This window comes from Protopterus annectens, chromosome 5.part0, assembly GCF_019279795.1.
Source record: "Protopterus annectens isolate FY-2018-M chromosome 5.part0, PAN1.0, whole genome shotgun sequence".
NCBI lineage: Eukaryota > Metazoa > Chordata > Ceratodontiformes > Protopteridae > Protopterus > Protopterus annectens.
Window position 1 is genome coordinate 48360346 of NC_056735.1, and position 72089 is coordinate 48432434.

A 72089-nucleotide genomic window follows, 5' to 3' on the forward strand; every position below is an offset into this window, starting at 1 on the left:
TGTTACATTACCAACAACTGTTACTTGATTAATACTTTTATTAACACAAATCTTATAATGACGATAAGAGCAATTAATGCGGAAGTTGTAGTACCCCACCATAGACACATAGCCATTATTACTTCGCTATTTTTAACTGTTTTTATGCTTCCTTAAACAAGTTGTCAGTATTGCAGTTACACACAAGCATTTTAAAATCTTGTCAAGTTAACCCTTGCTTTACAAGGCAAAACCTTGTATTAGAAACAAGCATATTTCTTTTGCATTGCATAATTTCATTATTGCTTTGGGAAAAGAATATTTAAAAAAAAAAGCAATTTACAGGAAAATGTGATCCTCTGTACTTAATAGCCTTTCTTCATTGTCAACAAAAGTTACTTGCTTGACAGTTTTATAACACATCTCTTCTGCAGTGGCGACTGGTGACTTCAAATTAAAGGGGGTCTGCAGGAGAGAGCTGAAAGGGTGGGGCCAATGGGAAGGGGTGTGACCAACTAGAAAAGGGTGGGACTATGCTCAAAAACCACAACAACTGGAACTTTAATTAAATACGCTGCCCTGGGTGCTAAACTGTCATTACGAGACTCCAATCAAGACAAAATGAAGCATAGAAGAAAAAAATATTTCAATGCATTGGCTACATGACAACTTACTTAATATCTAGATGGAAACACAAAGGTTGTGAGGCATGAAAAAATAAATTGCTTTTTAAATACATTACTGAAATGCCAGTCAAAATCAAATATAAAATAAAACAAGCAGCACTCAGCTCAAACCACTTCTCCTTGCACTGCAGTTCTAATTATAATTTATATTCAGCTTTATAAAATTACCAGACAACATGCTGAAAGTAGCAATCTCTGTGATACCCCCACTTGTAAAAATGTTTCTTATCCAAAAAAGACCTGCTGCCTGACAACAACTATCTACTTGTTTCATGGGGAACACGTGATCAAAGTAAAAAATGAAATGCAAATAAGAAACAAGCTCAAGATAAATTGCTTAAAGGATTACTGCACAAGTTATGGACCACACATGATAGAGTGGCATTCTGTTTAGTTTACGGGTAAAGCCTGCAAAGATAACTGCAAGTCTCCAACAAATGTAATGAGCTTCTGAAAATACTGTAATCCTGTCCTTTATTTCAAATGCTGTCATATGCATTTCAATACCTAAGGCTTATACGTTATCTAGTTATGTAAATATTCTCTGCATGGCAACAATGAAAAGGCTTTCAATGTTGGTAATTCTTTAACAGTATGCTTATTAAATATAAAATGCTTATAAAAATGAATATAAATCTTACAATCTCCGACAAGCTTACCTGATGGTCAATAAAGCATTGCTACTTTAATACATAGCAACAGGGCACTGCAACAGCATGCATTTTCTGAATGATAAAAAGCATAAATCAACAGTATAAAACTAGGACAGAAAACCAGAACATTCTGCAAAATTAAGGACAGATGAAAAGCCACGGTCGTACTTGTGGTCTACCTTGGATGGGGGATACTCTGCATATTTACACTGCATAACTGCTCCTTGCCTTACCTGGACACATCCAGAGCCACTACAATGGGGAGTGGGGTGCAGCAAGTAGGTCAAAGTTTGAAATGTCTCTGGCTGATGGTGATGGCTCTGACACTCATACCTCTCAACCTCAGAGCAAGAAATCTGGACAAAGCCATACATAGAAGTGGGACACAGGTCCAAAAATAAAGACAATGTTTAAATATTGCTCTTATAAACTTAGAAAGATAATAGAATAGTAGTAGGTCTTGCATTAGTATGAATTTTCTGAAGGGTATGCAATCTGAAACTCAAATGTCTGCCATTATTTTCTAACTTCAGTCTTTAATGATTTGCTACTAATTTTCCAGAAAACCACAATTTTATGAAAAACAGACCAAAAATGTTATGCAAAAATATAAAATTGCCACACAATACAGCTGGGAACCTGTCAAAGAAGAGACACCTATTTAAGATTAGTACTGTTAACTTGAGCAGCTGACAAAATAAGATCATCTACATGCATTTCTGAAATAAAAGTAATCTATAACTCTAATCATTACAGTTATTTATAATTGTAAACCCTCCACGTTTTCTTCCAAAATTGCCATGTTGCAGAGGGTTATTAGGGGGAGAGCAACATTTTGAGCCAAAATTGCGGACAGTTGAGAGGTTTAGATTGTCTTAATTCTATAAAGCAATTTATATGTACGTACCTCTCAACCTCTTAATGCAGGAAATCTGGACAAGGCCAAATATATTGGGGGAACATGCAAACAGTACTAAACATTGCTCTTGTATAAACTTAAGACTGTTGACAGAATAACAGGTCTTGCTTTAGCATGCATTTTTCTGAAGGTTATGACGTCTGAAACTCAATGTCTGTCATTATTTAGTGACTTCATTCCTAAATGATTTGGCATAAAACCACAAATTTTATGAGGAACAAACCAAAAATAAGAAGCAAAAATCTATTCATTCTGCAAAATTCTGGACAGTTGAGAGGTATAGTTTAGCCGGGGCTGTCTGGGTTTGCTGCCCTTCCCCCCCTCACAAAATCATGGTCGAATGGAGCATCCCCCCTGCAGCCATTCCAATGTCCCATTCCTTGGTTATTTCTCCCCATTTGCCATAAACACTGTAATGTGCATACTACTTTACTTCTGTGATGATATGGATTTCATTTGAAAGTTTTATTTTACAGCATAAACCCTAATAGATATCTGCTAAACAAAGCAATGCAGTGTCACAATGAAAATAGACTTAGCATTAAAACTTCTCTGCCCTTGAACAGCACTGAAACCCACATTCAAAGAAAATACATATTGGCAGTGGCAGATAAAGATTAATTTTGGGCTGTTTTCAAATCATAGGCCCCTTGAACATGAAACATACACATGCTCTTTGATACACCTTCCTGACTGTATAAAATTATATTCCTTGTACAATACAGTACAGTTGTTAGACGGCATTTTAAATTTATTGTTTTGAACATTTTTCCAGTAAACAATGAAACAAAATGCATGCACCAATAATGACAAAACTGCCCAATTCAGAACATTTCCATCATAAAATTCTACTCAAACTTCAACAGTCCACCAGTATCAGTAAATATGCACGATCTCTGAAGAAGTAAAAGTCATCTAAATAATTCCACATTAAAGAAATCTGTTAACTAACGAAGAGGTTACTGCTAGCAAACCACTTTATATGTCATTGTTTCATCTACAAATAAAGTGCCTGTTGCCCTTGAGGAATAAATTGCTTATGTTGCATTAAAAAAATTATAATGCTAGTAATATCGCAATAGGGAATGGATAGCAAACTGATAACAGGTTCATAGTTACTAGGTATCTTCACCAAAGAGGACTGCAACATCCATCCCCTTTACAACAGAGTACAGTATCAGCAATGGATCTACCAACTGTGGGAGCAGAACCCACAGCCTTCTGAATCAAAAGGAAGTACACTACCTGTTGTGCTATTTACAATGTAAGCAGACTCGGTATAAGCAGCACTAAACTTTTGTTCCCTTGCTGCTCTCAGCTCCTTGTAAAATCTACTCGACACTCAGCTGTATCTCTGAACTTTGCAGCACAAGAAATCTGGACAAAGCCAAAATTTATTTGGGTGGGGGACAAAAGCCCAAAAACCAGGGACACATTTTAAACATTGCTTGTATAATGTTGGAAAGTTGCTAGAATAAAATGCTGTGTTACCACCATACATTTCACTGCCAAGTATTAAACCCAGGTCCCTGTGCAAAACAGCCAGAGCAACATGCCACTATGCCAAATCATCTATTTTTTTTTAAAAAAAGGAAGACTGAAACTTAAATGGCTACCATTTAGTGAATTCAGTTCTCACCATAGCTGTCAACATCTTAGCACAAACCACCCGAACAAAGCCAATAATGGGGGAATACAACCCCCAAACATATTCAGTGAGTTCAGTTATCACCATAGCTCTCAACCTTGGCATAAAAAAACTGGACGAAGTCAATAATGGGGGAATACAGTCCAAATATCCACTGAGAACACCAGAGCAAACCCACACAAACACAGGGAGGACATGCAGACTCCACACAGAAGGCACCCCAGCCAAGAATCAAACCAGACAACCCATAGCTGTAAGACAACACTGCACCACTTCACTACTGTCTGTTTTAAGTAACAAAAATACAGAAAAAACACAGATTTTATGAGGAACAGAACAGATATGAGGCGAAAATCTGCAAATGTTTTAGAAATGGTGGTGGGTAGGGAATTCAGGCTCTTGCCACTTGGGCCCAAGGTACAGGGTTCAAGCGTTATTCTCTACCCACCACCATGAAGCAACTGGGGCATTACACACAAACACACACTGCAGTGATCTCCACCTACCTGTCTCAGTCCTCCTGTGGTCTTCTGCGATCCTGTGCCTGCCTGATCAGTCCTCCTGTGGTCTCCTGCGAGATGTAAGGAGGCTGGAGCCTCCTGCTATTGGTCCAGCCTGTGGGCGATGCAGTCCACTGACCTTCTAGTTTGTGCGGTCGTCACCGCACAGATTTCTGGGTTGGAAGGGTGGAGTTTCCTGCCTTCCCTATCTGGACTGCCTAACTGAGCAGTCTGGAGCTCAGAATGCCTGAGCATGCATGCTGGGAGTTCTGGTCTGCTTAACACAGCAGTCAGGAACTAAGCATGCATGTGCAGAGTCCGGGAGCTATTTTTTTATTTTTATATGTTCTACGGTGGGAGATATTTTTTATTTTTATATGTTCTACGGTGGGGGGACTTACAGATGGGGACCCATTTTCCAAGTGGGAGGGCTGCAGTCCCGCAGTCCTATAGCATGAGCCGCCCCTGCTCTTCTGTTATATCTGAGATAGCTGCATTTGCTATCAACTTTGTAACTTTCTATATTGCCTTAGTGGCACCATACCAGTGAAAAATTTAGCTTTTGAAATTAACACCATTTCCTATGTCCAGCTGTTTTAATCTTTCCCTATTTTTTATCATGAACCTCCCTCTTTTTCTGGTGATTTTTTTACCATGTCCTCTGGTAATATGTGAGTATTTTTTATTATTGGAACTGCATACTCTATGTAACAGAATTTCTTCTCTTTCATTTCTTCCTTAAAAGAAGTATTATGTGTTAACTCCCATGCTGTTTTTATTTTATACTCAAGCTTTTTTACATGACCATAGTTCTTTTGAAAACAGTATCCCTTTTCCTATTTTTATCAACTGTCAATTTTTTTTTTATGGTTGATTGTTTTACAACTCTACTTTTATAAGATTTTTTAAACATAAAACCTGTATGTGTAACCTCTACAGGGACTGCATGTAATGGCATTTTCCCTCTGTAAGGAATGTGGCTAAAAACCCAACAATTTGACTTGTCACATGCCTTTGCAAACAAATTTTGCATCTCCAAAATATATTGAAATCAGGTATCCGATCATGATATCCCTGTTCTCATGATTTATTATATCTGAGTATCTCCAAATGTTTTCTTTGCAACTGTTTTATTTGCATAGATTGCCTTGTTCTGTTTATAGATTGCTATTATAGAAACAAATTTAAACTTTTGTAAGACTGTTAACAGACTGTTACTGTACTGATACTGTTTGATTGTTATTAACTTACACTGATTTTTATGAACCAACATGGTGTGCTGCTTTTGCTTGGATTTTTATTAGCTGAAAAATGCTATTTGTAATGACTCTGTACTTTACTACCTGTACGTATTGCTGTGTATTATTACCTGGATGGCAGTTACACCAGTTTGACTAATGATGTTTTTGCTGTACTAGTTTGTTTATAAGACTGTTTGCTGTTATGTTGTGTCTTTTGGCTTTTCCCGGTTAGGGGTCGCCACAGCGGAACTCCGGTCCGCTAATGATTTGCAGTAGATTTTTACGTGCCGAGTTGCCGGCCCTGATGCACAACTTCAATGAAGGTACGCCCATGCACACGTCTCCACACAGAAGACGCTCTAGCTGAGAATCAAACAGGACAACGTCTTACTGTGAGGCAACAATGCTACCGCAGCACCACCACTGCGGTAAGACTGTTTGCTGTTATATTTTATGTAATACATTCTTTTGAAACTATGACATTACAGTCACTGTTTTTTACCAATATTGATCCTGTTTGCTGTATGCATAAGCTGCCTTTGCAGACATACTGTACTTTTAATGTGGGGGGGGGTTGACCCTCTCTTGTTACTATAGAACCTTTCGTCATTTAGGATTTGTCATAGGTACTGCCTTAAATGTTACTCCATTTCCAGACGTAGATGTGGACTTATATACCCAACATTTAATTGCATTGTTTAGTTTTGCATATACCATTTGCACTACTGTAAATGTATTTATTGTATTTGTATTAACTTTAACTTTACACTGTATCTGTATTAACTTTACTTTAAATCTGTATGGCTGTAGGTTATGTCTGTGTTTATTCTGAATCTGTTCTGGCTTATTAAACTAGTAAAATATTTTTTTGTCTTTTACTGTCCCCTTTGTTTAATTAACATTGAGTTTTGTATACTAACATTGTCTTCCATTGCTTTAAACGATCCTTGTACTTTGCTGCCAACTGATAACCTGTATTTTGTTAATTTATTGGTTTAATGCCTATTACCTGCCATGATCTGGCATTTTATAGGATATACTTTATTTTGTATATATCCCCCTGTGTTTGTTCCTGTGACTGATTGTCCCTTAATGTATTTTTTTATCTTGATTTTTTCCCTAGTTTTGGGGTTTGAAGAAACACTATTATCTGCATAGATACCTTTTTCTATTTGACTTTTTCTTCATCTTTTGTAATATGGACAATTCTGTTTAATGTGACCTGTTTTCTTACAAGTAAAACATATCACCTGTTTTTATGAACTTTGTTGTGTATCTGTCTGTCTGTAACCCCGGTGGAGCAGAAGCTGCTCATGTTCCCCCTGTGTTTACATCCCCTTCCTTTCACCATGTAGTCTACACGCTGTTTTTGTACATTTGCTATTTGATTTGCAATACTGCATACTTTTTTTAACTGTTTAGCACCCTGGCTTAATCTTTGAGTCTGTATCTGTCTGTCAGGCAGAAACTGATTTTAAAGCTGCATATGCATTTTGCAGAATGTCATTAGCTGTCTGACAGAATTGCTTTAATATAACATCTTGCCTGACCAAACATTATTTTGTTTTTTTCTGTCATGCTATTTAGACTGTCTGTAAAACAGTTATGTGAGTCTAGACACTCACCTGTTTTAGCTGCTTGGTTTGCTTTGCCATTTGCCAAAGCATTTACTGGGGCCTTTCCTGTATATTTTTTATGTGCTTTGATTCTAACAATACTAAACTTTCCCTGTACATCATTTTGGGAATTAATGCCCATAACTCTGGTACTGGAGCATGTTTTAGGGGTTTGCCAACACTGTTGCTGATTCCCCTTTCCCCTTCTGACTTAAACTGGCATGTGTAAATGCAAAAAAAAAAGCTTAATAAAGCATTATTTGAAATGGACCACACATTTTGTCAACCATTGTTTAAATGCCAACATATATCTTGCCACTGAGGCAGAGTCTGTAATAAACAAGACTATTGAGATATATCAGCAGGAGAAATAACTGTCATTTCTGCTGAACCCTGCCCAATGTAAACCTTGCTGGGCTTCTTCTAACTGTCTTGTCAGATTAACCTCTGTAGTTTGTGCCCTTAGTAAATGTTGTTGGGCTCTGTCTGATTGTTAAGTTAAACCAGAAATGTCATTAAGTAAGTCTGAATGCTATGCTGACTCTGCTTCTCTAAATGGCATTACTGTCCCCTACTACTGTCTCTAGGGAAATTTTGAAAAGCTGTGAAAACCTTTTCTCCAAAAGGTTAATATTGATAGTACACTGTACTATGTTAGAACTTTTTATGTTTGTGCATTTGCAATATTTACCATAAATAACATTTTTATGCAGTCTATTACATTACTAACAATAATTGCATATACTTGTACTGTATGAGATTTAGGTGACAGCAGAAGGTACATTTAACTGTTGTATATGTGAAGAACTAACAACGCTAGAATCAAACAGATTCTTTATCAGAATAGGATATATCTTATGGTATGGCTTACATACTAGACTCCTGTGATTATCAGAATAGGATATATCTTATGGTATGGCTTACATACTAGACTCCGGTGACAAGACAGACAGAAGTTAGGAAAGTTACTTCCACATGTACATTTTGTGTGTGGATTATAGGCATTTATACATTTACAAACACAACTGTTATCTAATGTCTGAACATCAAACATTTCAGATTTACATTTCATGTCTAACACAGAAGGTTTAAACCATGTAAATTTATATATACAATATGTGGGCACTGTAAAGTTAACTGTCTGTACTTGCATCCATGTTATAAATGTGAGGAAAGTACCGTAATTTATGCAGAAGACAAGCAGGTGATCAGGCTGAAGTTAATCTGAAAAAGGACGGTGTTTGTCTACAGACGAATTGTAGGTGGTCCGACGCAGGACAGCTTCCACGGCGGTGCTCTGTGTCCACCAACGAACTACTGGAACTGGAACTGTATCTATGTTAAAACACTGGAACTGTCAGTCTGTTGAATTAACTTAGTAAGTAGTAGGGCCCCTCTGTAATATTAACTGCTGGTAACAGATATATGGTCACAGCCACTGGCCAAGGCTCGCCACTGTAAAATGTTCAAAACTGACCAGACAAACTCCGTACTACTGTATTTGTTATACTTTATTTGTCTCAGAACAAATTCTTGTCAAACAGTTAATTCTTTCAGAGCTATTTCTGGAGCATTTCTCCCCGGGCCTCCGCTGAAAACAGGATCTGTGGAACCTAGTCAGACTTTCCCATTCAACAAATGTTAAATAAATAAATAAATAAAAATAAACAAATATTTCAATTCTTATTATAACACAGCTAGACAGATGATGATACTGATGCACTCTCAGTAAAAATGTCACTGAATGAAAAGCAAGCATTGTGCACTTTATATACTTTAAACACTGTTATCTTTGATAAATGGAAAGTCCCTGTAATGCAATGCACATGTTATTTTGGATGCAAATGTCATGCAAAGCTAATTTAAACATCATGCAAAGCTCATGTTATTTTTCTCATTTCTGTTATGACAAAATCATGTTATTTTTAAGATAAAACTGTCCCTGTGGTTCCAACGTCTCATTTTTTTCATTGCCAAAATGCTATTTTCAATATAAAAAAGTTCCTGTGATGCAACTGTCTCTTTCCAAAGTGCTGATATGCAAAAATCCATATTATTTTTGAGAAGCAACAGTCCATGTGATACAAACGTCATTGCCGAAGTGTTATTTTCGATATGGAAAATTTTCCTGTAATGCAGCTGTCTCTTTCTGTTGCTAATATGCAAAAGTTCATGTTATTTTAGATGAAGCAGTCTCTGTAATGTACAAACAATGATACGTCCTTATTTTATAACAGGACGCCATAAGCCCACAGCTATATGTTATTAATATCTATACTAGACATGTCTAATATATCAACAGCTAACTGTTCTTGCAAAGCAAGCTATATTATTTTGAAGACTTGCTGTTCAGCCTTGCATAGTTTTCTTTTCTGCACACACAGTATTTTTGGGAAAAGCATTTTAATTTACACAATATCTATCAGATGTGCTTGAGATTTTTTTTAAATTAAACTAACAGGTGAACTGTTTATGCTTCTCTCTAGGAACAATGTCCATCAATAAGATTCATTTCCGTGAAATTCTGGACTCTCGTGGTAACCCCACAGTGGAAGCTGACTTGTACACTGACAAAGGTGAGTTGACAAAGGTTGTGTGGATCACAATGCTTTACACCATCTGTATCCCTTTCATCAGTCCTGCCTTATTGGTAATACCACTCTTCTAGATAAAGGCTTACTAGCCAGTGAAGTCTTAACACAAGTTATGTAAATGCCATTTTATTACTAATTAAGATTTGTAAAATAATTTTAATTTTGTTGTGTATCTTTATTTCTGTAAGCTCCCTTTGGCCTCTTCAGAAAACTGGCTACTCATTCAGGCTTGCCAGTCAACTTGGCAGCTGTCAGTAAACCCCTCTATAGGCAACACTTATTTGTTCTGCCTTTTAAAATGTTTGCAATGCCAGCCATTTGGAAATAAGCCTAATATTCTAGAAGTTCATGGCTGATGGATAAACCTAAAATCTTGAATTGTATAACTACTTTAGTTCTAAGAGTAGAACATAATATAGACCACAACTGAAGTCTGTGGGAGAGGTGGTCTATAAACAGATAAGGTAGGCATAAGTTGGTTGTCTTTTAAAATGGGACATATTCTTTGACTGCTGCATTAAACACCTTAAGCTTAAGGGTATATGGACCTTGTAGGAACAATGTACTATGCCATTGAACTAAAGCTGCATTATAAACTTAATGTGCAGAGATTCATAGATTCATAGAACAAGTCTGGAAAATTTGCTGTGCCACCCTGGTTCACATGTGGTAAGCTGGATCTTTGCTGTCTCGGGTATAGGCAAAATGTAGCAGCAAGGGATCCCACACTTAGAATATGGTTGAGGTGTGAGGTCCCCTCCCCTCATCAAAGTCTGGAAGTCTTGCCTACTTCTGGAAGCAAGGTTATGCCTAAACATCAGTTTCATGTCCTCATTCTAAAAGCGATCAAAGACCATAGTAATAACCTCAGCTGTAGTTTGGTTACTAACCTAGCCAGTGGATACATGAAATCCCAGACAACATGGAGACAAAAGAACTAACATTCTTTCTCTTTAGGTCTCTTCCGAGCAGCTGTCCCTAGTGGTGCATCAACCGGCATCTATGAAGCCCTTGAACAAAGAGATGGAGACGAGGCTCAGTACTTGGGTAAAGGTAAGACTTAATTGCTTTAAACTGGCTTGGTATGTAGCAGGGTTAGAGGCTTGCTGGTTGGTAGAATTGGCTCTGTTATTGCTATTTGAATACATTTCAAGAAATGCTATGGCTGACAAGCAACTGTAGTTTTGGTTGTAACAATGTCACTTTCTCCCAGCTTTAATGGCAGAGGAACTCCCAAACATGACCAAGGTGATCTGAGTACAGTCAGATTTGTATGCCTGCTGGAAATGGTTGTGTAAAAAGTGACATGGCTATGACAACTTGCACCCCCACAGGATGCCTATGGCATGCCTCCATGATTTCTCTAGACACCAGACTGCAGACAAGAAATGCCCATTTTCAGATGCCAGTATAATGGGAGCTTAAATCACTGAAAGCCACTGACTTTGATGCCAATTGCATGCTAAACCGTGGATATATTGCCTGACTGCCCACCCCCCCCTTAGCTGACTCCCATCCTATTTAAGTGGACCAGTTAGTTGAAAGGGTTGGATGACCCATGGGTAGTGGGGACAACAAAAACTAATTTTGACACTTGTAAAATGCAACTTTTACTATAGGCTTATTGGACACAATTGTTTCTACTTGTTTGCAGGTGTCACAAAGGCAAATGAGCACAATAACAAACCAATTGCACCAGCCCTTATTGAAAACGTAAGTCCAAAAGGTACCACGATCTTGGCCTGGGAAGACTAAAAATGCCTTATAGCACCTGTAATAATTGTAAAATTATCCATATTTTTCCTGTCTTTTACCACAGAAAGTGTGTTATGGAACAGACCGAGACAGACAAGATCATGCTAGAACTTGATGGAACAGAAAATAAATGTAAGAATTTTCATGTTTGGTTATTCACAAGGCTTTCTTAGTGTATTGGCATAATAAATCCATATTTCTTTTTCAGCAAAATTTGGTGCAAGTGCTGTCTTGGGAGTGTCATTAGCTGTCTGCAAAGCTGGTGCTGCTGAGAAAGGTGTCCCACTGTACCGTCATATTGCTGACTTGGCTGGCAATGAAGACCTTGTACTTCCTGTAAGACTTTTCAGTAGTAAATCTTGGTTCAAAGCACACTGGTTTTGGTTGACTGGTTTCCACATGAAATGAGGAAAGTGGAGCTTGAGGTAGGATATGGGTGTCTCTTAAGTGTTCAGAATAACAGCTGCTTCTGAACTTAAATGACAGCACCAGATGTGACTTTAGCACCACAAAAACAGCTAGAGATGGGTCATTGACTTGTCTTCACACTGCCTTTTGACAGTTGGAGAGGTTAAAGGCATACATCTTAACTGTCCAGACCAAAACTGAGGCAAAACTGTTCCTTGCTGGCAAATGACAGAAGTCACTAAAACATACGTTTTGATCTTCAGACTTCATAATCCTTTAGCTTTAGTATTTGTGTTCTGATCTCTTACTCTCTGCTTAATGTAGAAAGTTGCTAATGTTTAAAATCTGCCTATTTTGGCCTCTGTCATTCCCCCTGTTTTAGTCTTTGCACAGATTTCTTGCTTTAAGGGGTTGATGGGTGTAGCTAAAGGTGTGGGTCTTGGAGGTTACTGCCCTGATCTTGGGAGAGAGTTTGGGATTATTGGGGGGGGGGGCAGGCTGGGAGCATTTATACAAGGACAAATGAGTAGTAAATGGGCACAGGGAATAGCCCAGATCAGACAACTCAGTATTATGGTTCTTGTGGCTGAACAGAGTCCAGAGGGAAAGACAGAGGGCTTATAAATGTGTAAGTTAACACTTGTGTGTTTTGTTTTTAGGCCTTTAATGTAATCAGTGGAGGTTCCCATGCTGGCAACATGCTAGCTATGCAGGAGTTCATGATCCTACCAGTAGGGGCATCCAGCTTTAAGGAAGCCATGCGCATTGGTGCAGAGGTCTACCACAACCTGAAGAATGTAATCAAGGAGAAGTATGGAAAGGATGCCACTAATGTGGGTGACGAGGGCACAACCTGAAGAATGTAATCAAGGAGAAGTATGGAAAGGATGCCACTAATGTGGGTGATCCAGCTTTAAGGAAGCCATACGCATTGGTGCGTAGAGGTCTACCACACCTGAAGGATGTAATCAAGGAGAAGTATTGAAAGAATGCCACTAATGTGGGTGATGAGGGTACAGCCTGAAGAATGTAATCAAGGAGAAGTATGGAAAGGATGCCACTAATGTGGGTGACAAGGGTGGCTTTGCACCCAACATCTTGGAAAACCATGAAGGTAGTGCTTGACACTTCTAATTTTTTCTACGAGCTTGTAAAGTTGAATTTAAAATTGTACTTGTGATGAGATCTGAAGTTGGGTTCTGTGCCCAACCTAGAACTGGGAGGTATGAAACTTAGGCTGGGTTGGGGCTCCAAAATAACTTTATGTAATGTTGACTCTTGGTATTGCATGTCTGCATATGTCCTGGGGTAAAAGTACAGTATGGGAGCTTATGTAAACACTAGAGATTATTACTGAATGTCTACTTGGGTTAACACTACTGGAATATAGTTAGTCACTGAAATGACTAGACCATCCCACAATTGGGATTCTTAGACTGAGATTTCATTATACCGTAGTAGATCTAGGTGTGCCTAGACTTGGTCTGTTTTCAAGTTGTAGGTCTCACTTCTGTCCGAAAAGTGTAAATTCTCTAAAGGGGTATCCTGGCTGTCACATTTGTCTCCCAAACTATCAAAGTGCTCATGACTTCACATGTGAAGTTTCTCACACGTCTGCTAAATGTCGCTAGTTTCCCATTTAAAAGTCCATGCATGGCTAAAGCCCTGAATAGCTTCTGGATTTTGTGAAGGACACTGTAGCACTCTATTTTAATGCCAAGTTGGAGACTTTATTTATTTTTAACACATTTAGCTCTAGAGCTCTTAACACCTGCTATTGAGATGGCTGGCTACCGTGGCAAGATAGTGATCAGCATGGATGTAGCTGCTTCAGAGTTCTACCGCAGTGGCAAGTATGACCTGGACTTCAAGTCACCAGATGAACCCAGCCGTTACATCCCTAATAAATATTCATAAGAAGTATACTCTCATCAAAAAAATATAAATAAAAGTTTCATTCTTTCCAATACCATAAAATTCAAACAAAATACTGCCTAATCAGCTATAAAAATATAAATAAATCACATCTATTAAAAATAGATATCTAAAACAACATATAAAAATACATATAAAAATGCACTAAAATAGTTATATAGTTTATATATATTGATTTATCATATATTAATTCATCATAACTTTGCGGCTCTCATTTTTAAGATAGGCATCAGGGATACATTCTCATTAAGACCTGGAGGCCTGCAGGCATCAAGTACCAGCTGCCAATACAGTTCTCGAACCTCTATTTTATTTTCCCAATCTCCTCCCCTTATATCATAAATTTATATCATATCATATTTAATATCTTAAAAATGAGAGCAGCAAAGTTATGATGAATTAATATATAATAAATTAATATATATAAACATTTTTTTCTTTTAAGGGATGTATTAGGTTGATTAGGTGGTGAAAATTTAAACAGGTTTTGCCCTAGGTATTGTTTTAACTCATGTCTACATTAATGTACTTCACTGTTTATATATATGTATTTTGCAATTGATGGTCTGATGTATTTATGTATTTGTTTTTATAATAATGGATGTAAGGAAAGTGTTTTAATATGAAGGTTTATATTTATTTGTTTTAGCATATTTTGAAAAGAAGGGTAATATATATTTACATTTTTCTATTTTGTTTTTTCAGTACTAAATTATTTATTTAGTCACTAGATAGCAGTATTGCTGTGTAAAATGCATTAGTAGGATGTAGCTAGTAGTTCCTATATAAACTATTTTAGTGCATTTTTATATGTGTTTTTATATGTTTTAGATATCTATGTTTTAATAGATGTGATTTATTTATATTTTTATAGCTGATTAGGCAATATTTTGTTTGAATTTTATGGTATTGGAAAGAATGAAGCTTTTATTTATATTTTTGATGAGAGTGTACTTCTTATGAATATTTATTACCTTGTCAGCATATCCTTATGAATATTTATTACAATTGTCTAAAATGAAATGGATTGGTTAATTGTTTTTTTTAAAAGGAGTATTTAAAGATTTAGTTGATTTTAACAAATGTTTTACATCTGATGAAGTTCCATTGGGGGCGAAAAACGTGGTGAAACAGTTAAGCGTTTTGTGTTTCGTTTGTGGTGTGGATTTATGTGATTATTATTATGTGATTATTAAAAGTTTTTTTCGCTTCACTCACTTGTCTTGAGCTCGAAGTGCTTATTTCGTGCTATTTGGTTGGAGCCTTGCTCTCTTAAGCACTTTCATTTCAATATTTGTGGCTAATTTTGTTTTACCACGTGTGGTTCTGCAGCTGTTCACTTGGCTGCCATGCGCTTAATGGAATGGAGTGCCATTTCAGTCTTGAGGGCAAACTTATCCTGTGTAACGATGGGCAAGGATAATTGGATCCTGTGTAACGATGGGCAAGGATAATTGGATCCTGTGTAACGATGGGCAAGGATAATTGGATCCTGTGTAACCATGGGCAAGGATAACTGGATCCTGTGTAACCATGGGCAAGGATAACTGGATCCTGTGTAACCATGGGCAAGGATAACTGGATCCTGTGTAACCATGGGCAAGGATAACTGGATCCTGTGTAATGATGGGCAAGGATAATTGGATCCTGTGTAACGATGGGCAAGGATAATTGGATCCTGTGTAATGATGGGCAAGGATAACTGGATCCTGTGTAACCATGGGCAAGGATAACTGGATCCTGTGTAACGATGGGCAAGGATAATTGGATCCTGTGTAATGATGGGCAAGGATAACTGGATCCTGTGTAACGATGGGCAAGGATAATTGGATCCTGTGTAACCATGGGCAAGGATAACTGGATCCTGTGTAACCATGGGCAAGGATAACTGGATCCTGTGTAATGATGGGCAAGGATAATTGGATCCTGTGTAACGATGGGCAAGGATAACTGGATCCTGTGTAACGATGGGCAAGGATAATTGGATCCTGTGTAACGATGGGCAAGGATAACTGGATCCTGTGTAATGATGGGCAAGGACAATTGGATCCTGTGTAACGATGGGCAAGGATAACTGGATCCAGTGTAATGATGGGCAAGGACAATTGGATCCTGTGTAACGATGGGCAAGAATAATTGGATCCTGTGTAACGATGGGCAAGGATAACTGGATCCAGTGTAACGATGGGCAAGGATAACTGGATCCTGTGTAACGATGGGCAAGGATAACTGGATCCTGTGTAACGATGGGCAAGGATAACTGGATCCAGTGTAACGATGGGCAAGGACAATTGGATCCTGTGTAACGATGGGCAAGGATAATTGGATCCTGTGTAACGATGGGCAAGGATAATTGGATCCTGTGTAACGATGGGCAAGGATAACTGGATCCAGTGTAACGATGGGCAAGGATAACTGGATCCTGTGTAACGATGGGCAAGGATAACTGGATCCTGTGTAACGATGGGCAAGGATAATTGGATCCTGTGTAACGATGGGCAAGGATAATTGGATCCTGTGTAATGATGGGCAAGGATAATTGGATCCTGTGTAACGATGGGCAAGGATAACTGGATCCAGTGTAACGATGGGCAAGGATAACTGGATCCTGTGTAACGATGGGCAAGGATAACTGGATCCTGTGTAACGATGGGCAAGGATAACTGGATCCTGTGTAACGATGGGCAAGGATAATTGGATCCTGTGTAACGATGGGCAAGGATAATTGGTCTGGTAGCTCAGTCTTTAAACTGGAAGCTGATTCTGCCCCTGCAACAAATAAAGGCATGGAAGCAGCACCATTTGAGCAATGGGTGCCACCTAAGAACCATACTATTCTCTGCATCCTTCAGCGATTCAGATGGCCAATACCTGTGGATGAAGTTGAGCGCAGGCACACTGGGGTTGGGGAGGGGACAATGGGTGAAATGAGACTTCTATGCTAAACACTTTTCTCCCCCATAGGATTGAGGAAGAGCTTGGTAAAAAAGCATATTTTGCTGGACAAAACTTCAGAAACCCACTGGCTTCAAAGAGTGCTGCTTCAGTCTGTGTAAATGTACACGCCTAATGGTACTAACTCTGCAACTAACAGATGTAAACCTGCTTGATCCTTGTTTTACCATGGACTGAGTTGCCTTTAGGACAATTAAAATACATGTGTAAAAATGTAGTATTCTTTGGCAAGTTTTTCTGATAATAGGTTGGATTAATGGCCTTGGTGGCCCATTTTTACTTCTGGCCATAAATGACCCGACAATTGAATGATATAACTCCTTAGAATTGCTTTGGCTGTGTGGCATAAAATGACCTAACAAATTGCTTTGTGTGTTTTTTAACCTCTGGTCATAAAAGGGTGAGCTTGTGACTTCAGGATGCTGCCATTGTATTCATAGGAATGAAATGCATTTGCCAATGTATTTTAAATACAAGATGCATGTGGGTTACCACCTCTGGCTTGGGGTGGGAAGCAAATAGGATACAATGTTTTATGCTACAAAACAGCATCTTGTCCTCCAGAGAAAGCTTGCTACAATTGTAAACTCTGAATAACCTTGCTTCAGATGGCATCTGCTCAACCATAAATGTTTTTGCTGCAGGATGGTAAAGCTAAACTGGGACTACATCCCCAGAAGTAGCATGTCTGGGGTCAGCCTCTTTGGCTGGTTAGTACTTAATACTAAACGGGCATGATAAATCTGCATCAAAGTGCCATAAAACAGAGGGCATATAAAGCAGGCTTGCATATAGGTAGTGCATACTTGTTGCTACCTCCTATAAATTATCAAATGGTGGAGGGGGAATAAAATGCAATGAAGGCCAAACTTGTTCCAAAGGATGTGATTAGGCTGTTGTTAGTATTTAAGGTGAGCAGATGGATGGCTGATGAGTTATGAGTTTCACACTAGCTATTGAAGTGCTCTAATCCTTCCTAATGTGAAGGAATTGAGGACTGCAAGTATAAGTCAGTCTGCTTGGATAACAGAATGGTAGGGCTTTCATCTAGTAAGCAAGATGAAGGGTCTTATTTGCAGGCCTGTCAAGGTTACAAAGCATACCAAAAGCCAATTGGCAATATTGTGACTTGGGGGTGTATGCAAATGGAAAGTGTTTAGACTGATGCATGGCAATGAAGGAGGTAATTGTACATTTGTCCCTCGATGGTGAGGGAATCTATGTTTTATGGAAGGTGTCTGGAGTTGGCAGGAGCATGGCTAAACTTAGCATTTTTTCTCCTACACAAGTTATCCACCCACGTACCTCTAAGAGTTTACTGTCTTGTGTCAAAGTCCCTGACTGAGTCATCAAGCCTTTGATCCTCACATGCCCTCAGTGAGGAAATAGCTCTATATTCAATTTGTAAACAAAGGTATGGCAACTAGGTCCAAGAAGATCATGTGTTCAGCATTCATTACTCCTGCCATGAAGTACAATGCCCCCTTTAAGTACATATCCTGGCATATCTAACAAATGGAACATCCTCAGAGGTTCATCTTCAATACAGGGCATACGAAACACACTCTATGGAAACTGCCTCAAGGCCCTATCCCTGTATTATATCCTATCCTACAGGCTGAGGGGATATCTATGCTTGGAATACAAGGCATTCAGACAACTCCCTTATGGGCCTCCTGCATATCTGCAAAACAGCACCAGAATTCCCTTTTCTAAAGGATTAAACATTGCTTGCAATATAAATGTGACCTGCTGGAGTGCTATGTATCCCAGTGACTACCGTTCCTCTGGAATGGATTCCCCATCCACATGAAGCATTGAAGTGTAACTTGGACAACTGGCTATTCATATCTGCTTGGATACCCATCTGTAGCCATTTATAAGCTGCCCATGGCCATTAATTTCCTAGGCTCCTACTTTTATAAAGGTTACCAGACATCAGAGTGAGATGCATAGCTAAGTTTTAAAAAGGCCCCAGTGGTCATTAGCCTAGTAAATTCCTATGAACCCATGATGTGGGAAGACTCTTGGTAACCATTCTGGGTAGAACACTTGCTGATACTTGAGCAATTGCAGGGGTTGGGTAGAGGACCCAACTGGATAGCAAGACCAGCCTTTAGGACAGCTTTGCTCATGAAAACCTAAAAGTGAATCTGGGAGAGTTGTGTGCCCATACATGTGCTGGATAGGCATTTAAATGTCCTGACCTTTCATATCTTGGTGAGAAGCCAAAATATCAAGAACAAAAATCCAAAAAATCTTACAGTCTTTTTGCTAGCAATTTAACTGCTCCATGTGTGGTACTTGACATAGGGGGTAGAACTGTACTGAATTGGTGCCCTAGTGGCTAGCATCAGGGTTTCAAGTGCAGGAATTAGGGCTGGATTCAGTGTAGTGTGGGAGGATTGAGTTTTGAACTGATCCATAAGCCAGTAAGATGAGAACATGTTTCCAAGGGATGGTGGAGCATCTAGCTACTTAGGTGGCTGAGTGACTCCTATTATCCAGGGTTTAGGTCTTCGGCAGGTGTGAGCAGATATTGGTAGCTTAAGGGCTGCAGTTTCTCTGTAGTGGCCTCTCTAGTATGGGCACTTGCTAAGATGGCAGTGCTTTATGCAAGGTACTCTTTGGCCATTGTGGGGGGGTGATGGTGATATGGATGGCTTCTAACACTAATAGTAAATCACTTGAATCCTCTAGCTGCTGTGAATTTTAGTAACTATGTGTTTTTAATCTTATAAGGCTTGAAGTTTCTGTGGTTAGTTAATGGAAGGCTTCTCATGTGCTCTGTTGTTCCTATACTTCTGTGTAATGCAGGGTTAATAATTCATACCTATGGCTCATGCAGTAAATGGACATGTTAGCTAGTCCTATTGGCAACACTAATAGAGTGACAGTTATCAGCAATGGTATAACTAGTGCTACCATTATGGGCTTGGCAACTGACTGTGCTGATACCAAGCAAACTACAGACCCCTCAGACCAACCTAAGAAAAAGCACTCTGTGTAGAAAAAAACAAGAACCAAAAAACACGGAAGGCAAAAGAGAACAGACTCAAATAAACGTAAAACAGTTCAATCCACACTTTCATAAGTCAGACTTCTTCAGAACTACAAACTTTAGTAAAACTTCCATGTATATATATATATATATATATATATATATATATATATATATATATATATATATATATATATACACATACACCCTTCACACATACACATCCACTGTATCTTTAATTACATTAATTCAATGAAACAAGTAACTCTAAAAAGAAACTAAAGCAAATGAAGCTAAAAAAAAGTCAAGGGGGGGGGGTCCCAAATCCACCTTTATATGACTATTCTCTATCTGATAATCATTTTATGTTGACAGTGTCATTAAGTCCAGGAGGGCTGTCTGTTCCTAACCTTAATTGCCACAGAGTCTCGCTCCTTTCTACCAAGGTTTTCATGTTGCCACCTCTGAAGTGCTTATCTGTGTTTGACAACAGAAAGCACATTTCTTAAATCACAGCAATGTCTGTATCGTTATCTGTGTTCGACAACAGAAAGCACATTTCTTAGATCACAACAATGTCTCTATCGTTATCTGTGTTCGACAATAGAAAGCACATTTCTTAGATCACAACAATGTCTCTATCATTATCTGTGTTCGACAATAGAAAGCACATTTCTTAAATCACAGCAATGTCTGTATAGGGCATTATTTTCATCCTTCTAATAGCATAACAATGTTCTTTTATCTGCTTATTTAGTTGTCTGGTAGTCATGCCAATATAGAAGGCTGAACATCCAGAACATTGAGCTATTATATCGTTGGTAGTGTTGCAAATCTCCCTGGTACAGAAATAGTACGACTCGGATGTGACTAACATAAGGTCCCTCATGAACATACCTGCAAACACTGCAGCTAAAGCATTTGTACATACCCTTAGGTCTATCCGAGTGAGGGAGAGACCTTCTGTTATCCTTCTCCAGTAAACTCTTAATAGTGTTGACCTTTTTGTATACAAAATTAGGAACATTTCCCAAAACTAGTGGCAACTTACTGCTACCACTAATAATTTTCCAATTGTCCTTTACCACAGATTTGATAGTGTCACTATCAACAGACATACCAATAACACACCTACGAACATAGTAAGCATCTCCAGTATCCATACCAACATTTTTGTCCTGGAATCCATAAACTAAAATAGGTAGAAAATCTATCGCCCTCCTGTTGTAAATTTCTAAAGCAATATTCTGTAATAACATCCTAGGGTAGCCTCTATTATTAATGAACAAATCAGTGATTAACTCAATTTCTTGAAGGAAACCAGCATCATCACTTGTCATATGTAAGGCTCTGATGTACTGTCCTTCAGGTTTATTGTGTTTCATAAACCTAGGATGATTACTATGGTAGTGTAAATAATTATTGACGTATGTATTTTTCCTGTGTATACTGCTAGAAAAATTTTTATCAGGGGTGCTCCAGCTCAACGTCACATCCAGATAATTAAGTTGCTGACCATAGTCACTCCAAGTAAAATTGATCCTCTTTTCTATTTTTCCTCTTTGTTTTCTTATTTTTAGTATTGTACAGTTTTCCATGTGTGGATGCCTTTGCTTGTATTTGTCTTCAAATATCTTTGGTGCTGCTCTTTTTGTATTGATTAATTTTGCATAAATAGTGCGGGTCTATATTATAATCTCGACTGTTTAATGGATCAAATGCATAAACATAGAACTTTATGCATCGAACCACTGAACAATCGAAATTTAATAAAAAAAAAATTTAGAACAAAAAAAAAAACTAACGGGTGTAGGCAGGGGGTCAAACTACCCTGCACCCCCCACACCCCCTGCTACTTAAATATACCAACTGCGAGATTGCGCTACAGTGCAGGAAAGGGAAATCTTCCCCATGTGGGGGGTGCAGGAGGTCTTGCCCCCCCTGCTTAAACTCGTTAGGGTAAGCATTTGAAGTTTACATTTTTTTTCCGAAGTTACGGAACTTCGATAATATGGTGTCGACCATATTGTATTCGATGTTCCGTAGCTTCGAGATTATAATATTGACCCAAATAGTGCACCATTTTAATCTCTTTTTCTTTCCCATGTCGATATTTCTTCTTCAGATGTCTAATGCTCCTCTTATTTCTCCTTACTGTGAGGACTTATTCCATCATGCTGTGATATAAAATGTGTTAGACTTTCTACACTAAATCTTTGACTTCGTAGGTATTCCATAACTTTAACTTCTTTTTTTAACTTCTGCATTACTAATCTTCTGTTCTACATTCCCTCTTTGTGATCTTATTTTTTATTGTAAAATTTTGCCTGTATTAATCTTCAAATATCTTTGGGGCTGCCTTTTTTTGTTGATCAATTTTGCCTTCTCCTTTGCATAGATATTGCACTATATCAGATATCTCTTTCTTTCCCATGTCCATATTTCTTTTTTATACCTTTCAAAAGTCTGTAGATTTTGTTCTTTATATTTTTGCACTTCCTCAGTCACTTCTTTTTCCAAACGGCCCAGGGTTTCTTGGTCTATATAATGTTTTTCATAAATCTGTTGTATTAATGAACACAATTTTTTATTTGAAGCTTCTGACAGTTTTTCTTGTGGAAGTAGTTTTCTTTCTTCTAATTTCTCTTGTAATCTTTTTGTAGATCTTCTGTCTGGAAATGTTGGCCTTCTTGCGTAATAGTTGTTGTCTTTTGGCTTTTGCTGGTTAGGGGTCGCCACAGCGGAACTCTGGTCCACTAATGATTGACAGTAGATTTTTACGAACGTCGAGGTGCCAGCTCGACGTTCAACCTTCCACGAAGGCACACCCATTTACGCATATCTTTCAAATGCCCATCCAACCGTGGGGAGGACATGCAGACTCCACACAGAAGGCACTCCCCACACTCCAGCCAAGAATCGAACAGGAGAACCTTTTGCTGTAAGGCAACAATGCTACCGCTGCACCACCGTGGCTGATCCAGTGAACTGTTGAGGATAAGAGAGAAATTATGGGTTATTACTTCTTGCGTAATAGTAATGAGCCATAATTTCTCTCTTATTCTCAATAGTTCACTTTATCGTCTTTATTACTCTTTTTTGGCCTATCAGTTTTTGTGATTTTTTTTGGACTACTACTTCCTTCTACAACAGGGGATGCCATTCTCCCCCTGGGCCTGGCCTAACTCCACTGAATCGAATGGGAGAACCTTTTGCTGTAAGGCAACAATGCTATCGCTGCACCACTGTGGCTGATCCAGTGAACTGTTGAGGATAAGAGAGAAATTATGGGTTATTACTTCTTGCATAATAGTAATGAGCCATAATTTCTCTCTTATTCTCAATAGTTCACTTTATCGTCTTTATTACTCTTTTTTGGCCTATCAGTTTTTGTGATTTTTTTTGGACTACTACTTCCTTCTACAACAGGGGATGCCATTCTCCCCCTGGGCCTGGCCTAACTCCACTGAAGTAATGTTTAAGTATTTTGAGGATTCTACAACAACAACAACAACATCATTTTTCCAGTTCTGGCACCAGTGTGCCTACCAGGATTGGCACATTTTTATCCTGGGTCTTGGCACCCAGCTATGTTTTTTTTATTTTTTAACCACTTCTGTCCATTATATATGCTATATGAAATATAATCTATATATCAGTGTCGTCTTGGTGAGATTTTGTGAAAAACAGGGTCAACCTCATGAAGGTATTTACTAAGACTTGAGGATGAATTCATTTCCAGCAATACTACTCTCCTTTGCTTGCTGATTTATCACCTCTCCATTCAGACTTTTGCATATTTTTTTTTAATTTCTCCAAATCTTTTGAGTTTTTAATACCATGATGGGAATGGGCCCCATTCCTAAGTCAAAGTATGATTAAAGTTCATGAAATTAGCATCGCTTCAGTCTTTGATGTTAGCCAGAAGTGCTCTTCACAGCACCCTCAATGTGCCCAGTAATGACTCCTTCTGCAATTCATGCAAAGTTGCATATGTCGGTAACATATCTAAGTACAATTGTAAATTCTTTTTTTTTTTTATAAGACTCATTGCTCCTACTACTATTGAAACTGTCTGGATATCCTTCGTCAACATTTTTGAGCTTGTAGCCAGCTTGTATGTGAACAAATATTCTCCACTGAAATTGCTGAATGGTTAGTGTATTCCTGCACGCAGAAAGCCAGAGCCAGATTTATGGAAGTTTTTTTTTATCTTCAGTTGTTTTCTGAACAGTTTGATTATAAAAACTACACTAGGTTCCAGTTAGTTCAGACAATTACCAAACATGGTTGCTATCAGTAAACATGAAATCCTGGCTTTTCCGCACAGTTAAAAAAAAAAAATCATTCTTGCTAACTAATGTCGGAAGCTCTTGGGTTTTAGAGTTCTTTAAAAATACTAGAAATCTGGGAGGCACTAGCAGCCATTGTCCATGTTACTAATAAATCCCTGGATACATCTGCTAGAACTAGGTGCTACACCCACAGGGAATACTATGTAATAGGAGCCTCAGATGACTGCATGAGAATGTACACTAGTTTTTCACTATAGAAAAGTATGTGCTGCAGTGTATTGGTGCCATGTTCTAGAGGGTTGGTTAGTGGAGTTGTGCAATGTTCTAGAGGGTTGGTTAGCGGAGTTGTGCAATCCATGATTGGTACTCCTAGTAGTACTCCTCCTGAATGGTAGCTAGAAAATCCTGGATTGCAGCCGTAAGCCAGTACCTCTTCATGCAACAATTCAGCTGGAGCAGGGCAGCTGAGATACCTGAGGTTGTTGACCTTGATGTAGTGTAAGTGACAGGATAGCTGGAATATGAGGTGCTTGTATTTCAAGGAAAATGACCTCTAGACAACCTGCCTAAACATTAATACACCATGGACTTCATGACAGTAAATATCCAGTTCAAGTGGCTAGAGGCTCCCATACAACCTACTGTGGGTTACAGAAGGTGGGCACTTCTAGTGTATGGTATTTAGACCATAACTGGGTAATACCAAATATTGCATTTAGGGCTGATCTCATCTTGTCTAGTAAGTAGAAGACCTAAGCCACTAAAGTGAAGACAAGAACGAACTCCTGACCGCATCACTTTCACTTGGTAGTGTAGAGGGATACTATCACAGGGGACTCAACTAATGGCTCAGGTGACTGTAGGAGCTGGAGGAGGCTGAAGTGGCTATCTCCCCCCTTCTTGGAGGAAGGAAGATGAATCTTGCCACAAATTACCACTGGAGCACAAAATAGGTAAGGGGGATACTTCCCTTGAGCACTAATAGTGGAATTAGTGAAGGGGAGTAGGGGTTACTTGCATGATGAGTTTCTTGTTTTGCAGAACCAGCAAGATGACCACTCCCTATTCTATTCTCTTGCCAGGGAACAGAGGGCTGTTGAAGGATTCCAGGCCCTATGAAATGTCTGCAGGGTTCCTGCCCAGCTTTGTAATACTGCACTCTTGTATTTTTGCTCAGCTGGCTTGGTGAAACATGAGTAATTGGGCAAGCCCCTGAGGCAGTGGAACTACCACTTCAATGGTTTCCTCTTGCACTAGCTGTAGGCCTGCTAATACCCTTGCAAATGGGGTTCAGAGCTCTTTTTATGGAGCTCCAAGGCAATATGGAGGCAAGATTATGTTAACTGACACTAGCTGTAGGCCTGCTAATACCCTTGCAACTGGGGTTCAGAGCTTTAGAGAAGGACAGTTTTTGGAGCTCTGGTGCAAAATTTAATGTGGCACACTCTTTCTCCAGGTCTCTTCCGGGCAGCTGTTCCTAGTGATGCATCAACAGGCATCTATGAATCTCAAGCTACGAGATGGGGACAAGGCTCAGTACTTGGGCAAAGGTAAGTTTTAAAAACATGTCACTAGTATAAATTAGTGGAAACATGCAGGGTGATCAGTGGGATAACTTCTGTGGGTATGTCACATGCTCTTATCCTGTTGTAGTTGAGTCGACAAAAGTATTTGCACTGCTTAGGAAGTATAAATATATACTTTGGCTAGGAATAAAAGCTTGGCTCTAATGTAGGTGGCTTGAGGTTAAGATTAATGAATTTAGTATGCTAGCTTGAAGGGAATTGGGAAGGTGGGAGGAAACATGTTTCCACTGTGGACTTGATCAGATACAAACAACATGGGGGGGTGTACTGGCTTAGATGGGTCAGGTGTTCATCCCCTAAAGTGGCATGCCCTTGAAGCATGTTGCCTGATGTCTGAAAGTTCCTCTTTGCCTCCCTTGATCCACTGGAAGGGACTGACTGGGCCTGTTGGCTGACAGGTGATTTATCAGCATAGGTTATTCAAATGGTTATTGAATGCAACTTGCTACACATTATTGGCCAGTTCATTTGTATTTCCACATGTCCACAGGTGTCACAACGGCAGTAGAGCACATTAACAAAACAATTGCACCAGCTGTTTTTGAAAAGGTAAGTCTGAATGTACTAACCTTGGAAAGGAAGGTACCTGGATGTTGGGACTGTTTGACAGAGGTTTAATTGATTCACACTTTAAGCTTTCTTACTCTTACAGAAACTGACTGTTGTGGAACAGGAGGTGGTGGACAAGTTCATGCTAGAGCTTGATGGAACAGAAAATAAATGTAAGAATGTATCTTCATGTGAATCTGCAGTTCTTCATTGAGCTTTAATTCATATTGATTGCTTGGTATTCTAAAGTTTAATTTCAGCAAACTTTGGTGCAAATGCAATCCTGGGAGTTTCATTGGCTGTCTGCAAAGCTGGTGCTGCTGAGAAAGGTGTCCCACTCTACCGCCATATTGCTGACTTGGCTGGGAATGAAGATATTATCTTGCCTGTTCCTGTAAATGTTGTATTAAATCTTGGCTAAAATTCTCATGCACCACTGAGTAGGTGTAGTTAGTTTCTGGGGTATGTCTGTAGTATTTGGCATTGGGGAATCATTCAGTGTAGATGAAGGCTGCATAAGATGAAAGCTGGATAGTAAGGGTCTCTTGCAAAGAAGGGGTGGAGTGGGACTGAGGGGTTTAACTAGTGCAGGATTATGCTAGAAAGTAACTTGTATGTCTGCCTAACCAAGGTGGGGCCCTAGTGGAGTTCTGTGGCCCTAGCAGAGTTCTGTGGTGTCTAGTGTAGTTCCCCAGTCTGGTGCCCTCAACTTTCTGCATTCTCTGGAGAACTGTAAAAACGGCTTGCTTCAATTGTATGAAGCGGCTTACCCCATTCTATTCTGAATAAGGCTCATGGAGTGCTGATGCAATATCAGTATTCACAAACTGAATGCCAGTCCTGTCCAGTTTGCTCCAGGTATAGGGTTTTGTCATTTTGCTTGTGAAAGCATAATATTAAAATATAGTGTAGTTAAGAGCTATTGGGGCATCTAAAACTTGTGTATCCATTTAGGCTCTGGGCATAGTGTGGGAAGAGTTCTTATAAAATAGAATGGCTATATAACTGAGGGAAGTTTACCTTGAAAGGGGTAGAAAGGGGTAAGTAGGACTAGACAAACTTGGGTGTAATGAGTGAGTTCCCAAAATGGGGTAAGAAGGGAAAATATTAAAGGGTTTCTTTCTCTTCTTGCTTTGTAGGTGCCTCAGTAAACCTTGGGAGTAAAGTGCTTAAGAAAAGTCTAAATGGGGTGTGGCTCCATCATGGAAGTTACTCTGCCTTGTCACCAAGCAGCAATCAAGACTTTAGTACTGCCCTTGAACCGGTGGAGTGAGGAACAATAGGGAGCAACGCAGACTGGCTCTTCACTGGGGTGTAATGAAGAGGGAGGTCCACTAGCTTTGACAAATGGGCAGATGGCAGAAACTGGCCACTACTTGGTCAGTGAGTAGGACTAAAGGCAAAGCAGCAAAAGGGGCTGCAAGTCAGATTGCAGGGGAGGGTATTACCCACAAAACTGATACTGGTGCACAAGACCACATCAGAAATGTAAGCAGGGGGCCTGTTTAAAGGGAGGAAAGAAGGGGGTAGAGCTAGCAGACAAGCATTTAAAGCTACTTCATGGGGGTTGTGTATCTGATTCAGAACAGGTGGTGGAGGGGAATGTATGCTAGCCAAGGGAAGTAACTACCAGCACCTTAAGATAGCCATACTCTGCAGAGACCATAGAGGGCATGGGGAGCAGGTAAAGGGTGCATGGGTGGAGGCCAAGGGAAGTAACTACCAGCACCTTAAGATAGCCATACTCTGCAGAGACCATAGAGGGCATGGGGAGCAGGTAAAGGGTGCATGGGTGGAGGCCAAGGGAAGTAACTACCAGCACCTTAAGATAGCCATACTCTGTAGAGACCATAGAGGGCATGGGGGCCAGGTAAAGGGAACATGGGTGGAGGCCAGCAATGACCATGTCTTAACTTGTTTACTTGTCTTAACATGCTCTCATGCTAATTTAACTATTTGTTTTTGGCCTTTAATGTAATCAAAGGAGGTTCCCATGCTGGCAACAAACTTGTTATGCAGGAGTTCATTATCCTATCACTAGGGGCATCCAGCTTTAAGGAAGCCATGTGCATCAGTGCAGAGGTCTACCACATCCTGAAGAATGTAATCAAGGAGAAGCATGGAAAGGATGTCACTAATGTGGGTGATGAGGGCACAACTTGAAGAATGTAATTAAGGAGAAGTATGGAAAGGATGCCACTAATGTGGGTTATCCAGCTTTAAGGAAGCCATGTGCATTGGTGCAGAGGTCTACCACAACCTGAATGATGTAATCAAGGAGAAGTATGGAAAGGATGCATCTCTTTAAAATGGGAGCCCTGCAAGCATTTCTTGTATTGGTGTCAAGTACTCTGGGAGAGGAAGACTAGGCTTAAAGGTCAGTGGCAAAATACTGATAAGAAAATGCTCAAATTCCATGATTTCCAAATTCTTATCAAGCTATGGTATCATTGTATATTGCCATTTCTATTTTAAACAAACTTTCTCAATGAAAATTGGATTTCCTGTCATGCATCTGTACATCTAAAATGTAAAACTTTCATGTTTTTTGAAGAAAGTTCCTTACCAGCAGAGTTTCCTCCCAGGTATCCATGAACATCTGCTAGTATTCCAATGCTTGCTTCTGTAAGCACAGTATGGCTTCTGAATTTTAAGGTGAGGTTTATCTAAATTTGAGGGACTATGAGAAGAGTATAGTTGTGTAAAACTGTACCAGATTATTCCTGGAAGGGGATGTCCTGCTACAGGCAGCCTGTCACTCTGCCAGTATGGAGAAGCTTAAAACCTTTTGTGCTGTGTATCATCGTACAGAATGTAGGGCATAAAAGGGATGCAGGAATGCAACTACCCAGAACTGAATTGCCCCAAAAGAGCGACGGTCCTAGACAAAGGAGTCCATGCACAGCTAGAAGGAAAAAATGTGAATCAAGGGCAAACAGTTTGGTCCCTTGGTTGAACAGGGGCCCTAGAACATCCAGGAAAAGCTGAGGAATCCCAGAAAGACTTCATACCATGAAGTAATCGTGACATTAAGAACCCAAGAGTTTGAAGTGATTACAATTCAGAAGATGAAGGAACTTGGTCTAAAGAGGGGAGGGCAAATTGTCAAAGAAGCAGGCTTTATCAGATAAAGGAAGCTTTTCGGCCACAAGTCTTCATAGGTTCATAGGTTCATAGGTTCATACTAGGCTATCTGCCCTGGGGCAATTATAAGCCTAGCCCAATTTTGTTTGGCTTACGCCACCCCTTGATTTGAGTATACTGTGCCCTTTTTAAGGTTTAGTTTGCTGTGCCTCTGTCTAATAGTGACATGGGAGTAATCCCCGGGACAAACCTACGATCCCCCATCCACTCATCAAGATTCTTCTTGAAGAGATTCAGTGAGGTGCTCTGCCTAACATGAATTGGAATTCTGTTCCAGAGTGAAGGGAGCCTCTGGGTTATGAATCTGTCCCTCCAGCAAGTTCTATTTATTTCAGTGCTGAGGTTCAAGTCCCTCGAGCGTGTGGCTCTAAGGGATTTAGATTTACTGAGGTGGAGCATGTCCATTAATTCTGGATTGGACATAGCTTTATATGTCAGGCATAGATCGCCTCGAAGTAGGCGGTATGCAACTGAGTAGAGCTGGAGTTTTTTTAACCGAGCAGCATATGGCATCTGTTTGAGTCCCTTGATCCTCTTGGTGAGGTACTTTTGGGGTCTTTCTAATTGCTGCAGGTGTTGGGTAAGGTACATCCCAAAAGGGGCATTGTATTCTATGATAGGCCTGATGAGGGATGAATAAAGGGGCACGATTACCTCTCTTGATCTAGATGTGAATCCTTTCATGATGAGGTGGGCTATGTAAAAGGTCTTTCTAACCACTTTGGCAATGTGGTTGTCAAAGGAGAGATTGCCATCAACTTGGGTCCCCAGATCCCTAATTACTTTCTCTGTACTTAATGGGTTACCGCCTATGTGGTAATTTGTGGGCACATTGTTTTTGCCAAAGGGTATGACTATACACTTTTTGGCATTTAGCTTTAGACCATGGCTCTGGCACCAGTTATCCGTCTCTGTGAGACCTTTTTGAAGGATGTTTGTGTCAGCTGGAGAGTTGATTATGGCACCTAGTTTGCAGTCGTCTGTGAACTTGGTGAGCTATAGTCCTCCCACATTGGCCTGTACCTCGGAAAAGTATATACCGAACAAGAGTGGTCCCAGGACAGAACCTTGTGGGATGCCACTTGTGACCGGTTTCGAGTCTGACATGGCTCCAGCAACTCTCACTCTGTGGGTTCTGTCTTTGAGCCAGTTTGCGACCCATCTTGTGACATAGGGGTTTATATTTAAGCTGGATAGCTTATCTATGATGCCAGAGTGGGATATTGTGTCAAATGCCTTTGCTAGGTCCAGATAGGCTGTGTGGACTACCTTCCCTTCATCTATGGCTTTGGTGACTGTTTCAAAGAAGTCAACCAGGTTCAAAAGGCAGGATCTGCCCTTGACGAAGCCGAACTGGGTAGGATCTAGTGTCTGTAGGTCCCCAATGTCTTTGTTTATGAGCTCCATGATGATCCTCTCCATAGCTTTGCAGACTAAGCTAGTCAGGCTTATGGGGCAATAGTTTCCAGGGTCCGTGGAGGCTCCACCTTTGTGGGGTGGTACCACTGTTGATGTATGCCATTCTGTGGGCACATATCCTGTAGTGAGGCTGAGATTGTACAGCTGTTTTATTTGAGGGATTAGTTCTTCTTGGAGTTCATGTAGGATGCCATCTGGTCCCATGGAAGCAGTGTTTTTTGTTTGGAGAGGGCAGCCTTCACCTGAGCATCAGAGATGTTTGGGAGGCAGCCCTCTGCCGGGATAGATACTTGCTCTTTTTTGGGGGGGGGGGGTGGAGAAGTTTGCACTGAACCTGTCTGCCAGGATATTGGCGATGTCTGTGGGTTCAGTGTATTTTTTGTCGTTTAGAATCAACTCAGAACAAGTCTGGGAGTTGCATCCCAGGTACCTAACATAACTGAAGAAGCCTTATGATTGTCTTTAGTGTCCATAGCAATTTTTCTCTCGAAGCTGGCCTTGGAGGATTTTATGAAGAATCATAATTTTTTGCTAGTACTGATCAGGGATGCCTTCCCTATTAGGGATTTTGCTCTATCATGTAGTATCTTCCTCCTGCTGTTGTATAGTTTATTTGTGGCTGGGATCCACCAGACTGGACGCCTGCCTTTGGATGTTTGGGTTTTGGTTTTGTTTGGGATAGCATGATCCATGCATTCCTGGAGATGTCCGTAGAATGCGTTTATATTGGATTCTGTAGTTTGGGCCATAGTTTCCAATGGCCCTGGGGCCTTGAAGGATTCCAGTTTGGTTTTGAGAAGTGAGAAGTTCACTTTTGAGAAGTTTTTCACTGTGGTTTTCTGGGCTGGGGGTGGGGTCGGGATGTGGACATCCAGTGAAATTAATTTATGGTCTGATCTTACCAATGAAGGATATACTTCAGGTGTGGAGCATAGAGTCCCCATGTTGGTAATGATCAGGTCTAGTATGTTATCCCTTCTTGTGGGAGTGGTGACTAGTTGTTCCATAGCATTTCAGTTTATAATTTCCAGGAACCTTTGGGCTAAGGTGCTGGGATTTGAGTAGTGCTCCCAGTCTATGTTTGGGTAGTTGAAGTCACCCAATATAATGGTGTTCGGAGAGATCTTCATGTTCTCCAATGTTTTCAGGAAAGCCAAGTGGGATTCCTGACTTTGAGAGGGTGGTCTGTAGGATGTTATAAACTGAAAAGCAGTCTTGCCCACTGTTAGTTGCACATGGATGGTCTCCGATACTTTGTGCAATGCCACTAACCTGGAGGTGTGGATATCCTTGATAAATATGGACACTCCCCCTCCTTTTGTGGTTCGGTCCAGGTTTTGGGGTCGAAAAGCATGATATGAGGTATAACCTGGTAGTGCTGGGGTGCTCTCTGGATCCTTGAACCAGGTTTCTGTCACTGCCAGATATTGATGTTTTCCATACTGAGGAGAGCTTCAAGTGCGTGCATCTTGAGGTTAAGACTTCTGGCGTTTAGCAGCATTACCCTTAGTTTCTTGTTTCTTGTACTGTCTATGGAGGTGGGTTTGACTTTTGAGCCTTGCCTAAAAAAGGCACTATGGGGGTGGCAAGAGCCTTTGCCAATATCCGAAAGTCTGAAGCCTTAGAGGGTCTGCCTCCACCCTTCCTGCCCTTTAGAGACCTGGTGGCATTGCCTTTGATCCAAAAAAGCAGATTTCTAATTCCTGTTGAACTTTGGGAAAGAGACTAATAAGAAAAGCCTTGCAAGACCTTAAATGTTCTTGAGACTGAAGTCAGTAGCAGCAGACCCAAGAGTATACTCCAAAGGATCATCCCACAACTTGGTTGTAATGTCTCCAGGAATAGAATGGAGAAGGTGAAGAAAAGCACCTCTTGATGGACCCAAAAGCCATGGCGCTGGAAGGTTTGGCAGTATCATGGCCACACTTAGAGTGGCAAGCCACTTGAAGCATAACCTAAAACTAAGGCAGAGGATTTGCCATCACAGTCTGAGGGCAGAGAACCTGGCAAGCCTAAGCAACCACGGCCAGAGCATACCTGGTCATGTGGGTCTGATAATAGCTCGAAGGACAAAAGTAGAAGCTTTGTAAACTTTCTGGCCAATACTCTCCATTGTCCTGCTAGCCTTGTCAGAAGGCCAAAGTTTGGAAGAGGGCAAAAGTTTAGGTTTGTCAGAAGAAACTAATACCACAGCAGGATCAACAGAATGATATTTAAACAATCCTTGAACATTATAGAACCTGTCAAGTTTCTTAGGAGTAGGAGGCTGAAAATCAGGAGGCTTGGAAGCAACTGTGAATGTATATTTAACAAAGCAGCCAACAGGAGGAACTGCTGATTAGGTATAGTAGTATCCTCCTGAAGGAAACAGTAGTCTGAATATCCAACACTTGAATCCCTTCCATAAATTCATCCTAGCATTTGTGCCCCCCATAGACAAATCCTTAGCCCCCAGTCTCCTTGACAGAGTCTTCATCAGAACCATAAGGCAAAAGCATCAAAGAACAAAGACCCCTCACTGGACCAAGGAATCCAGTTCTTCCTACCATTTAAAATGGGTAGAGGTCCAAGAAGGAGCAGGTATCAAAACTCATTGAAGAGATTTAGGGCAATTAAGGCAGAGAACAAGCCCTAAGTAAACTCTTGCCATTCCTGTTGAGGATCCATAGGACCAGCTGAAACATGCTTCCCATGTCTTGGAAGGGACATCTGCCTCAAACACCAGAGGCTGTGATACTTGGTGAGATTAGAAGGGAACCTATAACTTCCCCTCTGACTAGTATCTGGAATTCTTCTAGGACCCTCAGAGATTGACCATGGTTCATAGGTTCATAGGTTCATAGGTTCATACGTTCATACTAGGCTATCTGCCCAAGGGCATTTATAAGCCTAGCCCAGAGTTTTGTGGCTTTCGCCACCCCTTTAGTTTGAAGGATACTATGCCCATTATTTTGCTGTGCCTCTGTCAAGCAATGACACTGAGGTAATCCCTGGGGTATATCTGCGATCTCCCATCCATTGGTCAAGATTTCTCTTGAACAAGGCCAGCGAGGTGCTCTGCCTCACATGTACCAGGATTTTGTTCCACAGCACAGGGAGTCTCTGGGTGATTAATCTGTCCCACCAGCACGTCCTATTAATAACCGTGTCAAGGTTTAAGTCTTCTGCCCTTGTAGTTCTGAGGGATCTAGATTTTTTGAGGTGAAGCATGTTCATCAATTCCGGGTTGGACATGGCCTTGTATGTCAGGCACAGGTCACCTCTGAGCAGACGGTAAGCGACTGAATAGAGCTGGAGTTCCTTCAGTCGGGCAGCATAAGACATATTTTTCAGACCCTTTATCCTTTTGGTGAGGAACTTTTGGGGCCTTTCCAGTTGCTGCAGGTGTCGGGTCAGATACATTCCGAATGGGGCATTGTACTCAATCATTGGTCTGATGAGTGATGAGTACAGGGGGACGATGACCTCCCCTGATCTAGATGTGAATCCCTTCATGATCAGGTGGGCAATGTAGAAGGTCTTCCTAACTACTTTGGCAACGTGAGTGTCAAACGAAAGGTTACTGTCAACCTGGGTCCCCAGATCCCTGATAACCTCTTCTGTGCTTAGTGGATTGCCACCTATATGGAAGCTAGGGGTAACCTTGTTTTTCCCGAAGGGTATGACTATGCATTTTGTGGCGTTTAACTTTAGGCCATGGCTCTGGCACCAGTTATCGTTTCTATGAGACCCTTTTGAAGGATATTTGTGTCAGATGTGTTCTCGACTATGGCGCCCAGTTTGCAGTCATCTGCAAACTTTGTCAGCCATAACCCTCCTGTGTTTGCTTGTACTTCTGAAAAGTAGATGCCGAACAAGAGTGGGCCCAGGACTGAGCCCTGTGGGACACCACTTGTGACAGGCTTTGAGTCTGACATGGCGCCAGCAACTCTGACCCTGTGGGTTCTGTCACTTAGCCAGTTTGCAACCCATCTTGTGACGTATGGCTTTACATTTAAGCTGATGAGTTTTTCAATGATACCTGAGTGGGGTATTGTGTCGAAAGCCTTTGCCAGGTCGAGGTAGGCTGTGTGGACTGCCTTTCCCTCATCAATGGCCTTGGTGACTGTTTTGAAAAAGTCAACCAAGTTTAAAAGGCATGATCTGCCTTTGACAAAGCCAAACTGGGTTGGATCCAAAGTCTGCAAGTCCCCTATGTCTTTATTTATGAGTTCCATTATGATCCTCTCCATAGCTTTGCAGATCAGGCTTGTCAAGCTGATAGGACGGTAATTTCCAGGGACGGTGGAGGCACCGCCTTCGTGAAGTGGGACCACAGTTGCCATACGCCACTCCTTGGGTACGTATCCTGAGGTGACGCTAAGATTAAACAGCTGCCCTAACTGCGGGTTTAATTCCTCATTGAGTTCGTGGAGCACACAACCGGGGACACCATCTGGTCCCATGGATGCTGTGTTTTTCACCTTGGAGAGAGCAGTTCTCACCTGAGCGTTAGAGATGTTTGGGGGGCTACAATCCTCTGGTATAGATATCTCTCCTTTTGGGGAGTTTGCACTGAACCTGTCAGCCAGTATGTTGGCAATGTCTGTAGGTTCAGTGATTTTTACATCATTTTGAACTAATTCTGAGCATATCTGGGAGTTTCCCCCTTAACATCTGGAACAGATGCCAGCAAAGCCTCTGACATGTGAAGACTCATGCCAGCCTCAGGCAGGGTAATGGGAAGTACCCAACCCTGTTCATGACCATCGTTTTGGGGACTCTGCTTTCCATACTGACATTTGTCCCATCTTGGATGGCATGAACCTTAGTGATAAGACCAAGAAAGAAATGCCCTGTTGGCTTAATCTGGTGTTTCTAAACTGTTGGCAAAAGTTCTGGATAGTTGCATATGTATATCTTGAATGGGGGGCATAAAGTAAAGAGTATAAATGATGTACAACATAAACATTTCAAACTTATCTATACTGACTGAGGGACATCACTTTAAGGAATACTGCAACAGTGATATGGGACATAATGCTAGGTTTACATTGGACTTGTCTTGCTAGGTGGCTTCATATTATATATTTTACACTTCAGCTTTGGAGCTCCTGAAATATGCTATTGAGAAGGCTGGCTATCCTGACAAGATTGTGATTGGCATGGATGTAGCTACTTCTGAATTCTACCGCAATGGCAAGTATGACCTGGACTTCAAGTCACCAGATGACCCCAACTGTTACATCACTGGAGAGCAACTTGGCAACATTTACAAAGGCTTCATTGATAATTACCCAGGTAACTTTTTATGTGGATATTTTGTGTCCGCTGGAGTAGGGTCAGTTGAACTAGTATACCTATTTTGGCAAACATTTTAGCCTTTTTCCCCCTGATGGGTTGTAACTTGGGCTCTGCCTTCTTAAGCAAACTCTCAGTTGTCTGGCTATTGATCTTGTATTAAATAAAAGGACAAATTGGTTAGAGGTCTTGTGTGAAAAAATGATAGAACAGCCCCTGAAGGGGAAGGCCAAAATCCTGGATGTAAAATGGGAGCTTACTGGTGCCCCAAATTATTAGTGATTAAGGTGTCCCAGCTAGCAATAATATTTATTTATTTTGTTTTTTAACTCATTAGTTGTCTCCATTGAAGACCCCTTTGACCAAGATGACTGGGAAGACTGGAAATTGCTGACCAGTAGTGTGAATATCCAGATCACAGGGGATGACCTGACCATCACCAACCCAAAGAGGATTCAGAAAGCTGAGGAAGAGAAGGCCTGCAACTGTTTACTATTGAAGGTCAACCAGATTGGCTCTGTCACAGAAGCCATCCAGGTGTAAGCATACTACATTTTTGGTCACTAAATCTAATGTGCGAAGGGGGTTTCTACACTTTCTGTAGTATAACTTGCCTAATCGGGTGTAAGGGGTACTAACTTGAGTATGTTCTTCTTGCATTTAGTTACAGGAACTAAAACTGCAGGCCTAGACTGTCTTATTTGCAGCTTTGACTATCTTTATTTTTCTTCTAGCTGTAAGTTGGCCCAGCAGAATGGTTGGGGAGTCATGGTTAGTCATCAGTCAGGAGAGACTGAGGATACTTTCATTGCTGATCTTGTAGTGGTACTCTGCATTGGACAGGTAAGTTGTATTGATCACTTGCAAACTTGGTTACTAAAGTCCTCTGTAGCACAAGTGAATTTGCAATGAAACCTATCTTGTCTACTGAATAGAAGGCATTTAGCAAAACTGCTCTTTACATTTGTAAACTCTTGCTCGTTTACAGTGCCAAATTCCACAACTATGTTGAAACGTCTTGGACTTCAGTTTTCTGCATTCCTTTTTGAACGTGTAGTTTGATTTGGCTTGACTTGCAAAATAGATCCTTCGGATACTAGATCTCCTAGTTCATAAACCTCTTCTAAAAGTAGAAGGGGCTTTGTTGTTTGTGACTGAAATTCATTTAAACCAAGTGTATTGCTGTGTTTGCCATTCTTTCATTTTACCAAAGAAATTTAAAGCTGAGAACTGCTTTTGGCATTATGCCTAGTTGCCTACTAAACTAGGCAGATTTTGGCCAGTTTTACTTCCACATTTTGAAAGTGGACACTGCTTGCTAGTCTGACTCTCTAAAGATAGCAGCTTACAAAGTGGTATTAATGGTAATGTGTTAGTAACTATCTTGAGCTACAAAATGGGCCAAAGAAATGAATAAGGTTTTGTTGGGCACCAATTTTATGAACTGACCCTTACATAGTACTAAGGGTGAACCATAATACAAATGTTTGTAGGGGGGGAGGACTAAACTGGAAATGTAATCCGTGCAACCATTTTTTTTTCTAGATCAAAACTGGTGCCCCTTGCAGATCTGAACATCTGGCAAAATATAACCAGCTACTGAGGTATTGTCTTTAGTAATGTCTCTTAAAGTGTTCTGAAATTTTTATGTTGGTCAGTTTTCTGCAGGGTCAGGGGGACGAGTTCAGTACTGTTGCTGGTATTAAGTATTTCTTTGTAATAGCAAACTGCTTCATAGTTCCTGCTTTATAGTTCCTCCAGGATACTTGGAACACTGCATTTACCAAACTGCTGTGAAACTGACTACTTTGTGGCTCAAAGCTGTGGTAAAGCTTTTTCTAGTCGCATGTAACTCTTGCCATTGGTGTCTGCTGCAGTTAAAACTTGCTGAGCTGTCATGCTTTCCACATTATTGTAGTGGAAAGCATCCACAAGGGACCCCAAATATGTATTGAGGGAGTGACCCCCAAATGTGTACTGGGGAGGGTAATGTGTCCTAGTAGGTCTGCTCTGCTCTTTCTGGGATACAAATTGAGGCTTGTATAAAATGCGCCCTACCAAATTTAACAATTGCTGTCTTTGTTTTTTTAGGATTGAGGAAGAGCTTGGTGATGATGCTCACTTTCAGGGATGAGACTTCAGAAACTCAAAGGCTACAAAGAGTGCTGCACCAGCTTCAGTAAATGTACAAGCCGAATAGTGATGCCAAGAAAACCTGCTTAAGTCTATTCTGGTTTTAAAATTAAAATGCCTCAAACTACAATGTAGTGTTGTGTGTGTTTTTTTTTCTCGCCCCAAATGTAGGGTTCAGATACTCTTGCTGCTTTTCTGACTGGGGATCACCTAGCCAGAAGGTGACTAACTTTGGGCATCTGGTCCATCTGTTAGAAAAAATGCTTACTACTGTTCAACCCACAAGTGATTGATTCCTAATGTCCACTGTAATGAATGACCTCTCATTTAAGGAGATGGGAGGAATATATGGTGGGTATTGACAACTCTATGCTTTTGACTGAGGAAAAGGTATAACTGCCTCTTCATGCTGGTGGGGGACTAAATGTGTGCCATGGTCTTTGAAGTTGTTCTTGGGCTATTGTATTGATGGTGGGCATTTAAGCTTGTTTATGAATCCATGGTAATGGTACTAAAATTAAGACCTAGAATAGAACTGCTAACACTTTCCCCTTGCATGTGATGGCTTGTCTGGGCCCTACTATCTCACCTTGGTTCCCAAGTCCTAATTAACTAGACTCAACAAAGTTAGAGATGCCACTGAGGAAGGGGACAAGCTTGTGGAATCCCTAAACAAGGAAACCAATGGCAAGTCGGAATATTTTTCTGAAAAGTCTCATTAGAAACTGTGGTGGCCAGTACTAATTCAAACCAGTAGTGGACATCTGGCTTTGCCTTGCTTGTCTTGAGTGCATTTCTGCAAAGCAGAAAGGCAAGATATGGAAAGTGGTGTTGTGATGAATATGTAGAGATTGGGCTACTTGGCATTTAATTGGAGTAAGGGGTTAAAATCTACTACAGGATTTGGTTTTAATTGGGAAGCCATTCTGTCCATGGCAAAATCCATTTTAGGACAGGGAATCAGGGGAAATGGGCAGATTTAAGATGCTGGACTCTGGCCTAACTGGTGTCAGCAGTTGTACTTGTCTCTTTTGTAAGCGTGGAAGAAATGGGGTTAGTAGCTAACTTTTGGTGGGATGTAGGAGGCAAGTTTGCTTTTTTTTGGATAGGTGCACTCTGTGGGGGAAATGATTCTACTGCCACAGAAGTAGACATTTGCTTGGAGGGGAATCTGTTGCCAAGGAATGGGTGGAGTAGGCATATTTCCCTTAAAGTTCAGTAGCCCCCAATTTGATCAGTTGGGTCCTGGGACTAGTCTAAACTCTAAGCACACTGGTCAGTCACCCTCCCTAGGGTGTGAGCTGGAAGTACTGAGTACTTCTGATGTAATAGACAAATAGATGTAGGAATCAAGCCCTTTATCCTTGACAACAGGATGCCCCTTAAGGGCTCAGCCTTGCATCTTTGCTTCAACGTAACTGCAATCCTTAAAGCTTGGATGGCAGTTATGCAGTGTTGTGTGGCCAGAATGAGGTCATTTGCTAACATGGCAGTGACTAAGGCTAGTCTTGACTGCATGGGTAGACAAACTTGCACCAGGGAAGGTTATGTAGCCACTCTTTTTGGAAGTGGCCACTAGTGCTCAGAAGGTGGCAAGAACTAGGCAGCTGCTTGAAGGTAAACAAGACTAGGCCTCTTGCTATTCCTTGTGCAATAATCTATATCCTAATATCTTGTGCAGCTGATCAGTTGCAGTTTGTCACCTAAACTACATACAGTGCATGAAATACAAAGGTCTTTGCACTCAATCCTAGTAGACTAAAGAACAAAATCTTGTGGCCCAGCCAACATGCATGCCCAAGTACTCAATCACTGTCCTCCAAGTAGGGTTGCTAACTGTACAGAATTAAGGGATTCTGTCACTGACATTTAACAATGATTGCACACTGCCCCCTCGAGGGGAGGTTAAATGCTCACTTTTATTCTGCACGCATTTTGCTTTCATGTACATGTCCAGAATTCTTGACATGAAAAGTTGGTAACCCTACCTCCAAGAGGAAAGGTTTTATAGGATGCTGGTGGTAGATGTAATAAGGGAAGCTATGCTGCACTTTCAGTGTAGAATGACAATTGAGGTTCCTGTCCCAATTTTAAATACTAAATCACTAAGTGATTTGCACAGTATTGTAGTAAAATGGTGGTGGGAACTGAACCCTGGGCCATAGGAAACTGCTTAAAACCCTGGTGTTTTGCCTTGAAAATGAGGGGGGACTAGTGGGCTCTAATTCTAAGGTGACTAGAGCACCACTTCATGCTAGCTGATCCATGGCTATATAACCAATGGAGCAACTGGAGTTTATTTGAAGGTAGGCTTTTTAGATGGGACTTAACACTCCTCAGATATTCAGGAATATTGGCAGGAGACATGGAACTGGTTTTGTGCTGCATGACAATTTCTGTCCTTGTAGCATGCTTTTATCTGGCTGAAGTGTCTAAACCCCATAACAAAATCTCTTACCTCCAGGTTCAAGAGTTTTAAGCCACAACTTGCACCACTGGCTGTGAGTGTACACAGCAGGTAAAAGATGCCCTTCAATCTCTCATGAAGACAGTCTCTCCAGGGTCTGTCATGAGACTTGTCCTTTTACATCTTCACATGACAACACTGACTCCTCTGACTGCCTTACCAAATGCAGATGACTAAACTTGAGAATATTGAAGGGACTTGTTCTGATCACTTAACATGAATAGGCAGGCAGTTAAACTTGTACCCTGTTCTGCAACCTCTTTTTGCATGTGCAAATGGAGAAGTGTAAAGCTTTCTTGGAGATTTGTGTCCCCTTACTATTCTAAAAACTACCCTTTAATCTGAACATGAGGGGAAGTTTCCCTCAAAATTAGTAGCTAGAAGTTTGTCTAGACAAGGCTGTAAGCTGTTTGCAAGCTCTTATTCTGTGCTCCAGGATTTGATTCAGCCCTTATTTGCCTGCTGTGCAGCTCTGAGAGTTCCTTACTCAAGCAGTGCTCCATTGAGTTTGGAACAATCCCACTGCGGGTCTTGGGACGTAAAGGCCCTTAATGCCCAGAAGGCTTTTACATATGAAGGCAAGCTCACTTTCATAACTCCTAGCTAAGATCTTCTCAAATGTGTGAAAAAAAGTGGAAGCAAACCTACCTCTGATAAAAATATTCATGCATTTCACCCAAAATGTATCATGAACAAATTAAACCCTAGCTAAAATTACCTTGCAGTTGGAGTCATTAACACATTAAAATTGTCTTTTGTGTATAACCAAAAAAATGGGTAAAACTCCAAATGGAATGGGAGCACATGCGTTGCAGTAGGAAATATGCAAGGGGATGGCATGATAGCATGGGTTAGAGGCTGGTATAACTTCAGTCATAAGGTACAGGATTTGATCCTTTCCTTGGAAAGTGAAATTAGCTATGCTTAATTGGCCGATTAGGGCAGCTAGCCCAGTACTTGCCCATGAAAATGGCAACTCCTGTGTTGCTTCTCTTGTGCATTCAAGAGAATGGTGTAAGAGTTCAAGATATTGTACATAGACATGTCAGGAAGTGTAATTTGAGCATATATTTAAGCTAATTGATTCATTACTTCAAATACACGTGCATTTCCACAACTGCATTCACTGTGCAAAATGGCACTGGTCTTGAGCATGCTCAGTACTTGCATGTGCTATCTAGCTACAGTGGCTGACTAGGAACAATACAGTGATCACATCCTCCCTCTTCTATTTGTTTGACTTGAAATAGAATAAAACACTAGATTTATTATTTTACATTTGTTGTCTGGGATTGTCCGACTGGGAAGCCTGGGGAGAAAAGCTCCAACATATTATACAATTTTCATTATAAATTAGCATTAAACAGCAATGTTACAGGATTATTACAAGGCATTAAGCAGCAATGCAGTGTTACACAGTGCCAGTCAGGAGTATAGCATAACTATTTCAAGATGTATAAAAAGAAATATGTCATTAAGAGGAATATAGTTTTTGGGGTAAGTGATTACAAAAGCTCAGTTTTATCATAATGTGGTTGCATGAAGGCAAGACAATTACAATAGAATGTTTCGCTGAGGTGATTTTCTTAATAGATTTTAGAAGACAGTAGAAAGTAGTCAAGATTAGAGCTAGTGAGAAGAGTGAGTTAAGGGCAGAAAGCAGATTAAGGTATGAGAAGTAGGGGATGTTTAAGTAGGGAGAGTGCAGTGGTAGGACCAGTGACAAAGTGCTCTGTGGTGGCTGTCAATTGTTTAGGATGTGTAAGGGGTCCTGATTTCTAGTGGTAGCCCATTCTAGGCAATAGTGGGGTGATAGTGGTACATGTTGTGTCCAAATTTTGACTTGGGTTTGTAGATTTGTAGTAGGTCTTGGTTAGAGCTTTGGAGAGGTCTGGAGGGAGAATAATGGGAGATGAGAGAGGATAGTGCTGGGCAATAAGAAGGCTGGTATAGGATAGAATGGATGATCTGGAGCTGAGAGAAGCTGGTGGGGTAATTCGAGCCAGTATAGGTGTTTTAGAGAGAGACAGTGATGAGATTTGTAGGTTTGTTGGGCAGCACATCTAGCTACCTTGTTGTAGGAAGATTTGAGTTTGGTCAGGAGTGCCAAGTTAAGATTTGTGAGAATTTGAGAATTGTAGATTACACTGGGTAGAAGGTAGGTAAGGGAGAGTAATCTTGGCTTCAGAGGTAAGGAATTTCTTATTATGGTAAAGAGCCTTAGTTCTGAATGAGTCTCTGATACAGTTATTAACATGCAATTCAAATTTAAGCTGGTTTTCTATGTTTATGCCTAAGAGCCTAGTGCTGGATTCTACCTGAATGGGGAGTTAAGGTACTGTATGGAGAGGGAGGGTTTAATATTGAACCTTTTAGGTAGGAAGAGGAACGGCTTTGTTTTCTTAGAGTTAAGGATGAGCTATTTGTTGGGAGCAATGTTTCAACTAAGTTAAAAGATGCCTGAGTAGCTGAGAAGTGCTTTGAGAGAGAGTTGGCTGTGGTGATGACTGTAGAGTCATCTGTGTATTGACAGGATGTATAGAGCTGATTAGTAAAGATATTAAAAAATAAAGGCCCTAGGACAGACCCTTGAAGTACACCCATTTCTACAGGGAGGGGAAGGGAGAGTGCAGAGTGCCATCTCACTGATCGATCTCAATCAAGTGATGTAGCTGGAGAACAATGCAACAGTATTAGAGAAGTTGAGGTTATGCAGTTTGTGCAGCAGAAGAGTGTGACCATGTCGAAAGCTTTTGAGAGGTCCAAGAATAGGGAAGAAATACGTTTATGGTCATCCATGGCTATAGACAGTGTTGAAGGATAATAGAGCTTTAGTGGTGCTATGTTTGTTTCTAAAGCCATGTTGAGTGGGTGTAAGCAGATTTTCCTGTATTAGATACTGCATAACTTGTTTATGAATACATTTTTCTAGAACTTTAGAGAGGGGAGAGAGGATAGTGATAGGTCTATAGCTGGAGAGAGGATAGTGATAGGTCTAAAGTTGGAGATATAAGAGGAGTTACCTCCTTTGTGTATAGGTAGTGTAGCATTATTTCTAGATGGAAGGGACTTTAGATTCAGAGAGAGCAATTTATTTAGGATAGACACAGGGAAAGCAAGAGCCAGCTGCTAGTAGAAGAAAAGTGGAGGAAATATTGTCAGCCGATGCTGAGCATGGTTTTAATTTAGAGAGCAGAGTTTTGATATAGCTAGTAGGTACAGGTTTGAGGGAGAAGGTATTTGAGGAGATAGTATTAGGAGTAGGTTCAGGAAAGTTGGAGATGTTAGTAGTAGAGGAGTTTGGGTTAGGGTTCAGTAGCTTAGATACTGAATCAATAAAATAGGTATTGAAGATGGTGGCAGTTTCTTCAGATGTCTTCTCTGGGCATGGATTGGGGGAGCTAAGATTACCGGGATGTAATATTTAGTTAATAGAGTTCCAGAATTTTTAGGATTAGATTTTAGGGCTGTGGGAGGTTTATTATAGAAGTCCTTTTTATCTTTGTGTTTTTTTTGTCAGATTACTGAGTTTGTTATATTTTTGCAAGTCTGCAGGGAGCTTAGTTTGTGACCATTTTTTCCCATAATTTGTCTCTAGTTATAAGGATACGAGGTGCTTTTGAAAGCCATGGAGATATGGTGGATTTTATTCTGACTTTGCGAGGGGGAACAAGTGAGTTGAAGATGCTAAGGAAGGTGGAGTTGAAAACTAGGACTACTTCTTTTAGTGGGACTTGGGTAAGGAATTTACAATTTATTTTAGAGAGGAGGGCATTAAAGGCTTCTGGATGGAAGTTAGTTTGTGACAAGTGATAAATCTAGGAGGTTTTGAGAAGTGGGGAGTGAACCTAAGCACTTTTAGAGGGGAGTGATCACTCAGGGTGTTTGGTAGGGTTTCCGGGTTATGATGCTAGATATCACTTCAGTATTGATAAATTAAAAACTCAGTCAGTTACTGAATATTTTGGATCGTGTCTGTAAATTCTACTTGATCTGATCATGTAAGCTTTGACTGGGCTTAGTAATAGTGACAGTCGCTGGGGAATTCTTCTCTATAGGAACTTCAGGGATTGCATCAGGATTTTGAGGAAAGCACATGGTCCTCTGAAATCATAACAAGTGTAGGATCACTCTGAGAAAGTCTTTGGCAATCTAGTTAACTTGTTTAGAGAATGCAAGTATGTTTTCAGTTTCTTCTGAAATCCATTCTTCCAATTGTACAATAAGATCTCTGTTCTTCACATAGTTTTGATATCCACTCAGTTATATCCTTTAGATATTAGCTTCCTTACAATCTCTGCCTTAATGGTCTAATAGGTTTGCGAGATTTATTGTAGTACAATGTCTGATTGACAAGGTTGTCTGGAAATTATTCTCTGAGCAGTTGAACCAAGTAATTTATCTCTTAAGAATGTTTCTGAGATTGAGTAGGTTAAGAAAAACATCAGTGCCATCTGTGTTGGATTTCTTTAACAAACATTTCACACTTTGAACTTGAATGCTCAGCTATTCCATTGAACTATGGGTACTTGGACTATTAGTAACATGGACAGAGTCTCAAAACTTGGAAAATGTCTTGAACTGCTGTGTACTATTGTCAGATATGACTGTGTGGACTACTATGGACAGAAAATTGTCTCCAGTTTTGCAATGACAGTGCTGCACTTTAGGAAGAAGGTCAATTTCAAACTGATTTGAATAAGAGTCTACTAATGCTATGTAATGCTGACCATTCCATTCAAAAATATCAGTAGTAAGTCGACCATGGTAATTCAGGAATCTGGTTTAGCTGAAGTGTTTTTGTGTTAGTACTTTTGCAAACAGAGAAGGAAATTCTAGCATGTTTCATCTTTTGACATTCAAGGCCAAAATACTATGCCTCTTGCCCTTTAGGTAGAATCTGTACCTGGGTGACCATAATGCAAAATATGGATATATTCCTGTTATAATGCTGAAGGAACAACCACTTTAGGAGCTTTCATGATTCCATCTTCCACCATGAGCTCCTCTCTAAGGAAAAGACTTCAGTATGTCAAGTGGTAAACTGGTTTGTTGCACTGGCCATCCTTGACTGATAAAATGTTCCTGGTGAACAGGGTCTTGCTATGTGGTGCCTGAGATTGAGAAGTGATGAGGAAAAATGGACTTCCATGTTTTGTTATGCTATCTGGATGCCCTTGAAAGCATTAGCAAGGTAGAGATATTTGCCTTTTGTATAAACAATATTGAAATTGTACTTTTGCAATTTTAACATGCGTTGCAAGTGTACTGGTGTGGAATGTAATGGCTTATTTAGAATAGTCACTAGAGGTTGGTGATCAGTCTCTATTGGAACAGGTTTGCCATAAATATAATCATGGAAATTGTAACACTACTGCTAAAAGCTCTTTCAATTTGTGCATATTGCACCTTGGTTTGGATTACAGTTCTGGATGCATGGGCTACTGGTATGCCACCTTAAAGACATGCTGCACCAAGCCCATACTTGGCAACATCACATGAAATTGTTAGTGGTCTGTGAACATCATAATATCTCAGTGTGGGTGGACTGGCAATTTTCTGTTTCAGAATGTCAAATGCTGTTTAGTGTTGCTCCAACCAAAACTAATATACATTTTTTATCAACTCATGTGATAGTGCTGAAAGCTCACTCACGTCTGGGATACTATTTATGAAATAGTTGACCATACCTAGAAAATGTTGCAAAGATATGACATTTTCTGGAACTGGCATATCAAGGATTCTGGCTTGTAAGCCAGAACTGCTAAACAAATGACCCACATAAGTAACCTCTCAGCTTGTATTTACATTTCTGAGAATTTGGTTTAAGATTGATTTCACGTGCATGGTCTAGGACTTTGAGGATTCTATCATGCTTGTCTTCACTGTTGTCTACTATGATAGCACATGGATAATCTGAAAACATTTGCTTCATCGCACATTGAAATACTTCACTGGCATAATTTATTCCCCTGGCTCCACCTGTGTCGCTGCTGGACAGTGGAATTGGATGCTGATTTTTCTAAGCATGGGTAAACTCTTGGCTAGGCTTATAAGGGCCTCAGGGCCAATAGCCTAGTAACCTTAAGAATCTATACTTTTCCAAATGGTGTACTGAAATTAGTTAATGAAGATTTATGATCCAGTGAAATTTGCCAAAATTTACTTTTTGCATCTACGACTGAAAAATTAGTGGCATTTGGAATAAAAGCTGCTGCTTCTACTGTGCGTATTGGATGATGAGTGCATTTAAGTGCTTTGTTTTAATCTCCAGGATCAATACATATTCTATATCATCTGAGCTTTTCTTATGAGCTATGGCGGATACCCGTTTAGTGGTTCTTTTACTGGAGTTATCACACCTAAATTTACCATTTTGTCTAGTGAGGTTTTCACTTTGCTCTGCATTATCGGAACCTTTCTGGCTGGTCTGACAGCTGGGCTTACTTCACAGAATTTGTGTCTGGTAGTTTGCCAAGCTCATATGTGAAAATAGCATATTCACAAAAAATATTCTGTGTAGAACTATTGTGGTTGTTCAGACTTGTATGGTGGACCTCATTATTAAATGAAATCAGTCCCATTGTCAAACTGTCTTTGAGGCCTAACATTTACTGCACGTGTCTTTTAAGTAAAACTGTGTGTCATAGCTGTCCCCAGCAGAATGGCATGTGAGAACTACTGCACCATCAGTTTGAATGTCTTTACCATAAGCAACTAGTTTTGCACACTTTGCTGAATCTAGTTTCTTAACAGTTTTACTTTGACAAACATTTGTGCTGATATAACATGGCACTTGGACCCAGTGTCTACTTTAACAATACAAAATATTTCAGTCTTTGCTGCCAACTGATAATCTGCTGTATTAACAGATTCTTCAGTCACAGAGACACCATCAACATAAGTTTGCTCACAGCTCTCTTTCTGATCTACTTGCTTCTTAGGATACTTTTTTAATAAAAGTATGTGCCACGTAAGACTTGCAAAGCCTTTTCAAATGATTCCACTTTTTACATTTGTGACATTGTTGACCAAAAGTTAAGCACTTCTCGCATTTAGGTTCATGACTGTCTCCACAATTGTGGCAGTTAATGAGGTTGGATGTTGTGGCTCCATTCAGTTTTAATTTCTTTCATCTTAGGTTTCTGTTGTACACTATCAACATTTGCACTGGTAGTTGCTGTATGCATGCTTTTCTCATTTGTAAGCATATTTGTGTGCTTTTCTATAAGCTCATATTTGACAAATCTCTATGGCTTTGCTCAATGTTAAATCATTGTCTTGAAGCAAAATGTTTCTCACTGCATCATTATTAACACCACACACAAGCCTATCTTTTACCAGCTTATCTCTCAGATCATCAAATCTGCACATTTTAGCTTTATTCCTTAAGTTGGTAACATATGCTGCTATAGTTCCACCAGGCTTTTGATTTCTTGCGTAAAACATGTATTTTATAGGTTCATAGGTGTGTACTAGGCTAATGGCCCTGGAGCCTTTCCAAGCTGCCTAGCCCATAGAAGTGCCCTGAGAAAGCCATGTCTGACCCAGGTCTGTTAGAAATGCTACATCTAAAGAAATTCCAGTCCCTCTGCACCACACGCTTCAGAGACCTCAACCTCATTACCACAATCAACTAAACATGCTGGAGGGACAGGTTAATAACCCAGAGACTGGCTATGTTCTGGAATAAACTTCCCATACATGTCAAGCAGAGCACCTCACTGGCCCTCTTTAAGAAAAATCTTGATGAGTGGGTGGGTAATAGAAAGTCCACCCTGGGATCACGCCAGTGGCTCTAATTAATAGAGGCTCTAGGAACTAACGTTGGGCGGCACTTGTAATATTCATTTCAGATTTACACATTTTGCTAAATTTGTTTTAAGCACTCAGGGTCTTCCCATGTTTCAGTCTGTATCACAATATGGTGATCCGCCCCTCTCCTGCATACATGGCAAGTGCATATGTAAATGAGCATTCCCTCTCAATGGCTTCCTAGCCTGCTAAATTATGTATGAATGCTTTTCTATGCATCTTGATCAGGAAAAGCAGCCTGTCTTCAAATATATTCTTGTTCAAACACTCTCCAGTACTCAGCAATATTGTTATCCAACACCAGAGGTTCAGGTCTGTGAAATCCCTCTGCCATAACAACAAAAGACATTTAAATAGAGGTATACTCCAGGTACTTGTAATTATGTTCAAATGCACAAATACCACTTTGAAAAGTCTTCACATTGACACCACAAACACTATGAACATTCCAGAAACTCCAGACACTTTGAATAGCTATAATTAATGTGTAAAAGTAGTGCATTGTGAAGAAATGCTTTGCCACACATTTGGTGACTGAAATATCATTTAAACGAATTTAAGTAGCTTTGCATAACTGCTGACCTGTTTTCAAGTTCATTCTGGGATAGTCTTCCTCTTTTAATTTTGTGACTCATGATTTGTGTGTCGCTTTAACTTTGAATCCCATTCTGGCACCATGTTGCTTGTCTGTCTCATGCATTGAAATGAGACGAAACAGTGTATGGGTTCACGATAATTACTGTACATAAACGTGTAAGGAGCTATTCTAGGAATGTGTATTTAAGCTAATTAAATCACTCATTTCTTTAAACACACTCACATGCGCAGATCCATTCATAATTACATTCACTCTGGCTGACTACAAAATGGCACTGTTCTTGCAGATGCTCAGTACTTGAATGCACATGCTATCTAGCTACAGTGGATGATTAGGAACAATACACATGATCTACATCCTGGATCACAGAAGATGCGGACAAATTAGTCAGTTGAAATATGCTGCTAATATTACATAAAAGCAGGTGCAGAATAAATACTATCTTAAAATTGGCGTGGTACGCACTGTAAAACTTCTATATTTTGAAACCTGAAACTTTCTGGTTGTGACTGCATTCATACCCCTGTCTTCAGAGACTCCAGAGGTAGTACATTGCATGTCTACCTTTTGAATTCCAGCGTTTTATAGCAGCTTCAACAGCCTCAGTTGTGCTGCTTCCTACAAGGTAAACGTAATCCCCCCACCTCTCACACAAGCAGACCAGGAGATAATGAGATGTGTCCTCTTGTACAGACATGCAGCCCCGGAGAGTTTAATTGTGGCCATGCATGTAGGCTAGCTAAGTGAAAGAAACGTTGATATGCATCTTCACCCAGTTCTTCCCCCATTTCATGCAGAAGAAATTGTTTAAATTAATAGCAGCCATTGTTGCCTCATACCCCTGAGTGAAGGACAATCAAACTGTCTTGTAAACATGGAGTAAACAAACATATAGCAGATTGACAGTGCTTATCCACATTCAGTGTTATATAGGTTCAAGTCTATCTAGTGTTCACATTCCTGGTAAAATGAGCCATGCAAAGTTGCTTGTTTACATAGACGAATGAGTTAATCATGGATGAAACCAATGTTTTGCTATTGGCCAACACAGAACATTTCCTTCTAATGATCAAATTCTAGCTATAATGGACATTGGTAGACATTTTGCTTAACTGCTCAGCACATTAAGATGCTATACAATGGTTAGACATTGTTGCTGCTGTCATAATCTTAATTCAGTGCTGTAACTGAAAGTGGACAGCATACACCTTCCAACTTCTGTATTCTTAAATGATTTATTTTTCTCCAAACTTATAATAATTAAGCAACAATCAGAATACAGCTTCTTGTCTGGATCATGGAAGGATTCTGGCCCTGGGCCCTTACAACCCTAGCCAAGAGTTTATCCCCAAGAAAGAAACCTCAGTCAGCACCTGTCTCCCCTGTCAATGAGGGACACAGGTGGATCCCCTGGGACAAATTTATGGTTTCCCATCCACTCATCAAGGTTACATTTGAAGAGGGCCAGTGAGGTACTCTGTTTGACATGTATGGGAACCTATTCCAGAGACTGGGCAGCCTCTGGGAGACAAACCCGTCTCTATAGCAGGTTTTGTTAATGTTGCATATTAGATTTAAACCTTTTGAGCAGGTAATGCGTGAGGAGTTATACTTATGGATATGGAACATCTCTAGTAGGGCAGGGTCCGAGATTACCTTGTAGGCGAGACACAGATCACCTTTGAGCAATCTGCCTGACACCAAGTAGAGTGATAGTGATTTTTCTGTCCACATAGGACAGGTGCTGGAGGCCATGGATTCTCTTTGTGATATATTTCTGTGGCCTTTCCAGCTGGTGCAAGTGTTTGGAGAGGTACATACCAAATGGGGCATTATACTCAATTATTGGCCTAATGAGGGAGGAGTACAGAGAGGTAATAACCTGCTTTTTTCTGGATGCAATACCTTTACTTATGAGATGAATCAAGTAAAAGGCTTTTCTGACCATTACATGATGGTTGAATGTTAGATTGCCATCAACTTGTGTACCCAGGTTTCTCACCACAGGTTGTGTGCTTAGGGGATTGCCATTGATGCGGTAATCAGTAGGGGCCATGATTTTGCTGAATGGTATGATAATACATTTTTTTTGCTTTTAACTTGTTACTATTTCCGGCATTTCCTTGGAATTAAGTAGCATCATTTCTCTTGCATCTAAAACAATCAAGTATGAAACCAGGCTTGTTCCACAACCTGATGTGGAAACATAAATATGTTGCAGAAACTGACTTCGGGGGAGTCTTAAAGTCAGCAAAATGTATCCCTCTGACAGCATAGAGGAAGCAAAGTCCTTGAAATATAACTTGCAGAAAGGGAAATTAGCTATGCTTAAAATGGTCCATTTGCTATAGTGTGAATGTAAGATGTTTCCCTGCTACTGTCTTACTGTCTAGATATGAGTGATGTGGGGTAAAGTCATCTCCCCCCACACACAGGGGTGCAAAAGAGCTTACCCACTTACAAGAAATCTGAGATTGTACTCCGTTTCAGCTTATGCACTATGTGACCTGTCCACGTTTGTGTGGAGTGCTCTGAACTTGGATGGGAGCCTGATTATTATTTTTTTTGTCTCAGTGTATAATCTCTGAATACAAACGATTTCTAAGCAGTCTGACAGCAGCAGTCACAAAATGTAATTCAGGTTTGTGTTGCTGTTGAGCCTAACCATTCATGAAGACAGCATTGCTTTTTATCTTCCTCAAACAGATGAAATGTAACTTTGTCCCACTCTTGGATAGTGCTTTTCTACTGTCCAGCACCTCTGTTACTTGTTATAAAAGACTGCAGTCTCTTGCATGCATTGTTACTCATAGATGGGGGGGGGGGTTGCAAGCTAGTGGCCAAGGTCTGTCTGTCTCATAATGGATTGCCTAGGAGGTTTGGAAAGAGCTTTATTCAGTACTTCAGCATATACGGGCCTAGTATTTAGAGTTGGTTCTGTATTATGTTTATGGACAGTGGTATGTGAGAGTTTTGTCACCATCTTAAATATTTACATGTTTCAAATGGATTGTGTTTGTTAGTGTTAAGGAGTTGTCGATAATAATTGCAATCCTGCCTGACTGCTTATTGCTATCAGGCCAACAACAGAGAGTAAGTCTGAAGTGTGGCTCTCTGGTAGCAGAGGTCTAGGTGGTCGATACTAAAGCTGACGTAGATGTTTATTGGAAAGCTCTACACCAAAGACTGAGAAGCAATAGGGGGGCTATACAAAAAGTGACTCGGGTAATTATGAACATAGAATATCACACAGGCAGAGTAATGCAAGTACAGATGCTACATTTCAGGCAGGCTTCATATCAGAAACTAGGACTGAGTCAGCTTGTGCAGTTATGTACATGGAATTTAACCGGAAAGAAAATAATGCAGATGTGGATGCCAAAATTCATGCAACCTTGAAAACAGTTCAAGATATTCTGCTACACATTACTACTTTACAAAAGAACTGAGAATCCCCCCCCCCCTTGTACCACAATTAAATCAAGCTTAAAACCGGACTCTACAGTGACATACCACCCAACACTGTACAGTATTTCAGGATGACACTGCAGACCAGGTACAATCCAGTGTAGACCAGTATATCAGGATGACACAGAAGTCGGGTCTGGATACCAGTAATAAGCTAGGTATAGAAGCCATAGTACAAGATACAATGCAAATGCACAAACAGTTCAGGTGTGATCAGGATCCCAGCAGTGGTACAGGTTAAGGAAGGTTTAATGAATGGGAAAACATGCTACAGGAGACGTGCAAAACAATGCAGTGTAAATGGACCCCTAATGTGGGTAGGTAATAGTCCTGACTAAACACTGCAGAACAGACAGTTTTTTCTAGTTGGCTAATACTTGATGTGCCTGGTAGAATAAGTCAGTGGCAAATGTTGGACAAGATGGAGATAATACTGTCAAGTGCACAGATAGTACAATAAATGACAGATCTATTTATTAGATAGACACTGTAATACACAACTGGATAATCTCACTATTGCTAGTATAATACAATAAATACATATTTGGATAATCCAGTAAACAATACATGTATTTAAAAGGTAATGAAGCAAACTGTGGCTACATACTACAGTAAAGGATTATCCTTGCCTTTTAGTTTCAGAAGACTGAGGAACCGAGGGAAACCCACTGACATATATAGTGGTGACTAACACTGCTACAAGTAATGCATGTCCTACGTGTAAAATGGGTTTAATTAGATGCTCCCTAGGCTCTCACCACCTGTACATTGCAGTGACATACACACCACACCTAACCCAAGTATGGAATTCAAGTCACTTTTAAACAATACGCTAGGCAACATCACTACAAATTCTCATATGCCCCTTGAGCAACAATCAGAGATACAAGGAATAAAGCTGATACCAGAGTGAGGTTAGCAGGCTGCCTTCACTTGTTTATGTTACAAAAACATGCCAATTTATTTATTTCTTTATTTTCATTTGTTTACTGGGTAGTGTCCACTGGACAAGAAGTCCTTTTTCAGTGGAGACCCGGGGAGAAAAGCTCCAAAGAACATAATAATACAATAGCATAAACATAGTCAGGTATACAAAGAGATACAGGTATTATCAAATATGACAGTAAAAACATAGTACATAGCCTAAAAAACATAGTGAATAGCATAAAATATAATTACAAGTCAGTGCAAGTATAGATATGTTATAAACATTTAACATTGTACACGTTTGTGTGTGTGTTGGTGTGTGTGAAGAGGGACCTACATCACACAATTTAGACAATACCCAGTGGACGGCAGGATTTGAGTTGGGTTACAGTTCATCCAGACTGTTACCATGGTCAAGTAGGAGAGATTGCAATAGTATAAGGTATGGGGCTATAGAGACAAAAAATGGCGGGTTAGATGGTGAGCATCAGTAGGTGGGAATTTAAGCAAAATTGGTGTAACGAAGACACTCTGGTGCTTGTAGGTACACTATTTACAGATATTTACAGCTCCTATCACTTAGTGTATAGGCATGTTTAGGTAGGACATTTAGAACAAACAAATATAAAGGTCAATATTACAGTTTCCAAACTTAACCAATTTCAGCACTATTTAAGCTCAGAAACAGCTTATAGCAGTGTAATATATAAGCACACTTTAGCAGTATAGTTTGAATAAAAGCTTTGCTGAACACACTTATTCACTACTACAAGCTGTGTACTAATAAAAAGACCTTGCTAATATCAACTACAATGTCCATTAGTACAGTGGGATGAAAAAGCCGGTATAGAATGGTGTGCTTGTTACAGAGCCAGCAAAATCACCAATAGAACAGTTTATTTAGCTATTACAAGCTAGAGCTATTTAGTTGTCGTACAAAGCTCTTATATTTCTATATTAACAACATGCCGGTTGTATTTTTAATCAATGGTAGTTAATCGCCAACAGTAAAAGCTACTCCAAGCTGAGACGTCCATTGACTACAGAGCGGAGACTTTTATAATCCTGTATCCCTAAAAATGGCAGTGTTTGTGGCGTATTTGTAACTAATGTTCTCTAAGCACCAAAATCAAATTATTTAAGGCTAAAAAATATTTTACAGTTAACTAAAATGCAGCATTCAGGAGCAGTTAAAAGCAGTCCAAAACTGCAAAAGTCACTAGAAAATTATTTTAAAATAATAAAAATAGAAAATTTGACCAGACATTCACTGAAAAGATCTTTGCTTTATACGTGAATGATAAGCACTTTCATCTACTAACTGGACTTCATTAGATCAAATTTTCAAAAACAGCTTTATCCATCTTAAATCAAGATGGAAAAAGCATACATAGACATGCGTTAAGAGCAGGTGATGTCTTATGATAGGCCAACAACATAGAATAATACTCAAAACTAATTTAAATGAGTCATAGGTACCATGCATGTTACAGGTCTAGTTATCTCAAAAACCTTGGTGGAAAAATGAATTTTCTTGTGGGGCAAACTTACATAGCTAATTAGCATTTCCAACAGAGTAGCTCATTGGCTAAACAGCAAGAAAAGGGACACACCTTATGAACACAGAGCTAAAACACAGACTTGAAACCAGAAAATATGGAAAATAATATAAATATATATTATTTAAATAAGCATGTGCTCAAAAATGTAAACCAAGAACCCCCAGCCAACAAGACAAGTAATTACCATCCTCAGAAACCAAAAACACACCCCCCCAAAAAAAATAAATAAGAGAAAGAAATACCTGGATGAATATCCTCCAAGCTAAGGAACACCATAAATGGAAAAAAATAATAAAAATAAATAATGAAACTCAGACAGAAAGCCTAAACCAGTCCCAGAACACTACTAAGAGTGTAAGAGAAAATCAAAACTCTAACAAACAGCTATAAAACTGGTGCAAAATGACAAAAGATAGACTAACAACAAAAAATAAATAAAAAGACAAAAAATAAGCACAAATCAAAGTCGGAAAGAAAGCATACCTGAGACTGCATCAGAAACAACACTGAAACCTTCATATAAGAAAGAACAACCAGTAGGTAGATTTGAAAATTCAGATAAAAAACTCTTTAGGGAGAAAAATCTGAAAATATGAAGAACCATAAAACAACTGCAAACTGAAGCTGAAACAGAAAGTAATAAACTGATGTCAACAAACATACCACAAATTATAATCAGTAATTTGATCAGAGTCTGACTCCAGGAAGAGAAAAAATATAACAGAATACCCCCCTTTAAATAAATTTTACTTCTAGGTGTCATCAAAAGATGAAGCTGTTTAACCAACCAAAAGATCCACACATAAGAAACCAAGAGAAAAAAAACAGAATCAAAATAAAAAAAAAATCTTGGGCATAAACAGTATCTCTCATCTAGTGTTATATAGGGATTTAACGGCTAGGCTTGGAAAGCCCCTTGGGTCAGTAGTTTAGTAACATCCTATGAGCCTATGAAAAGGCAGTAATAGGGGAGGTGGAGTTCTGTTGTGTTTATAAGTGTGTGTGTGATATTCAAAGCAGGTACAATAAACATAATAAAAAAACAGAAAAATAAAAAAATGAAAACCTGTGGCAGTAACAAATATCATTAGCAATACATATAGCAAATGCTAAAAATTAATTAAATAAAAATAAACATGAAATCACAGTGAAATAAAAATAGAAATAAAAATAAAAATGAAAATAAATACAGCAATAAAAATTTAAAAAATAAACCAAATATAAAACATAAAACTGAGCTCAAACTAAGCAACATTAATAATTTAAATCAACTTAAATGTAACTAATCTCAGTAGCCAAACATGCAACTGAGGAATTAGAAAATGACAACAGAATGAAATCTGAAAACAGAAAAATAACCATAATATGTCCACACCAGTAGTGACAAAGTCCCAAGTAACATTTTCCAAATAATGAAATGTTAGTAAAACATTTTGTGTTCCAGTTTCTTGAGCTGACCAATGCTCTTGATGGAACAAGCAGCATTCAGACCAAGTGGTTTGCATGCATTCAGACGAATTTGTAATTCAAGCTCCTTCTTTTCCAGAATGGCATTGCAGTTCCCCTCTAATGGACCTACCTTAACAATGTCCAAAATATGCAGTAAAGAAATAAAAATACCCTGGGAACTAAATACTTTGCAAGAGAATTCTTGCTTAAATGGTTTCTAATCTCAAAATTGTGCTGGGATATCTCTTATTTCAGTTTAGAAAGTTTTCCCACATATAAAATATATATGTACAAAAAAGTACAGAAAAGGAAACCACATTTAAAAGTATCAAGAATCTCACTAGTGTCTTAGCTAACTCATCATCTTCTTTCGACTGCTCCTCTTAGGGGTCGCCACAGCGGATCACCTGTTTCCATTTCTTCCAGTCCTCTGCATCTTGCTCTGTCACACCAACCACCTGCATGTCCTCTCTCACCACATCCATAAACCTTATCGTAGGCCTTCCTCTTTTCCTATTACTTGGGAGCTTCATCCTTAGCATCTTTTTCCCAATATACTCAGCATCCCTCCTCAGCACATGTCCAAACCAACGTAATCTTGCCTCTCTGCTTTGTCTCCAAACCTTCCAACCTGGGCTGACCCTCTGATATACTTATTCCTAATCCTGTCCACCCTTGTCACACCCAGTGCAAATCTTAACATCTTTAACTCTGCCACATCCAGCTCAAACTCCTGCCTTTTTGTCAATGCCACTGTCTCCAACCCATATAACATAGTCTCACTATCCTCTTGTAAACCTTCCCTTACACTCTTACAGGTACTCGTCTGTCACAAATCACTCCTGACACTCTTCTCCACCCACTCCATCCTGCCTGAACTCTCTTCTTCACCTCTCTTCTACACTCACCGTTACTCTGAACTATTGACCCCAAGTATTTAAACTCACCCACCTTCGCCACCTCTACTCCTTGCATCTTCACCATTCCTCTATCCTCCCTCTCATTCACACACATATATTCTGTCTTAGTCCTTCTGACCTTCATTCCTCTTCTCTCTAGAGCATATCTCCATCTCTCCAGGGTCTCCTCCACCTGTTCCCTACTCTCACTAAAAATCACAATGTCATCTGCAAACATCATAGTCCACGGGGACTCCTGTCTGATCTCGTCTGTCAACCTGTCCATCACCACTGCAAATAAGAAAGTGCTCAGAGCTCATCCTTGATGTAGCCCCACCTCCACCTTAAATGCATCCATCACTCCCACAACAGACCTCACCACTATCACATTACCCTCGTACATATCCTGTACCACTGTTACACACTTCTCTGACCCTTCTGACTTCCTATTACAATACCACAACTCTTCTCTAGGCACCCTGTCATATGCTTTCTTTAAGTCTACAAAAACACAATGCAACTCCTTCTGACATTCTCTGTAATTCTCCATCAATACTCTCAGAGCAAACATCACATCTGTAGTGCTCTTTCCCTGCATGAAACCATACTGCTGATCACTAATCATCACGTCCCTTCTTAACCTAGCTTCCACTACTCTTTCCCATAACTTCATGCTGTGACTGATCTAACTGGTGTCTTAGCTAACTATTCCACCTAAATAAGCTCTAATGCTAATGCCTTTTTTTAAAAACAAAATAAGGGCCAGATTTGAGAACCTTACTCACCAGTCTGTTACTAGACAGACTAGACCAGTTGTTACAAATAACATTTTTGATCTCATGGTCATCTTTGATGAAAGTAAGGGTCAGGTTTCTTTTTTAGCTTTTCCATAATTTAGTCAGTGTAAAGAGATCCATGGTGCTGCAGTAGCGTTGCTGCCTCACAGTAAGACGCTGTTCGGTTCGATTCTCAGCTAGAGCGTCTTCTGCGTGGAGACATGTGTGAATGGGCGTACCTTCCTTGAAGGTTGTGCGTCAGGGCTGGTAACTCGGCACATAAAAATCAACTACCAATCATTAGCGGACCGGAGTTCCGCTGTGGCGACCCGTAACCGGGAAAAGCCGAAAGACACAGCAACAACAACAAGTCAGTGTAAAGAGATCCAAACCAGTGCAATAATCTTCTCTGAGGTTCATACAGGGCAATGTCATTCCTTACTTTGAGGTCCTTAATACGATCCAAAATGCATCTAAAGGTAGTATTTTAATATCTCCACACAAGAAAGTCTCTGTAGAGGTCATACAGGTTCTTTAGGAAATTACCCTTTTCTTTAGACAACTACTCAATCTTCATTCCCTGTGGGAGTTTGGAGTAATGGTTAAGGTGCTTACCTTAGAAACACAAGGTGCAGGGTTTGATTCTGACATGGGGTAATTGGCTAGGCTTAAAATGGTCCATAAGGGCAGTTAGCCTAGTACTAACCTATGAACCTATAACCTTTGGTCACTTATGGGTGCATGATCCTGGCATGAAGTCAACCCTGACATCTTTGAAATTCTTGATAAGCACAAAAGTATTTGACTGTGGCTGACCAAGTTCGCAGATGACTGCAAACTGGGCGCCATAATCAACTCTCCAGCCCACACAAGCATCCTCCAAAAGGGCCTCAGAGAAACAGACAACTGGTGCCAGAGCCATGGCCTCAAACTAAACGCCAAAAAGTGTATAGTCATCCCCTTTGGCAAAAACAAAGTGCCCACAAATTACCACATAGGTGGTAATCCATTAAGTACAGAAGAAGTCATTAGGGACCTGGGGACCCAAGTTGATAGCAATCTCTCATTTGACAACCACATGGCCAAAGTGGTTAGAAAAACATTTTATATAGCCCACCTAATCATGAAGGGATTCACATCTAGATCAGGGAGGTCATCGTGCCTCTTTACTCATCCCTCATCAGGCCCATAATTGAGTACAATGCCCCTTTTGGGATGTACCTTACCAGACACCTGCAGCAACTGGAAAGACCCCAAAAGTACCTCACCAAGAGGATCAAAGGGCTCAAACAGATGCCATATGCTGCCCGGTTAAAGAAACTCCAGCTCTACTCAGTGGCATACCGCCTGCTCAGAGGCGATCTGTGCCTGACGTATAAAGCCATGTCTAACCCGGAATTAATGGACATGCTGCACCTCAGAAAATCCAAATCCCATCGAGCTACATGCTCGAGAGACTTGAACCTCAGCACTGAAATAAATAGGACATGCTGGAGGGACAGATTCATAACCCAGAGGCTCCCTTCACTCTGGAATAAAATCCCAGTCCAGGTTAGGCAGAGTCCCACATTGACTCTCTTCAAGAGGAATCTTGATGAGTGGATGGGAGATCGTAGGTTTACCCCGGCTATCACTTCTGTGTCACTGTTAGACAGAGGCACAGTATACTAACCTCAAAAAAAGGCATAGCAAAATTAATTTAAAATGGGTGGCGAAAGCCAAACACACTCTGGCTAGGCTTATAAATGCCCTAGGGCAGATAGCCTAGTATGAACCTATGAACCTATGAACTCATAAACAGTCCAGTTAGACCTAACTACCACTCCCTACTAGATCATTTAATTACTACCCGACTTACCAACATTTCCTCCATCACCAATCACTACTACCTTTCAAGCCGAGTATATACAAATTAAGTTCCACCCAAAACTACTATCAGTCAAACTTAAACCTTCTCATAAGTTAGTCACACTCAAATCCCATCTCTCCATCACAGGCTGCAACTCCTATTCTCAGTCTGATAGATCCCAACACAGCTGCCTACGAATTTACACAGCCCTTAACTCTCGTTAGAGTACGCCTCTTCTCCTATTGATCCAAGATTCTTTAAACATAGTCAAACTGACTAGCAGACAGAAGAAAAGAAAGCCCTTATGCAGCAGCACAATACATGGAAACACTGGAAATTTAACCCATCTTCCACTAAAAGAGATGAGTACAGTAAATTGCGCAATCTCACTAAGCAAGCTATTCGCAGGCAAAAAGCCAAAGACAAAACCCCTCTCTTGCATTTTCTTGAGCTGTGGACAATATCAACAACAGAGTTCTCCCAAATAATTAATCTTCACAAGGAGCAATTCACTATCAAAATGCAAACCTTTCCCAGTCAGACTTTCTAAAATAATTTTCCGACCTACCTCCTACTTACCACTCTTCCTGCTGAGGCACTCAAAATACCCCCCAGCCCCCTGAACATCTTCCTCCCTTCAACTTTCAATAAAATTACAACAAAACAAGTAGCAGCCTTACTTGACCAGATCCCTCTTGAGTCCTTTACTGGCCCCAGTAATCTTTGATCTTGGCTTTTGTACTACTCTAGAGGCTTCATTACTATCCCCCTGAAACACATTTGTAACTTCAGCCTCAGAACTAATACCTTTTCCTCAGTATTTAAGGCCTTTACGCAAGTGTCCTAAATCTACTTCCTCCAGCCACTTCAGACTCATCTCAATACTTTCTGGAGAAAATACTGAAGATTGTTTGCACTCAACTTATGACCCATTTGCACTCTACAACAAACAACATGGCTTTTGGATAATTAGAAGTATCCTGACTGCATTATGGTTCCTAACAGACAATATACTCATCAACATGTACAAAGGGAACCTTACTGGTGTCATGTTCACTGATCTTACCATATTCATTCTCAGGAACAGGCTCTTCATCAATGTGAAGAAGAGCTCCTCCCTAACCCCATTTAAGCATACAGTGGACAAATGGATGGGTAATTGGAAATTCACCCCTTTTCTGGTCCCTATGTCTCTGATGAACAGAGGCAGTCAGTAAATCACCCCTTTATAAATCAAAAATTTAGGTCACATTTGGGGTGTACAACTAGGTTTGTAAGGGCCCTTGTTATTGTTAGCCTACAATACACCTGTGAACCTATTAACCTTTAACCCCCCACCCCCGATTATGTTCTTCCCCTCTACTTCAACAAAGTTACAACAAAACAAATAGCACCTTTACTTGAACAAATCCCCACTTGACTCAGCTATTGGCTGTGATAACCTTTGTCGCTTGATTCTGTATTACTCTAGAGACTTCATTGTTATCCCCTGAAACAAATAGAAAACCTGAGCCTCACAACTAACACCTTTCCCACAATACAGGAGACAGTCTTTGTAAGGCCCACTCCCAAGGATCCTAAATCTACTTCCAGCATCCATCTCAATATTTTCTTTACTGGGCAAAATACTGTAGAAGCTTATTTGCACTCAGCTTATGACCCATCTGCAAAAACACAACTTACTCTCCAATAAACAACATGGCTTTTGAGCAGGTAGAAGTACCCTGACTGTGCTATGGACCGTAACAGGTAATATACTCACTAAAGTGGACAAAAAGAACCGTACTGGTGCCATGTTCATTGATCGTACCAGAGACTTTCACATGACTGTCCACGCTATATCACTCGCATACCTCAAGGAGTGTGGTATTAGTCCTGATGCCGCTCTATAGTACATGGACTTTCTGGCCAACAGATCATTTATGTAAAAATAGGTGCCTCCCTTTCCTTACTCCACCTACAAATATTCAGGCACCTCCCTTTCTGTCACCACCTACACACACTCTCAGGTGTTTCTCAAGGTTCAGTTGTTGTTCCATTACTATTATCCATTAATATAAATACACTTCTGGTCCTACCTCCCTATAACTCCTGTCATATGCTGATGAGATGGTCATCTGGTGATCCAATCCCTCCCATTAATCCATTGAAACTCCACTTCTAGATAATCTCCTTGCTGTAAACATGTCACTTGTCAACAAAAAAAATCTTTTAAACGCTAAGAACTAAATGTTTACTCTTTGGTCTAAAAAAAAATTTTACTGCCCTTTTCTCTTTTAACATCCTTGGTGTCACTAATTCTATTACTGAAACTACTATGCCTTTTAGACACCTAGAATTTGGCCATACCAGTCACTCAACTATCTGGAGCATATTAGAAAACTGAGATCCAAAATTAATTACCTCTTATTCTGGTCCCTTATGACCTCATCTACCACACAGGCTACCCCCAGTTAGGTTAGAATTTAAACAGTTCCTGAATGGTCAAGACAAATCCAAATACCAGAAAACTGGGGACACTTTATAAATGTAAATTATTCCCAATGAGTTAACAGCAATTTCTTTCTGATTTTCTGTTATGCTATACTGTTTCAGTTAAGTCTGCGTCTTACTATTTGTATACATATCAGTTCACATGCTTTGCTTTTCCTTCTGGAGTGTGTTAGACAATGGTAACATCTTGTAAAACCCCCTGGAACATGCAATTATCAGTCTTTCTCTGAACAACAACTTCTTTGTGCATATATTATTTTCTTTCGCATTCATGCTGTGACGTCCCCTCTCTGGGCCGGTAATCAAGGAGCCAGAATCCTCACCACTGGCACAGGAGAGGGTCATTCTCTTGGAACAAAAATGGATGCGCTCAGTATTTCCAGATGCAGCTCTCTGCATCAAGCACAATTTCCTTTAAAAGCACACTGGGAACACAGGCAGACTGGGGGCTGGGTCCCGTCTCTCTCTCTCTCTAGATCCCCAAAAAGACTCCCCAACTGCAATAGCTATATGGTTGAGTCCTCAGCTGAGTGTTCAAGCCAAGTCCTCCTGCACTCTATCTGTGAAACCAGTGCTTCAAGTCCCTGCTGCAAGCAGCTGATACACACACACACACACACACACACACACACACACACACACACACACACACACACACACACACACACACACACACCTGAGGCTGGCACAAATTTACTAGCTATGCCCCCTTCTACCCAGTCTATAATGCAGTTACACCACCACTGGACACCCCAAAGCCAGCTACTCTAAGGCTCTTGCAAGGGTTCCCAATTATACTTACTGAAATTAATATTAATACAAATGGAAGTTTGACCAAAAGCAAGGCTTCCAGGAGCGGCCAGAGCTGTCACTAAATGTCTATAAGTACTCTCAGAGATTAAAATAGCCTCTAAAAAAACAGCCACAATGAAAAGTTTAAATATATTTTATAATAAATAAGAAAAGAACACGAAAATGCTAAATATCAATTTACAGTAAACACCAGAGTTTCATTCACAGGAAATATTAAAATAACTCAGATGAATAGATTCACACAGATACCAAAAAACAGTACTTGAATAATCTCATTGTATTTTCCTGACTGATCTAAAGAATTATTATTCCCTGGTCACTTACTGGAACAAGGCAAGATGAAGTAAGTGAGGGGTCCTTCTCTGCCAGGTTCCAAAAATAGACTGCTAAGTCACTGAGAGACTTCTCTCTGTAATATCTAAATATTGATTACAGAGTTGGTTGCAAAATTACATCACATCTGGTCATCTGACTCTGTTTCCCAAACTACCCCATCACTAGAAGCTGCCAGGATTTAGCACATATGTGTTACAATGCATATTTTGAGCTTTGCTAAAGTTTATTGCAGCACCTGGAAGCTGTAAAACAATTTTAACACATGTCTGCTCTTCCTACAGAGACTAACAAACATTACGTCTATGGTTTCATTCAAAACTGTGAGATAACATCTTTATGGCCTAGGCCCAGGAATTTAATTTCAGAATACTTTTCAAAGTCAGGTGGATTGTGATTAAACTATTCTCTTCCAGTATCCTCTGTTAAAACATCTACATTTAAACAGTTAGAATAATACATGTATGTTTCTTTTTCTGTCCAGCAGGGTATACTGTCGGTACCTTTTTAACACAATCAGTTTTACAAACACATTTTTCAACACAAGCATCTGTGCAAATCAGATTTATGTACAAATGACATATAATTCTTTACAAAATTACAGCTAGCTGTGCCGGCATATGTTACATATCCACAGCCCTACTTCTCATGGCATAGCTGGGAATACCTCACTTTGTCACAAATCTGACAAGGCACATGCCCACAGATGCTCCTCAAAAAAATAATTACAAGACATCAGTCACATGGGCTTATGATCTACCTCAAATCCTTATCTTTGTACTCAGCCTCCTACAGACTACTGAGGGGTGATCTTATGCCTGGCATACAATACATCATCTGACCCAGTACTGAGGGACTAGCTGCAAATCTGTAAGTCTAACAGCATTAGAAATACCAAGCAGAAGAACATAAACCTCATTTGCAACATAAATAGAGCATGGGAATGGAATCCATCTCGTAGAATATCCTAACCCTGGAAGAAGTTTTCCTTCCATTTAAAGCAGTGTTCAAGCCTGAATATATTCAAATACAACCTAGACAGATGGATGGGGAAATGGAAATTTACCCTAGGCTGGCACTTATTCCACTATTGGCCAAAGGCAGCTTATAACTGCTCTGCCAGCTGAACCCAAATACATGCCCCTGGGTAATTTATCCTGTCATTTACAAGTGTGAAAACATGGCTAGGCTTAACAAGGCCTCTTAGGGCCATTAGTCTAGTAATCGCCTATGAACCTATATGTATTTATTTATAATTCTGACCCCTCATGCATGATCTACCATCTGATATCACTCTGCATGCAAAATTTAACAAGGCCTTCAATTTCTGTAACTGTTTTACTGTGATCTTGTCTTTACCCAAAACCTGCTCAAATGATTTGCTTAGCATGCCAACCTATGTTTAGGTAGGTGGCATAAGCCTGCTTCCTATTTGTGTCCTTAGAAAGAATATTGTAATTGATGGATCTTCCACCTTCTCAATTGTGAAGGGGACTCATAGATCCCTAGCACATTCTCTCAAAGTTTTTAACTGACACTGATGTGAAATGGATTCTTCTATACAAATAAAGTCATTGAGGTAATGCACTATGCTGTCCTTACTTACCTTCTGCATTGTTAACCAGTACAAAAATGTAGTACATTTCTCAAATGTTGCATATGCTATTGGACAGCCTATAGACATACTTATGTATGTAATATTGACCTCCCAGTGGATATCTAGTTGTCTCTACTCCTTTCCGTGTAGGGATAACTGTATAAAATCCACTTCTATGTCTTACGTCTCTCTTACCCATCTATTAACTGTGGTTTGTATCCCACTCTGCCACTAATATAATGTCCTCTGATCCTGTCCTGAGAAACGTTCCTTTTATTTTTATGTCATATTTCATTTTACATTTGTTTACTGGGGTGGCACACTCATCACAACTGAACATTTGCAGGTACTGACCAGTGAAATAATTTACAAAGAAGAAAAAAATAGAGAGAGAGAGAGAGAGAGAGAGAGAGAGAGTGAAAGAGAACAGAAAGGTAATAAGCAGTGTATATAAAAAGAGAACAGAAAGTAACAATGTATAACAAAAACTATAGAGTAGCAGTTAATAAACAAAGGTATAAGTATGAGAGAAATGTAAATCTTGCATGTCACTTGATTATATTTCAGACCTACATCATGTAAATGTCTTGCCATAACTAGAGTCGATGTTGTGGAAGTTAAGGGGTAGTAGTAACTGAGAGAGACACAGACAGAGACAGAGAGAAAGGTTGTGCTTATGTCATGAATCCACTCTTTCCTGAAATGCTAAACTTTGATTTTAAAATGTTAATGAACACAGTTCCCTTTGTGAACATAGTACCTGTGTACTTTGTGATCATGGACATGCAAAATTATTTAACCTGAGTGTGTAAACATGCTGAGATCTACTATTCTGCCATTCATCCATTCCTTTCTTCTTAGCAAGCAGAGGCTTTGAAAAGCCTTTTCCTCCCTTGCCAGTCTTCCTCAATAAAGTGATTCATTGCTTTCACCAACAAGAAATCACTCTTTGCAAAACAACAAAGCCAGTCCAATAATGTAGTTCAATATTTATTCTCTAGCGCCTCGGCCACAGTAAGCCTTCAAGGAGTAACACATAACACAATTACAAAAGTTTATATATCATCAACTATTAACTTCAATCAAACAATTAAACAAAAATTAAAAAAAAAAATTAAACAAAAGAAACTATTTTTATTTTAAAGTATGAAACTTTAATTCCTAAGGGCTTGAATACAGAGTGCTGTTGGAAAAGTATTATTTAATTTTGCTGGAAATGCACTTTAATTCTGTTGTAAATGCACTTTAATTCTGTTTGTAGTGTATTTTATTAATTTTAATGAATTAATTGTTTAATTGTTTGATTGAAGTTAATAGTTGATGCTATATAAACTTTTGTAATTGTGTTATGTGTTACTCCTTGAAGGCTTACTGTGGCCGAGGGGCTAGAGAATAAATATTGAACTACATTATTGGACTGGCTTTGTTGTTTTGCACTGTGTTACAGTTTATTGTTCCTTACTTTGTTGTCGTTTGCCAAAGAAATCACTCTTTGCCTGGCAAGCAGGGCTCAGTTAGTTGCAACTTATCAGTTTAACCAGAAATGTACCCAGAGATGGATAATGGTCAAATGGGGCCCTATGGAGGGTAATGGATCATGCCCCCATACATAACAACCCCCATAGCCATTCCAATGCCCCATTAATTGACTATTTCTCCCCAGTTACCATAAACACTGTGCAAACCTCTCAGTGTGCACAGTGTTTTCTTCTTTATTTCTACAATGATTATTTGGATTTAATTTAAAACTTTTGTTTCACATTTTATAGCACAAACACTGAAAGACATTTGCTAAACAAAGCAATACAGTCCCACAATGAAAACCGACTTAGCATTAAAACTGTTCTGCCCTTTATAACTCACATTCATGAAACGGCATTGAAACCCCATACAACGAAAATGCATCTGGCCAGTGTTGGATAAAGTTTACCTTTAGGCTGTATTCAAATCATAGGCCCCTTGCACACATGTTTAGGACCATGCAGACATGCATGTGTTCTTTGATTCACCTTCCTGATTGTAGTAAATTATATTCCTTGTATAATACAGCACTACTTGTTAGAGCATGTTTTAAATTTGTAGTTTTGAATATGTTTCCAGTAAGCAATGAAACAAAATGTATGAACTAATAATGATAAAACTGCCCAATTCAGAACATTTCATCCATGAAAGTCTACTCAAACTTCTGTCATTACAATCCAGCAATATCAGTCAATATACACAATCTCTGCAGAAGTCATCTGAATAATTTCACATCAAACAGATCTGTAACTAATGGAGAGGTTGCTGGTAGGAAACAAGTTTATATTTTAGTTTTTCATCTACAAATTCAGTGCATGCTGCACTTGAAGAATAAATTGACTAGGTTCCATTAAAAAATGGCAAGCTGTTAATATTGCAACAGTGAATGGATGGCAAACTGACAAGTTCATAGTTACTAGGCATCTAATTCAAAGGTGGAAGAATAGTCAGGACTCCATCACCCCCCCCCCAAAGTACAACACAGAATCAGCAATCCATTTATGTGCTGTGGGAGTTGAACCCACAGCCTTCTGCATCTAAAGCAAGTATACTACCTGTTGTGCTACTATAATGCTTTTAAAGTTTTTACTACAATAGTGATACAATTTGCTAAAAAAACAGACTTAGCATGAGCAGCAGTAAACATCTCTTCCCTTGAAGCTCATAATTCCTTGGAAATGTACCTGACACTCAGTTCCTTGGAAAATGTACCTGACACTCAAGTTTCTTGAAACTCGTTTTTTTAACAGCTTGGTAGTTGGGGTTGAGGATTCAGGCTTGTTTCCTGTAACTAAGGTATAGGGTTTGAGCCTGAGCAAATTAAGTAACCACTTGCTATCCCTAAATGGGGCATTACACACACACACACACACACACACACACACACACACACACACACACACACACACGTTCATGCCATAGAAGAATAAAATTAAATCCTTATCCATCCAGGAGTGTGTCTACATTCCATGGAAGCAGCACAGGAATGGAACATCTTTCTGTATTTAAATTCCATGTGCAGACAGCAAGAATAGGATGTCTTTGCGATGATGACTCACACACAGTCTCAACAGGTGTGTGCAACCAGACACAGAAGGCATTCTTAAAGAGGAAAGCCCTTAAAAAAATGTAATTTTTTTTGCAATTAAAAAAAAAGGTAAATGTGACAGTTCATTGCCATGTTGGCCCCCTTTCAGCCAGTGGGCTCTCGGTGACTGCCTTGGTCACCTAGTGCTGGATCCGGCTCTGAATGTACTCTTCCTCCTATTTTTAAGATGAGGTTACTGCAGCACTCCCTGTAATTCTGTGATAGTTCCAGAAAATGCGATGTGGATTATATCATAAGTTGACCATACTGCACTACAACCTGAATCTGAACTGGGCCCAAACATTTTTCTTAAAACACCTTTCTGCACACAAGTTAAATCTCTCTCAACACCTCAATTAAACTATCTCACCCACACACCTTGTCAAACTTGATTAACTATACTCTTCTGTCTTTTATCTTAAAAAATCTGCATCTATTTACTGCCAGTCTTTCTGTCTTGTTGCTGATTAATTTAGGCCTTTATGCATTTCTGTAACATGTACCATGCAAATATCATATTTACGTACTGTAGTACCTCTACTTAGCTGTCCTTAATGTTCGAGGTGTTTTATTTCTTTTCTCTAGAGTCTCCTTGTCTTCTAACCATTAACTGACAGTTGTTTGTACTGTTTTTATAGACTTGTACTCTCCTTTCTTACTGTAACTTTTTGTAACTGAATGTGTGTATTTAATGTGAAGCGCTTATAAACCAACTGTAATTGAAGTTCAAGATATTATAAAAGAGATAAAAGAACCAGAGGTGGGATCTTTAGAAAATGTAAGGAGGCAAACTAAATTGAAATAAATGGAATTTGTAGGAACAATAGATGCAGAATAATGTTCAGGAGGAGGAAGAGCGAGGTTTAAGGGAAGGCAGGAAATGTATGTAATACTGGAGTGAACATAAGTTGTTAAAAATAAAGACAATATATACACTGTGTATAATGCATGTACATGAAAATGTTCACATGGTTTGTTTTCTTTTATATTAATGTATGTGTACCTATGCCACAAGTGATAATTTAATGAAGGTGTTTAAAAATACAACAGGTGAATACAGTGTAGGCCAGTCCTATAAGGAATCAGTAATATCTTACTTTCAGTTTATCCAGTCAAAAATTAAAAATAATCATGCAATGACAAGGGAAATGGTGGTCTTCGACTGTAGAGTCTGTGTTTTTGACACTGGAGTCAATGTGGTACAACTTGAATTAATTACTTCCAGCATATTGTATATCACTCCTGGGTACATTGCACTGTCACATAATAATGTACACCTTGTTGTGGGGTTGTAGGTGAATTATCACCTTCTTATGTGTGGTAACATTATTCAGGCTTGTGACTTGCCATAAGAAGGCATGAGCTGTGAGTTACCTTGATTCACCATCCCTCCGATCACTCAGACAGTACTCAAGGAATAAAATTCATGCAAATACACACCTGACAAGAGTTTAATATTTTTGCATGGGGCAAGCCTCACTGTTCCCCATACAGCCATGTTGTTTTGTTTTTCTTACTCCGAGGTCTGCACAATTTGGAGGAAGAGCAAAACTTGTACTCTCATACTATTGGGTATCATGGATAGGCTTAAAAAGGCCCCTGAGGGTCATTCGCCTGGTATTCTACTATGGTACCATGATACAATGAACAGTACAAAATGGAGAAACATGAACAATCCTTTCCAGTCTCAGAGTGTGGCACCCTATGCCCTTAGAGCCTGCATATGGGAATTTGGGGACCCACATGTGTACAGGTTCTCCCATGTAAGCAGCCCTCCTAAAATGACTCACAACAGTGGAATGTCAGTGTCTGGGATCCAAAAAGACAAGCAACAGGGAGATATGACAGAAGTCTGAAGTCAATGGCAACAGGCCAAAACAAATTGACTAAATAAAAAAAATTACTTGCTCATTCCCCAAGATGCCACACAGTCAGAGAGAAAAAAGTAATGCAGTATAATCAAACAAAAACACATCACTACAACATGTAGCAAACAGGCAATAACAAGCAGTTACACAATCAGACATACGAGCTCGTGCAGATGTGAAACAAATACTTCAGCTTTGAGTACACATAGGGAAACCATGGGTAAATATGCAATAATTCAAATGGTCAGCTTTCATTACTTACCTAAATAATCCAGGTCAGCCTTTTGACTGTAGGCAGGACTGCTACAGCTGACACCTGTGGGATAATCTATTGTGACTCGTTAAGAATCATCGCTGTTGAAGAGGTTAACTGCAGCTTCATTTTTTTTGCTATTGGTTGGACATCTAATGATTCAGTTTAAGGCTAAAGATTCTTGGCTAGCCTACAGTGAGTTTGGAATACATAAGTCACAATACAGAGTTTATCACGTGTTGTCTGAACATAGTGAGATTAGACGCATTTGAGGGGGGATGCATTTTTATTGAGATAAACAGACTTAATGACCTGACACAATAAGTGATGGTTGTTTTACTGCTTGGATGTTTGTTTTTTCAGGGAGAGCCATCCCTTTCCTTAACTATGCATTGTTGTCCAGTCTTCTTCAATTATGTCTTTCTTTTTCAGGTTTAAACTGACCTCTTCCTGAGGCCACTAGTCAGAGCCCTGGCCATGGGTCTGCATATCAAAGACTGATTTGGAGGCAGCTTGAGAGATGATTCGGTTCCTTTTCTAACTCCCTTTTGGCTGTGTCATATCATACCTTTTTCAGCACTCCATGAAATGTAAGTTGTGTGCCTGGTGGAGCCCCCAGTTAACAAAGGTGAGCACACAGAAAAGAATATCCTACTTACCCAAGGGAGACGATGTTTCCTCCATATCAGTCCTTTTAACAGTTGTAATATGTTTTCAGATACAACAGCATCTGTCACTACAAAGTAAAATTTATTCTGAGCCCTTGGACTACCTGCTTTTTCTTGGTCAGAAGAGTGCACCAGGATAGCACCACTGCTGGGGACTCTAGGCAACTGCAATAGAAGTGTGTGTGTGTGTGTGTGAGGTGGGGGGAGGGGGCAGTCAGAGATATGGTGGAGGTGTACCTGAGCAGGTGCTAAGGGCTGAACCCACTCTACTGTTAGCAAACATAATTCTGCTACAAAGTATTTATTAATGGCAGAATAAAAATAAAAAGAATAGTCTTATAACCTGGGACTGCTGATCACTATTCCCAACCAACTTACTGTGGTCGAGGTGCCCTGTAGTTGAGTGAGGTTATACGATTTCACAAATGGTTAACACCTGAGGAGCTTTTATTAGAAGTTAGTGCCATTACCAGAGTTACTTCCTAGTTGACATAATACCCTACTTTAAACAAACATTCACACTGTCTTTGACTCCTGGGTGTCTGTGCTGCATTTTGATTCAGCTTCAGTGCTCACATAGCCCTTTACTGATGTTACCATAGTGATCAGTAAGCCAATCAAAATGGGATATGAGTCTCTGATGGGGGAGGGGCAGGCAAGTATCACTGAAGTATAAAAGGCAGGCATGGAAGAAGTGGGGTGTACTGTGGTGTTATCTGGGTGAAAATTTTTTATTTGTGTGGACAGGCTTAATTTGGGTAATCTAGTTTATAATTTTATATATATATATATATTTAATCTACTGATCTTTGTGAAGCTGTGTCTTGCACTGCTATTTTTTTTAAGGTG

General features: G+C 39.9%; 2 protein-coding genes across 4 annotated transcripts in view; both read left to right on the forward strand.

Annotated features, from left to right (window-relative positions):
- The first annotated feature begins 9733 nt into the window (after positions 1 to 9733).
- On the forward strand, positions 9734 to 38297 carry LOC122802478 (enolase-like). 2 transcript variants are annotated; one of them, XM_044072124.1, is made up of 12 exons: positions 9734 to 9818; positions 10794 to 10889; positions 11491 to 11549; positions 11660 to 11723; positions 11800 to 11927; positions 12659 to 12796; positions 13026 to 13113; positions 35966 to 36163; positions 36501 to 36702; positions 36898 to 37006; positions 37709 to 37767; positions 38255 to 38297. In XM_044072124.1, exons 1-12 carry the CDS (start codon positions 9734 to 9736, stop codon positions 38295 to 38297), a joined length of 1269 nt encoding a protein of 422 aa, XP_043928059.1. The 2 variants fall into 2 exon arrangements, with proteins under 2 accessions (XP_043928059.1, XP_043928060.1); XM_044072125.1 differs by lacking the exons at positions 11491 to 11549; positions 11660 to 11723.
- Positions 38298 to 71903: 33606 nt separating this feature from the next.
- The window catches only part of LOC122802480 (beta-enolase-like), a 12591-nt gene continuing 12405 nt past the window's right edge, over positions 71904 to 72089 (forward strand). Inside the window, exon 1 of one of the 2 annotated variants that reach the window (XM_044072126.1) lies at positions 71904 to 71998. The gene's annotated coding sequence lies outside the window, so the exon portion shown is untranslated. Of the gene's footprint in view, positions 71999 to 72049; positions 72084 to 72089 lie in introns of those variants that run through there. The other variant, XM_044072127.1, reaches the window with a different exon arrangement.

Bases quoted from the DNA above. Each gene is read 5' to 3' on its own strand.
- LOC122802478 (XM_044072124.1), top strand. From the start codon at position 9,734: ATGTCCATCAATAAGATTCATTTCCGTGAAATTCTGGACTCTCGTGGT. The intron at 11,550-11,659 runs GTAAGTCCAAAA...TACCACAGAAAG, and splicing joins CACCAGCCCTTATTGAAAAC to TGTGTTATGGAACAGACCGA. The intron at 13,114-35,965 runs GTAGTGCTTGAC...TTTACACTTCAG, and splicing joins CATCTTGGAAAACCATGAAG to CTTTGGAGCTCCTGAAATAT.